This window comes from Erinaceus europaeus, chromosome 17 (genome assembly GCF_950295315.1).
Source record: "Erinaceus europaeus chromosome 17, mEriEur2.1, whole genome shotgun sequence".
NCBI lineage: Eukaryota > Metazoa > Chordata > Mammalia > Eulipotyphla > Erinaceidae > Erinaceus > Erinaceus europaeus.
In genome coordinates, this window is record NC_080178.1 from 51,097,688 (window position 1) to 51,169,776 (window position 72,089).

Consider the following 72,089-nt stretch of genomic DNA (forward strand, 5'->3'; position numbering starts at 1 on the left):
GCCCATGTTCAGTGGGGAAGCTATTAAAGAAGCCAGACCTTCAACCTTCTGCACCAAATAATGACGCTGGGTCATTATGGGATAAAGAATAGGAAAGCTATCAGGGGAAGGGATGGGACACAGAGTTCTGTTGGTGGGAACTGTGTGTATCTGTACTCCTCTTATCCCATGGTTTCTGTCAATGTTTCCTTTTTATAATTAAAAATTAAAAAAGAATCAAAGGAGAAAGGGGGAGAAGAAGGGAGAAAAACACCTGCAGTTCCATCAGTGATCCAAAATTTACAAAACTGTCAGAATTTTTTTTTTTGCCATCAGTTTTATCACTAGAACTCCATGCCTGCAGGATGAAAGCACCATTGCCAGTGGCCACTTCTCCCTTCTATTTATTTGATAGGGGGTGAGAGACAGAGATAGAGAGAAAGACTAAGACACCTGCAGCACTGCTCCACCACTAGTGAAGCTTCCCCCTTGAAGTAGAGAATTCGGTTCTTGAACCTGGGTTCTCTTGCATGGTCACACATATGCTCTAACAGATACACAATCACCTGGCCTCTAACACCATCAGCTTTAGAGTTAAAAGCATAGCTTAGAATGAGCAATATACCTCTATACATATCCTTCCAATGCTCTTTGAGAACATATGTTCCAAAATTCCATTTACACACTGAGTCCCCTCAACTTTGGGACATGGCCATGAGAGATAGAGGAATACCAACAAACATCCCTGATCACAGATCCAAGGTTTTATCATAAAATATTCTTCTCTTTACCCTTCAGATATGTACTATTCAATTTTACAGTTTGACAGAAAATTATTTAAGAGATTGTCTGCCTCCCAGAGGGAAAGATGAACAGAGGACTCTGAATTCCAATTCCACCAGGACCCTCTGGGCAAGGGAAAATAAAACCATTCAGAAGTAGTAGGTGTGCCTTGGAAAGGAAGAGAAGGCAGGAGCATAAAGGGGGGGGGGGCACAAATATATATAAATATAGAGAATTATAGAAAGAACAGTCAACCTCTATCTGTGTTTTTGGAGAAATATCGCAGTTTCTAGTAGAGGGAATAGGGATACAGAGTTATGCTGATGGGAAAGGTGTACCCCAGTTACCTTCTAATTTTGTAAACCAATATTAAATCACTAATGAAAACATTCTGGTAAGTTTATAGATAAAAAAAAGAAAGATCATCTGAGTTTTCACAAGTGTTTTGCTTATATGATCATCTTCATTATCAGTCTGGAATGCTCGTTGCTCTTTGTATTCAATTTCTGATCTAACCAACAACTGAAATGCTTCCATCTGTTGTTAATTGTTGCTACTGAACAAAAATGAAAATTTATACATTTCTGATTCTGCTCATTAAAAGCGAAAAGCAAATCTATAAAGATGGCATTGTCTTTCATATTATTTTAATGCTAATGGAGTAGCTTTTTCATATACTATATAGGGGGGCACCAATGAAATGAAATATCTCACTTGGAAAGTGTGTTGCTTTGCCATGTGCAGAACCCAGCTTGGAGCCCAGTCCCCATAGCACTAAATGAAGATGTGGTGCTGTGGTCTCTTTCACTCTGCCTCTCTTTTAGAGATATAAAGGTAGAGATAGGGTTGAAGATGAGTCTAGGTCATGAAAAGCCTTGTGGAGTGCACAAGCTACAATGCACATGGACCAGGGTATAAGCCACTGGCCTAACCTGCATGGGAAACACTCCACAAGTGGTTAAACAGTGCTGCAGGTGTCTCTCTGACTCTTTCCCTATCTATTGTCCTAATCCCCTCTCAAGTTCTCTGTCTCTAATCATTTTTTTTTTGCCTCCAGGGTTATCTCTGGGGCTCTGTACCTGCACTAGGAATCCACTGCTCCTAGAAGCCATTCTTTTCCCATTTTGTTGCCCTTTTTCTTGTTGTTATTGTTGCCATTGCTGTTGTTGTTTTGGATAGGTCAGAGAGAAATCAAAAGAGCAGAGTGACAGATGCAATGTCAGGCCTGCTGTATGGCACAGCGCCAGCAGGCTAGGGCTAACCACAAAGCAGGGAGTCCTAAGACTAAATTGAAACTTTTTTGCTTACATTGATAATTTAAACACTTATTGGCAATATTGAAAATACACAAGTATTACCTGAGGACAATGATGGAGGCAAAGTCAGGCCTGCTGTATGACACAGCCCCAGCAGACTAGAGTTAACCACAAAGCGTGGAGTCCTAAGACTAAACTGAAGCTATTTTTTCTTACATTGATAATTTAAAGACCTATTGGTTATATTGGATATGCACAAATAATACCTGGGAACAATAAAAGGAGATCTCTGGGGGAAGTACATTGTGACAACAATTATAGCAGTGAGTGTAACAAGACTAAAAATGGCCTAAGAGCAAAAGCTGCTGTACCTACTGGGAGGCTTTCAGAAAAAGAGCTATTTGTCACCATTACAGCTTCTCTATCAGCTGTACTTAGACCAAAAACCAGAATCATGTGTGGCATGTAGCATGAGTGACAGACTGTGATCTCCATCTAAATATAAAGAGGCCCTATTGCGTACCCTCACTCACATACCCTTGCTTCCACTTATAGGCATACATGATGAATGTAGAAGTTGTGCAGTTAAATAGCTAATGTTAGGGTATATGGGTAGAAGTAAGTAAACTTTCATTACCTAAAATTCAGTGAACATTCATATATGCAAAGGTTAACCATAAGAGAGTCAGCATGGTGTATGTTTACTTTACAGCAGAAGACTTCTTTTTTCATATTTATTTATTTATTTATTCCCTTTTGTTGCTCTTGTTTTATTGTTGTAATTATTTGTCTTGTCATCGTTGTTGGATACGACACAGAGAAATGAAGAGAGGAGGGGAAGACAGAGAAGCGGAGAGAAAGATAGACACCTGAAGACCTGCTTCAGTGCCTGTGAAGTTACTCCCCTGCAAGTGGGGAGCTGGGGCTCAAACTGGGATCCATAGGCCAGTCCTTGTGCTCTGTGCCATGTGAGCTTAACCCACTGTGCTACCGACCAACTCCCAGAAGATTTCATTAAAAAAACTTGGTGTATGATCTAGTTAGACCCATCCAAGAATGGGTTAAGAAGAAAGGCTATTAGACTTAGCTCCAGGGAAAAATATTTATTCACACAGAAGGTCAGAACAGAGAGACAGTCAGAACACAGATGGTCATTTAAGGGAAAATTTAGACTACTCCAGACCAAGGGAAGTTTCAAGGGTAGATTTAGACTACCCCAGACCCAGGAAACTTATAAGGCAAGACTGGGATGCCCCAAACAGAGGTAACTTTTCAAATAATATATACCTATAATAATAATATAATAATAATAATAATATTGTTTAAGATTATTCCTGCTGTTAATGGAAATGAGGCTTCTATGAACAACTATATGCCACCAAGCTAGAGAACATTGAAGAAATGGATAATTTCCTAGATATGTAGGAACTTCCATAGTTAAATAAAGAGGAACTAGATAATATGAATAGGCCCAACACAGCTAATGAAACTGAAACAGTGGGAGATTCCAGAAGCTGCTAGTGGCTTGAGCTCTGACTTCATCTACTGGAAACAGTAGGATTTTTTGCCTTTAGTAGGACAGTCAATAAGAGGCCCTAGCTTTGACACCAAGGAGGTGACTATAACTCAATTTGGGTTAGAAAATAGAGTAAAAAGAAAGGGAAAATTGTTTTTTTTTTTTAATTATTATTTCTGAAGAGCAACCCGTCCCCCCTGACCCCATAACCAGTTCCTGGGGGCCACAGATCTGCTCCTAGCAGGCTCCCCTGCTGAGCTTCTTTCTTTACCAAGATTCCTGTGCCACAAGGGGATGTAATTCATTCTAATTTTGTTCCTTCTGAAACCTTTGGCCTTTTTTGTTTCTAAGTAGCCAATCAGCTGCCTCTGCTCAGGGGGCCTGAGGCAATCTGGAGCCATACAAGCTGAAGACAGGAGAGGGTTTTTTAATCTGTTCTATTTTATGATCAATACAAGATAAACACATATCCCTTTCCCCCTCTCCTTCAGGTTGACCAGAATTAACTCTTAGTGTATTTTCCATTGCTAGGGGACTAGGTGACTTATTCACTGCTAAAATAACTTGTTTGACTCTTCTTACCACCCCTACCCATTTTCTCCCTCCCCCACCATATAACTAATTAAATAATAATAAATGAATAAATACATGACTCTCCTTTAACTGTTCTTATATTACTGTTCTTTTTCTTATCTTTTCTCTCTCTCTCTCTTCTTCTTTTTCTCATTCTTGTCATCCTTTCTTCCTTCCTCCTTCAACTTAGTGAATTCACTGATACACATTTGGGAGTTATTTTGGGGAAGAAATCTGAAACAGGGTGGACTCTCTCTGCATGTATCTCTGCTCTACTTCCCTTTCTCCTCTAGCTACGCTAGAGTATACAGTGTATAATAGATTTGCATAACTGTCTATTCCTGCTATGCTTGTCTAGTCCTGAGGATTTTTTTGTTTTTTACTTTCTGAATAATCAGCTGCCTCTGCTCAGGAGGCTTGAGGCAATATGGGACAGGATTTTTACCATACTCTATTTTATTACTAATATTATATAAAGGTGTATCTCTTTCCCTGCTTCCTTTAGGCTGACCAGAATTAACTCTTAGGGTATCTTTCATTACTAGGGGACTGGGCATATTATCCACTACGAGACAAACTTGTTTCACTACTCCTACCTACTCTACAGACTCTCCTCTTCTCCCTCCTCCTAGCTAATTAAAAAATAAAATTAAATTAAAAATTAATTAACCAATTAAAAATGTTCCTTTCAATGCTCTTTTATTACAGCTGTTTTTCATTTCTCTCTCTTGTTTCTCTTTTTTTATCTTGTCTTCCATTTCTTCTTCCTTCTTCTTTGTCTTTCTGAATCCACTGATATTCATTTGTGAATTATTTTGGGGAAGAAATCTGACTCAGAGTGGACTCTGTATGTGTGTATCTCTGCTCTACTTCCCTTTCTCCTCTTGCTACCCCTAGAATATACAGTGAATAGTGGATTTGCATAATTATCTATTATTGCTATTCCTTCTTTCCTTTCTCTGTGTTCTACACTTGGACTTGTTTGCCATTTTTTCACAGACTGGAGACAGTGTTTGGCTAACTGGTAGTGAACAAATTATTTCAATCCTTGCTTCAGTTGCTATTATAATTCCTGAGGTTGGTGATTGCATTTGTCATGTATTTAGTACAGTGTTGCTTGTACTCAAAACAAAACAATTGAGGAACAACAGAACATAAAAATAAGAAACACATAAATCAAAAAATGAGTATATCAAAAACAAATAAAACTGATACTCCAAAGAATGAAGACAAGAGCCCAGAAGAAACTACAAATCACCAAGAAGTAACCATAGATAAGAAAAGTATGTAAGCAATAACAAACTTATTAATCACAGAAATGAAAACAACATTAGAGGAAAGGAATGGCAGTATTAGGGAAACAACAGTTGAGACTCCCAATGAAACTGATTATCTTGAGGCAATTAGAGAACTGGAGACTTGTCTCAAGTGGCCTCCCCCAGGGCTCTGTTCTGGCTCCTACGCTATTTAATATTTACATCAATGACCTCCCAGAAACTTCTTCAAGGAAGTTCATCTACGCCGATGACATCTGCTGTGCAACTCAGGCATCCAAGTTCGACATCCTCGAGGAAACACTCACGAAAGACATGTCTCTGATATCTGATTACTGTAAAAAATGGCGACTAATCCCTAGCACTGCAAAAACGGTATCATCTGTTTTCCATCTACACCATGCCTCGGCCTCGCGTGAGCTTAATGTGCAGCTTGGCGATACAAGAATCCGGCATGAAGCCCAGCCAGTCTATCTTGGCGTTACTCTCGATCGCACTCTGTCATTTCACAAACATCTCATAAAAACTGCAGCAAAGGTGGGCGTGAGGAATAACATCATTGCAAGTCTGGCCAGCTCCTCATGGGGCGCGAGCGCTTCCACACTACGATCATCATCTCTGGAATTATGCTATTCCACTGCAGAATACTGTGCCCCAGTATGCTTCCGTAGCCCCCATGTCCACTTGGTCGATTCCAAATTATATTCCTCCATGAGGATAATTTCTGGAACCATCCATTCCACCCCATTTCCTTGGCTGCCAGTTCTTAGCAACATCGCCCCGCCAGATATTCATCGGGATGCAGCATCATCTAAGTTCATTTCCCACGTGTACGCTCGACCGGACCTGCCAATATACGCAGATATCTTCGCCCACCCTGTCCAACGCTTGACGTCTCGTCACCCAATCTGGTCCCCTATGCCTACACTGAACTTCTGTGTTCCAGTCTCTTGGAAACAGGGCTGGCAGTCAGCTGAGGTAAGGAACAAACACCTCATCACAGACCCCTGCTAGAGTCAACCCGGCTTTGACCTAGCACGTTATGACTGGGCTCTCCTCAATCGCTATCGAACAGGCCATGGCCAGTGCACCGCTATGTTCCATCGCTGGGGAGCCAGAGACGGCCCGAACTGCCCCTGCGGCTACAGACAGACTATGACCCACATAGTCAACGAGTGCCACCTCTCCAGATTCAAAGGAGGTCTCAAAACTTTACATCAGGCTCAACCTGATGCTGTTGACTGGCTACGGAAGAAGGCAAATGCTAATAGTAGTAGTAGTGGAGAACTGAAAGCTGACATAGCTGAACTGAGGAAAGAAGTTGATGGAAGGGAAAGCAGACTAACAGAAACAGAAAACAGAATTACTCAGACACAGCATGAGTTAGAGAGAACTAATAAAGATGTGAAAGAGCTCAAAAAGAGATTGAGAGACACTGAAAACAACAACAGAGACATATGGGATGATCATAAAAGAAATAACATTTGTATAACTGGCCTGACAGAGGAAGAAAGACAGGAAGGGGAAGGAAAAATTGTAGAGAAAATTATAGAAGAAAACTTCTCAGACCTGAACCACAGAAAGAACATCAAGATTCAAGAGGCCCAGAGAGTTCCAAAAAGAATCAACCCAGACCTGAAGACATCAAGACAAAACATAGTCACAATGAGAAGAAGTAAGGATAAAGAATAAATCCTAAAGGCTGCAAGAGAGAAACAAAAAGTCACATACAGGGGAAAACCCATAAGACTACCAGCAGTCTTCTCCACTCAGACTCTAAAAGCCAGAAGAGAATGGCAAGATATCTATGGAGCCCTGAATGAAAAAGGGTTTTAACCAAGGATAATGTATCCTGCTAGACTTTCATTCAAACTAGATGGAGTCATCAAAACCTTCTCAGACAAACAACAGCTAAAAGAGGCAACCATTACCAAACCGGCCCTGAAAGAGGTTCTAAAAGACCTCTTATAAACAAGAACATCACTATAATACTTGCAATATATCAGAGCAAACAAAAATTGTTGAACAATGGCACTACAATACATTAAATACATAATATGAATAAATGTCAATGGCTTAAACTCACCCATCAAAAGGCACAGAGTGGGGAGATGGATCAGAAAACATAACCCAATCATATGCTGCTTGCAAGAATCCCATCTGACACTACAAGATAAACACAGACTTAAAGTGAAAGCATGGAAAACTATCATACAGGGTAAGTGACCACAAAAAAAGGCAGAAACAACAATTCTCATCTCAGACACAATAGATTTTAAATTAAATAAAGTAATAAAAGATAGACAAGGACATTACATAATTATTAGAGGATCAAATCAGCCAAGAAGACTTAACAATTGTTAACATCTATGTACCCAATGAGGGACCATCTAAATGCATCAAGCACCTACTGAAAGAAGTTCAAAAATACATCAATAGTAATACAATAATAGTGGGAGACTTTGATATCCGACTCTCAAACGTAGATCAACAAAGCAGAGAATCAACAAAGATAGAAGATAATTAAATGAAAAGATTGACATACTACACCTCTTGGACATTTTCAGAGTCCTTCACCCCAAAAAACCGGAATACACATTCTTTTCAAATCCATATAGCACATACTCAAGGATAGACCACATGTTAGGCCGCAAAGATAGCATCAATAAATTCAAGAGCATTGAAATCATCCAAAGTATCTTCTCACACCACAGTGGAGTAAAACTAACATATAACAACAAACAGAAAACTATTAAAAGTCAAAGAACTTGGAAACTAAACAACATACTCCTTAAGAACCACTGGGTCAGAGAGTCAGTCAAGCAGGAAATTCAAATGTTCCTGGAAACAAATGAAAATGAAGACACAACCTATCAAAATATTTGGGACACAGCTAAAGCAGTATTGAGAGAGAAACTTACAGCCATAAAAATCACATATTAAACAACAGTAAAAAGCTCAAATGAATGACCTTACTGCACACCTCAAGGACTTAGAGGAAGAGTAACAAAGGAACCCTAAAGCAACCAGAAGTACAAAAATCACTAAAATTAGAGCAGAAATAAACATTGAAAATAAGAGAACCATACAAAAGATCAATGAAGTCAAATGTCGGTTCTTTGAAAGATTAAACAAAATTGACAACCCCCTAGCCAGACTCTTCAAAAAAAAAAAAAAAAAACAGAGAAGACGCAAATTAATAGAATTGTAAACTATAAAGGAGATATCAGGACTGCCACCACAGAAATCCAGAAAATCATGTGAAACATCTATGAAGAACTGTACGCCACCAAGCTAGAGAATCTGGAAGAAATGGAAGCATTCCTAGAAACATATGCCCTCCCATAACTGAATCAAGAAGAACTACAAAACCTAAATGCATTAATCACAGACAAAGAAATTAAAACCATTATTAAGAATCTCCCCAACCACAAAAGTCCTGGACCAGATGGCTTCACAAACGAATTCTACAAAACTTTCAGGAAACATTTAGTACCCATAGTTTTTAATATTTCCATAAGATTGAAGAAACAGGAATACTCCCTTCCACCTTCTAAGAAGCCAACATCACCCAGATACTAAAAGCAGATAGGGAAACAACAAAAAAAGCAAACTACAGACCAATATCTCTGATGAACATAGATGCCAAAATATTAAACAAGATCTTGGCCAACCGGATACAGCAGCACATTAAAAAAATTGTTCATCATGAACAAGTGGGATTCATCCCAGGAATGCAAGGCTGGTTCAACATCAGTAAGTCTATCAATCTCATTCACCACATCAATAAAAGCAAAGCCAGAAACCACCTGATTATCTCAATAGATGTAGAGAAAGCCTTTGACAAAATCCAACACCCATTCATGCTCAAAACTCTACAAAAAATGGGAATAGATGGGAAATTCCTCAAGATAGTGGAATCCATATATAGCAAACCTACAGCCAACATCATACTCAATGGAAAGAAGGTGAAAGTATTTCCCCTCATATCAGGGACTAGACACGCCTGTGCACTCTCACCATTACTCTTCAACATAGTATTGGAAGTTCTTGCCATAGCAATCAGGCAAGAGAAAGAAATTAAAGGAACACAGATAGGAAGGGAAGAAGTCAAGCTCTCACTATTTGCAGACGATATGATAGTATGCATAGAAAAACCTAAAGAATCCAGCAGAAAACTACTGGAAGTTATTAGGCAATATAGCAAGGTGTCAGGTTATAAAATCAGTGTACAAAAAACTGTGGTATTTCTCTATGCAAACACTAAACCTGAAGGAGAAGACATCCAGAAATCACTCCCATTCACTGTTGAAACAAAATTAATAAAATACCTAGGAGTAAAGCTGACCAAAGAAGTGAAAGACTTGTATACTGAAAACTATGAGTCACTCTTTAAGGAAATAGAAACTGATACCAAGAAATGGAAAGACATCCCATGCTCATGGATTGGAAGAATTAATATAATCAAAATGAATATTATCCCCAGAGCCATACACAAACTTAAAGTGAAACCCATTAAAGTTCCACCAAGCTTCTTTAAGAAAATAGAACAAAAATACATTCATTTATCTGGAACCTGAAAACACCTAGAATTGCCAAAACCATCTTGAGGAAACGAAATAGAAATGGAGGCATAACACTCCCAGATCAAAATATATTCTAAGGCCATCATCATCAAAGGAGCCTGGTACTGGAAGAAAAATAGGCACACAGAGCAGTGGAACAGAATTGAAAACCCAGATCTGAACCCCCACACCTATGGTTATCTAATCTTTGATAAGGGGGCATAAAGTATTAAATGGAAGAAGGAGGCTCCCTTCAATAAGTGGTGCTGGGAAAACTGGGTTATAACATGCAGAAGAATGAAATTGAAACACCTTATTTCACAAGAAACAAAATTCAACTACAAATGGATCAAAGACCTGGATGTCAGACAGGAAACTATCAAATACTTAGAGGAAAACATTGGTGAAACACTTTCCTACCTAAACCTCAAGGACATCTTTGATAAAACAAATCCAATTGCAAGGAGGACTAAAGCAGAAACAAACCAATGGGACTACATCAAATTGAAAATCATCTGCACAGCCAAAGAAACTATCACACAAACAAAGAGATCCCTCACAGAATGGGAGAAGATCTTCACGTGCCAAACATCAGACAAGAGACTAATCACCAAAATAGACAAAGAACTCAGCAAACTTAGTACCAAAAAAGCAAATGACCCCATTCAAAAATGGGCAGAGCATATGAATAAAACATTCACCTCAGAGGAGATGCAGAAGGCTAACAAACATATGAAAAAATGTTCCAGGTCGCTGATTGTCAGAGAAATGCAATTAAAAACAACATGAAGACACCACCTCACTCCTGTGAGAATGGCATACATCAAAAAGGACAGCAGCAACAAATGTTGGGGTGGCTGTGGGGACAGAGGAACCCTTCTACACTGCTGGTGGGAATGTAAATTGGTCCAGCCTCTCTGGAGAGCAGTCTGGAGAACTCTCACAAGGATAGACATAGACCTTCCATATGGCCCAGTAATTCCTCTCCTGGAGATATACCCCAAGGATTCCATAATGCCCAACCAAAAAGATGGGTGTACATCTAAGTTCATAGCAGCACAATTCATAATAGCTAAAACATGGAAGGAACCCAGGTGCCCAACAACAGATTTCCAAAGCCTGGACATAACACTGAATAAAATAACTTGAATATTAAAAATATACATAACTCCCCACACCTATGGACATCTAATCTTTGATAAGGGGGCCCAAAGTATTGAATGGAAGAAGGAGACTCTCTTCAATAAATGGTGCTGGGAAAACTGGGTTGTAACATGCAGAAGAAGAAATTGAACCACCTTATCTCACCAGAAACAAAAATCCACTCCAAATGGATCAAAGACCTGGATGTCAGACTGGAAACTATCAAATACTTAGAGGAAAACATTGGTGAAACACTTTCCCACCTAAACCTCAAGGGCATATGCGTGTACACCTATGTTCAGCAGCACAATTTGATATATACATACATATATATGTACATATATATATAGATATAAAGGAATAAAACATAGCTATTAAGCTAAAATTATTATTCCCATAATTATGGGAGATAGAAGAACACAGAGTGCATACTCTCTTGATTTACCCCATGTGGATATTTTAATTTATGTGCCTGGTGAAGAAGTGCCTTACCTCTTTGATATGGAGACATAGCCTCACACTGTATTTCCTTTGTGCTTGCTCTCCTGGCAATTAAAACAGTGGCTATAGTTGCTACCCCTCCCTTCCCTCCACATTGCTAAGCTAATGGGCCCCAGACAGCAGTGCTAAAGGTTAACTGATGACTAGGGAGTAAATTGAGCTGTCTCTAGACTGATGCATGCCAGGCACTAGTTCTCCCCTTTCTTTACGCACACCACAGATAAGGAAGATGTATAGCAATAACCAGAAAGATTGCCTTTGTCTATTTCTGCCTACTTTTTAATAATGAAAAAAACCTGCTCTCTCCACCCTCCTGCTGAGGGGGACCTCAATAAAACTGTGTGCTTTTCAAAGGTGCAGAGAGAACTTCCCAGAGTGACATGGAGTCTCTTAAACACCGGTGTCATAAAGTCCTCTAATGAACCAAATACTGGATCAAGTCTTGTGCTATGGGGATCATTTATGTAACATAATGAGTCCACCTTCTCTGACCCATCTTGGAAGGAGATAGAAGGAATTTTTTCCTGAGCCTGACATCTAATATGCAGGCTCTCTGGGGATTTTGTGTCATCGTTGGAAAAAAAAGACTAGAAAGCTAGATCAAGGAAAAGAGTAGGGAGAAAAATTTTTATTGGATGGTAAGTTCAAGGCTTTAGTCACTGAGCACCCACCAAGGAAGTCTTCCACAAGCATTGCTTCCAGGGAGCCTATGAGTTATCCAGGCCCTGGTCTATAGACCAGGTGTAACTCTCCTCTCTCCTTAGTCTCCAAAAACCTCAAACTGTGGGTTCAGGTATAGCAAACACAGAAGCTTCAAAGAGTCATCCAAACAGTGTTCCTTCCTTCCCTAGATGAGTGCAATACCCCAGAGGTTCCATCAGTGTCTAACAACACTGGCCTCCAAAGTTCTCTGCCAAGTACACTTTGACATCACTGTACTGGATCTGGTGACAGAACTAGAAAAAGGATATTCAAACTGAAACCAAAACCCAAAGTCATCCCCACCCACCCTGCAGAAGAGTACCTTTTCAGACCTCAGTTTAGAAGAGACCAGTAGCAGTCAGATTTAGCCTAAAATGAGAAGGAGAGTAAGTCTGTGACTCTTGCATAACCAAATCCAGACACTCAATCCTGGGAGACAGGCTTATTTCAGAATTATCAGGCTGGCTGGGGTGCTGCTCAGAAATGAGAATTCTCCTAATGTCCTATTCAGATCCAGTGAACAATATTTTGGCCCATTCCTAGAATTGAATTCAAGTTAAAAAGCATCAATGAAACACTTGACAGTAGTCTGTGACTTCTGCAAAACCAAGTCCAGACACTCACTCCCAGAAGACAAGCAGGCTTACTTCAGAATTATCAGGCTGGCTGGGGTGTTGCTCTGAACTGAGAATTCGTGTGCCCTATTCAGGTCCAGTGAGCAGACAAACATTTTGACCCACTTCTAGAACTGAATTCAAGTTAAAAACCAGATTGTATAGAATTACTGAAAATATCACACCAAAAGTCAAATAGGCAAAGACAATCTTCAAGGTAGGCCAAAGATTTTAGGTATCATCTCCGAAAACCAGTGGGAAATGTGACAGGGTCACACTTCCCACTTCCTTAACATAACTGACTCCATCTTGACTTAACCTCAACCTATTCAACCACTTTACTTGCCAAGAAAAAAGTAGATACTAGTGTTCTGAAATTATTAATTGTCCATTGTTAATTGTTTCTGTAACGGGTTGTCCTGACTGCAGCAACAGACCACCCTAACCACCACATGTTGGGCTTCTGTAACCTAGCTTGCTTTTGCACCTGCCCCTATAAATGGCTGTGCTACACTGAGCTCCAGACAGCACTATGAGCAGTACTTTTAGCTGTTGAGTGTAGTCACCAGTGGCTTAATAAAGACTCCCAAATTTCTGGGAGTTGGGTGGTAGCACCACAGGTTAAGTGCACATAGCACAAAGCTCATGGACCGGTGGAAGAGTCCCGGTTCTAACACCCAGGTCCCCACATGCAGGGAAGTCACCTCACAGGCAGTGAACCAGGTCTGCAGGTGTCTTTCTTACCCCTCTCCCCCTCCTCTCTCTATTACTCTCTGTCCTACCCAGCAATGACGACATCAATAATAGCAATAATACTAGCTACAACAATAAAAAACAACAAAGGAAACAAAAGGGAATACATGAATTAATTAAATAAATATTACAAAAACAAAAAGGCTCTCAAATGTCACTGAACTGGCCTCGGGTGGTCTCTGACGTGTACCTCACGACAACCATCCATATCTCTGGCCTTACATATAGTAGCCAGAGGAGCCTTAGATAACAATCTTGTAACAACCCAAGACTTAAAAGACAAGCTCTAGCTAGCCATCAACTCCACCACAGCTTGACTGGCTTCCCTCCAGCACCAGAGAAGCTCACATGCCCAGGTGGCACTTAAAACTGGAAGCACTAGACCTTCTGAAGGCAGAGAGAGGGGGAACCTGTGTTTTATTACACGGAGAGTGCTGTTACTGTGCAATGAATCTGGCCTAGTCAAACAGAAACTCTGGGCACTCACTAAGCTGAGAAAAGACCCTCGATCCTGCTATCTCTCTGCCACCTTTCCCAGGGGACAGCTGTGAGAACAGGTTTCTGAGCTGATGTGGAAACTGCACAACAAGAAGAATTGTAGCCACTTCTGCAAACCAAGGGGCTCAGCCTATCAAACCCATCCTGCTGATGGCTGTTCATACATCCTTTGATCAAACACATTCTTGAGAAATCCAGTCTTGGGGGACACAGGAAGAAGTATGAAGGTAAGAAAGCAAAAGGTAGGAACAGACCCATGGTGTCATTCTAGGAGCAATGTTATATGTGCATGCAGTGTGCCAAGGCCAGCAGTGCGGTATACTACAGTGTGGGGAAAAAAAAAAGTATTAGAGGACAAGATTCTATGGAGCTATCAAAAGCTTAAGGAGAAAGAATTAGTGTTCAAGAACCAGAACCAGGTAGTGCAATGCTTTGATTGAGAGGCGGTGCAGTGGGCGCAGCAGACAAGGCCACTGTAGATATCCCTCGAATTTCTGCCTGACTGGTGCCAAATTTCATGTGAGAATGAAGACTGGGTCATGGACAGGTTTCTAGGAACAGACTAAAGGCATGTTTGTTGCATTACGTTTAGGAGCTGATGCTACTTTCTGATCTCCTCACAGCTTATATAAATGCATTGGGGAGGGGTTTGGAGGATGAAAGGAGGGTTTACTCTACTATGTTGTATGAGTGCAGGGAAGAACATAGACAGCCACAGATTTTCATGTGCCATTCTGCTTGGCTTGCTTGGGCAAGGCCTTGAATTTGAAGAAGAAAGACCTTGACTGAAAAACTTCTCCTCAGCTAGCAGAAAAAATTCAAAACACAGAAAAGCCCAATCAGTCTGTGCCAGGAGCCATTTCTCTGCTTTATAGATGATAAGCTTTGAGACAATGGAACCCCTCAAGACAAATGTTAATTCCCCTCTGGGCAGGCCATTTCCCCTTAGGTAAACCATTTATCAATAATCAAGTGAGTCAACACAAGTGAGTCAACACACAGTTTGGTTCCTGCCATTTGTTGCAAGGAACATTCCGCTTTGAAGTTTGCTCCCCCTTCCCCTCCTCCAGCATTCCCTCTCCTTCCCCAAAGCCTTATAATGCCTGTATTCTCAATAAAAATTTACAGCTTGATCAGAAACTTGTCTTGCTGTCGTTCTCTCATGTCTCATGTTTCTTCATTTCAGGTTTCATTGGGTTCCTAGCCCCTGTTCACCGCCCTGCTGGTCGGGGCATTCTGGCGCCCGGAACGTGGGGCGAAGAAGCCTTCTGGATCTAGAAACTCTGCTGATCGAGAGGGTAGGCCTACCCGAATTCACTGAGTCACCGCGGCCCGAGGGGGGTAACGCAAAGACTCGCATAGATCGCCACGGAGATACCTGACCATGAGTCGCATCTGGAGGATTGTGTCACAGCGGCTGAGGTAAGCAATACCATGGGACATGAATTTAGCAAACAAGATTTATTTATTAAAGGACTCAAGGATTCACTCAAGGCACGAGGAACTAGGGTTAAAAAGAAAGAATTAAAGAAGTTTTTAGATTATATTAAAAATATTTGCCCCTGGTTCCCCCAGGAAGGCACTATAGATGAGAAGCGTTGGAGGAGAATTGTTGATTGTCTTAACGATCACTCTCAGTCTTTTGGTCCTGAACATGTACCTGTTTCTGCCTTTTGTTACTGGAATTTAATTAATGATATCTTAAAAATCTATAATAATCACCCTGATATTAAAAACCTTATTACAGAGGGTGAAAAGGTCCTCCGGCAACTTTCTAGTCCGCTGTCCAGGACAAAGTCCCCATCCCCATGCCCTTCTGTGATTATTGATCTTGATCCCCCAGTACCCAGTCAAAATAAAAGCCTCCCAGCACCCATTGAAAGTAAAAGCCCTGTTCCCCTCCCTACAGGTTCCACCTCACTCACTAAAGTTCCCTTTATTGACCCTCCTATTGCTAATTCACATGAGAATGAAACCCAGCATTCTTTCCCCCACCTCTATCCAGTTTTACAAAACCCTCCCTCTCCTGAAGCACTTCCCGCAGAGAATGAGGCTTTGCTAGAAAAAGAGGCTGCCAGATACTACAATCCCGATTGGTGTCCTCTTCCCTTTAATTCCCCTCCCTATATCCATGCCCCTGCTCTCCAGCCTGACCCTCTCCTTGACAATCCTTCTGTCAGGTGGGCATGTTCAGGAGCCCTTCCAGGAATTTCCATCCTCCGCAAGGTCCTTGCTGACCGGAGAGAGCAGCTTCAATTAATGAAAGAAATAGCTGCAGTCACAGAAGAGCTTACATTTTTAGCCTTACCAAAAAACCCAATCCCTAAAACTAAAACTAAGACTAAACCATCCAAATCAAAACCGGTTTTGGCTTTCCCTGTTACTTGGAGCCAGGCTCAAACTGGCTAACCCTAACCCCTTCACTCTTCCTTGTCCAGACTGCCTCCCTACACCACCGCCCCTCCGTTTTGTGCTCCGGTCCTTGACTTGGCCAATAATACCGATTTGACCACTTTCTTTAAAACTGTAAAATGTACCTTAGCCCAGAAAAAGAATTCCAAAGATTTTTCTCTGCGTGGCGGCGGTAAACTAAGCCCACCTGTTCCGCCTTCGCAGCCAATCATGGCACAGAGCTACTGCTCCACAGATTGGCAAATTCAGTCAGTCAATCATTCCCCTAAGCCACAAAGGCCCCTCCTTGGGGGGGGTAGAGAGTCTGTGAATTAAGAATCCAAAATCCAAAGCGGTTTTTCAAAGGGAAAATTTTCCTTTCACCAAGAATGTATGTTTTAAGTCTGTGCTAACCTTGTTTTCATTAATGTGTGTTAACCCCTAAGTAACTAAAGTTTGTTTTAAGTTTTAAATAAGATTTAGTTAAGCTAAATGTGGTTTTAAAGATCCAGACTCATAGAGTTGGCACACCTTTACCAGAGTAAAATATAGGACAGTTTCGTCCTTCTGATAGCTAATATCAGCATCAATTCATTAGTTAAAAAGATTTTCTGAGATATCTATGCATGGTAAAATGCCTCTACAGTCTCTCTCACTCTTGTGAAAATTGTAGATATTACCAGCACCTCAATATCAACTGCCACTGTTTGTTAATTTAATTCCATGCTTAAACTGACTTTCTAATAACCCAGTCAGTGTAGAGCAGTGGCCTTGCCAGGAAAAAAAAGGGTTAAACGTGCTATTCCTGGCCTGATAAAAAAAAAAAATTTATTCAACAGATGTGATTCAACAAAATTATTTAGTGTAAAATGGTCATATAAAAGAAATGTTAACAGTAAAAATTTATTTTAACATTTCAGCTATAAGGTTTATCTTAGCTTTTTAAGTTACCTATCCAAATCAAAGTGAAAGATCAATTAAGTTGTGTACCCACCCTTGTTCATAGCTGCCCTAAGGGTGTGATAGCTTTGTGATAAACAAAGGTCCTAGCAAACAAAGTTTAACATTTTACCTAAAATTCTTTTAAAGACTGGCTTGGGTTAGTAAAAGATAACACAATGGTTATGTTAATTATTTACATGACAGAGGCTCTTGCATTGGTTTTCCTCTTTATATCTTTCTGCTTTTAAAAATTATCTGGTTTGTTTTAAGACACTGCCAGAGGTTTATTCTTGATAAATTAAGGTAATACATTGTGTTTTTGGTCTGATAAAAGATTTGTTTTGACAAATCCTGATTTAACAAAATGAATATTTTGAACATTTAAACTATGAGGTTTTATTTTAGCCTTTTAAGTCGCCATATTAGAGTTCTAATAAACAAAATCTATTAAGAGTTTTATATCTATGCTTAATCATGATAGCCTTGTGATGAGTAAAGATCTTAGTAAACTAAAGGTATAATAGTGTGCTTAAACTGTCTAATCAATTTAAAATAATGCCAAAAAAATGGTAAACATTTTATCATGTCAACACATTAGGTATTGACTTTTCTAACATATTGGTATATTCTAATAAAGAGCCTTCTAAAATCATAGAAAAAACTCAAGTCAATTCTAACCATTAGATCATCAATTAACTTGGTACAAGTTCTCTCCCTAAGTAAATAATTATAGGTACATCTGCACATGAAGAACTGACTGCTCATATGGTAAGATTTAAAACTAAACATTTTTAATTTTTTATTTATGGGTGTGTGATGACTCCTAAAGTCACTCATATCCTAAAATTTTTCTCATTTTTTTACAAGCCTCTTAAAAAAAATTTAACGCTTGACCTGCCATAGTGAGAACACTTTACTGGCTCCTACATTGTTTAATTAAGATCTTGCTATTCAGACTTTTAAGATTAATCTCCATTGATAAAAGCCAATGCTCTCTGACAGATTGATGTAATTCACCTGCCCATGTTTAGTAAACAAAAAAAACTTTTTTTTTCTCAGTTGATATTTTTTCTAAATTTATATGGGCTACAGCTCAAACAAGAAAAACTAAAACCCTTAAGCTTAATTAATAAAAAAGAAGGGAAATGCACCCCCCAGTATTCAGTTGGCTAAAGTGTCAATGAAGTAACATACTAAACCTTTTTAATATTTACAAAAATTTGAATTGTCCATTTATTATATCTCATTGACAAAGCCACACACTTTTCCAGTCATAGAGACATATTCTTTTTCTCTTTTTTCAACACTGGATGTCCATGTTTGTTTTCCTTTTATTATGGTGGATGACATTGCTCTTGCAAAATCCACAGAGTCCCTGTTGGCAAGTCCTTACCACAAAGGACGCCATGGCAGTATATACTCCAGCTAACCTCACCAGCTTATCCGAGTCTTCTCTTTTTGCTGACCTACCACTGCTGACTTCATCTTTGCATGTTTATTGACTGCTCACTTTTCTCAAAATATTCCTCGATGTTCAAGGAACCTCACCTTGACTTCTAATGTGTATGCACCTCCTCTGTGTTTTGGTAAACACCATCCTATATTTTCATGTCAATTCTTCTCTACCTGGTCCTTGCCTCCTAGTTTTGCTTGTTCCACAGCTGACCAGAAGAAGAAAATTTCATCAGTTGGCGCTGACCAGAAGACCAGACGTTCTGTTTCTTCCCCTGGACATCACATCCACTGACTGCTTCCCTTAGACTTGCTGGTGGCACGCTAGGACACTCTATATATTCCTCCCATGAATTTTCTGACAAATTACAACAGGTTATAGACTCCACCACAAATAGTCTTGAGTCACTACAGAGCCCCTTATGAGAACCTTATTAGTCTTTTGTTAATGATTACCTTAAGACCCTTTATTTTTAATAAGATTACTGATTTTATAAAACGGCAGATTGACTCCTTGGCATCAAAACCTTTGCAAATACATTATCACAGACTTGATTTGGCTGACAGAGGCCTGGCTGAACCTGAGGATGACAGACCCCCTTTTCGGATGGCATAAAACTCAGAATTATGCATTGAGACATCCAACCATGGCAGGGCAAGGACACCAGTAAGGGGTGCAAGGCAAAGCACTGCAGGGGGAGGACCCTATAGTCCACCTCTGAGTCCCCCGTGAATCAAACCTGATTTGCATGGAGGTTGGTGTCAGCAACAAAAATTGTTTCCCTAGAAACTGTGGCTCTGCCTCCCCTCCCCAAAAAGACACCAAGAGCCTTATAAGATGCTGGAAGGTTGGTTTTGCACCCACCCCGCGGGAGGAATCAGGTCAATACTTCCCTCCTCTGGTTACGCCCACCAAACCTGCTGTTAGGGTCTCTGCTCCTCACCCCCATTGCCTGCCTCAATTTTAAATTATAACAAAGGGAGGATATGCCAGGAGCCATTTCTCTGCTTTATAGATGATAAGCTTTGAGACAATGGAACCCCTCAAGACAAATGTTAATTCCCCCCTGGGCAGGCCATTTCCCCTTAGGTAAACCATTTATCAGTAATCAAGTGAGTCAACACAAGTGAGTCAACACACAGTTTGGTTCCTGCCATTTGTTGCAAGGAACATTCCGCTTTGAAGTTTGCTCCCCCTTCCCCTCCTCCAGCATTCCCTCTCCTTCCCCAAAGCCTTATAATGCCTGTATTCTCAATAAAAATTTACAGCTTGATCAGAAACTTGACTTGCTGTCGTTCTCTCGTGTCTCATGTTCCTTCATTTCAGGTTTCACTGGGTTCCTAGCCCCTGTTCACCGCCCTGCTGGTCGGGGCAAGTTTGGACTCCCATAAAACATAGTCTTTGTAGAAAGAAAGATAAGAATATTAGTAGCCCACACAAACAGAATTACATTTCCAGCATGTTTTTTATTTATTGTCTTTTTCCTTGCAAAGTTGAGACTAAATGCTGAAAAAGAGAGGTTCATGAAGAGAGCAGACTAGTGGTCCAGGAGGTGGCATAGTGGATAAAGCACTGATTCTCAACCATAAGGTCCTGAGTTTAATCCCTGGCAGCACATGTACCAGAGTGATTTCTGTTCCTTTCTCTCTTTGTCATTGACAAAAATAAATAAATAAATAACATATTTTTATAAAAAAGAATGCAGTGTGTAAATTCAGCGTTGCAGAAGTTATGAAAGCACACAAGAACCAGAATGCCACTTTTATGTAAGAGTTGTTTCTGCCTCTCTGTTGCATATAACCCTATTTGGGACTATTTGAACCTATTCTCTGGAGGGCAGATTGAAGGGATGCCAGTGGGCTTTGCAAGAGTGACATTTCCTCTCTGGGTGGCCGCTCCCCATAAACCCAGAACTGAGGTCTCCACATGAGGAAGAACCTCAGGTGAGCTATAGGTTCAGAAAGTTCAAGAAGCCTCATTTCAGGTGGTAGTGAACATGCTTGACCAACACTTTCATGTTTTTAGTCACTATGGCTTCTTTTTTTTCTCTGCCTAAATAGTCCTCTTTTCAAACAATTATCTAGTTAACCCGACAACTCTCTGGACATATAGTTAGCCCACTGTATTGCCTTTGTTCACCATGTAGGGTTTTGGCCAGGGGTAGAGCTTAGTGGGAGATTCTGGGATTGTACACCTGTGACCCTGGGCTTTGACTGCATACACACACACGCACACATACACACACACATATACACACACACACCATAGGGAAGAAAAAAAAGAAAGACGACCTCTGTCAGTGTACCCCAAAGCTGTAGCCTTCACTCTGGCTCTCTCTGTTCCAGCTGAAACACAGACTTTACAGACAGTCCATCTATGAGCCCATGGGCACTTCACCATCTTTGGGAAGAACAAGAAAGCAGCAGTGAAGCATAGACTGTATGAAAGAACAAATGGAAGCCAGTGCAGGAGACAAAAGAAAAATTAGCCGGAGCCACATTAGAAGTCAGCAATAAGACCAACACATGCTACAGAAAAACCAAGAACAGTAAGGGGCCTGGGCCCTCCTTCCCCACCAGAAACCTCTCCTCCTTCACCTCCCTTTCCTGCCCGCTCCCATTTGACACCTTACTAGAAACATGGGTGGACACATGGAGAGTTCATGACTGGCCCTACCTCACCCCACCCTGCTTCTCACCTCACTCTCCCCAGTCACCCTCTTAGGCTGTCCCTTGTCACTCACCCCCTCATGAGATGAGGTTTTAGATCAGTTAATGGAAACGAGCAGCTTTGTGTGGGAATTCATTGACCAGAAGAGGGTTTTGGCTGAAAGTAAGCAGTCCTGGTCCCTTCAATTATCTGAGAAGTAGGGTTCACTGTGTGGGCTCATGGCATTGACTTTTTCTTTCCCTTTTTTTGTTTTGGTGAAAACTTTTATTTATTTTGGATAGAGATAGGGAGAGAGTCAGAGAGAAACCTGCTTCACTTCCCTCCTGAAACTGAGGACCAGAGGCTTGAACCTGGGTCCTTGCACACTGTAATGTGTGCCTTCAACTAGGTGCACCACCACCTGGCCTCCAACTTTACCTCTTATTCAAAATAGTGAGAGGAAAACTAGATTTCCCACTGAATCCAAAGGAGAGAGGACTTGAGGGGAGATAGTGGCAGTGGATGGAGTCAGACTCTTGCCTTCCCTCCAGGCATTTAGCAGAAAGATGTGCAGAAGAGGATCGAAGGAACACCATCAATCAACGCCTGACAAAAGAATGGGATAAAGATATTGTGCTGAAGCATCAGCGAGATGAAGATGCCAAGGCCTTTGACAAGTAATTGCCTTCTGGGGTTGCAAGTTGCCTCCTCTCCCCATTTCCTCCACTCTGATCTGGGGATCTATAGAGCTTCATGCAAACGAGTGGGGATTGCCAAGGGAACTCTATAGAAGACAGAAATCTGGGTTTAGTGTGGGATAGCTGTGCTGCCTGCTAAGTGTCTACCAACTGTGTTTTGGTCTGCCTCTACTCTAGGAAGCTTTGTTTTCCTATTGTGGAGGGTGAGGAATAGAGTGTGGGCATTTCTCTTTGGAAATAATAAGTTTGAAGCAGAGAGAGTGACTTTCCATCCCAGGCTTACTGAGTGTTCAGTTAAGAGGGGAGCTGAAGAATCATGGGTAAATGGGCAGTCAGTTAGGAATGGAGTCATGGGTAATGGGTGCTATACAAAGTGAGACACCCAGCAGGGAATAGGCCCAGACCATCCACCCAGAGGGTGCCTGTCCCCTCTCCTCAGCCCTCTCTCTCTACTCACCACCTAGGAGCAGAGCCTCTAGCCCCAGGCCTTGAAGGCTGACAGCTAGCCTGGGAAAGGCTGATGATCTTTTGTCTTATGTTCATTTGTCAATGGGGAAAGTTAACATGTGCCTGACTGAGAATGTGAAAAACTTGACAAAACAGATGGAGCCTATCCCTTCAGATGCTATCAAAGCCTCAATATGCCAAACTTAATTTTTCTGCCCAGTGCTCACCTCAGGCTTATAGTGGAGTTGGGGATCAAACTGGAACATATAAGGAAACAAAAATCATTTGCAAAACCTCTATGCTATATCCCCAGCCCCCAAGTATTCTAAATGACTAGTTAATAAATTGTTATTGTGGGTAACCCATGGATAACTCCTCATGTTCCTCCTTGCTCTTCTACTCTTCTTCCTCTCTCTACTCCTCCTTCACTCTGGCTGATGATGATACAGAGGATTGAACTTGGGATCTCAGAGCCTCAGACATGCAAGTCTTTTGCAGAACTGTCATGCTATATTTCCCACTAGGATATAATCTCTTCTAGAGAAGATGTTTTGATTTTAGTGGAAGGCATTTTCTCCCCCTCTCCCATGTAGGGCCCATCATTTGTGACAGTGAGTGAGAGGAGAAGGGCAGGCTGGGGGCAAGGGGAACAGGTACTAGGGGGGGTGTCACTGTCCTTGTCTCCTTTTCGTAGTTTTGAGGAAGGCCTCTCACTATTGCCTGTGCCTCCTCCCCAATTGTCCTGGTATTAGGGGCTAGAGGGTTGAGAGTGGACTGGGGGGCTTGAGGGAGGAGGCACCCAACTGAAGAGGAGGTACCCCACTAAACAACCCCAAATACCACCCCCTACTGGGGATTAATTGAACTGCCTCTACCCCCTTTAGTACCCCAAAGCACTCTATCCCATTCAACATCCCCCACCCCAATCACCATCCTTCCACCTTCCCAGTCCACACTCAGGCCAGCTGGGGACAAGACATCCAGCCTAAGACTGGTTGTGGTGTGCTCGCCTAAACCCCTACATCCACCAGTCCACCCCACACCACCCCATCAAACCCCCTACAATTAGGCCACCCTCTCTCCCCCCAGTCCCCATCCCCAGTCCACCCTCAACCTCACAGCCCTGATACCAGGACAGCTGGGGAGGAAGCACTCAGTCTAACTTTGGATTCCCTATCTATCCTCCCCCGCCACCCCCCACACCACAGAGAGGAAAAACAAAAGAAGGATCTAGAGGATGAAAAGATTCTGTGGAGATACCACTCTAATCCTAATGTCTTTGCTTTTCTTTTTGCTCCCTGCTTTATTAGGTTCATTATGACCTGCATTCAAGAGCTATGCTGAGTATCTGTCAACCAGCTTCTCCTACACTCTTACATTCTTCTGCATGTTGGGCCCCAGAAGACCTATTATTACTTTTAACCCCACCCCCATATTGCCCCTGTTTAGCAGGAAGCAGCCAGAATGACCTTGGCACCCTATATGACCAAAAAGGTCAGAATGATAAATCTGGGAGTCCCTGACCATTGAAGGCGCTTGTGGCTAAAAACACTCAGTCATAAGAATGTGTTACCCAGCAATACTAGCCCATCCCTGGAATGCCTGCTGGAGGCTAGCAGTTTCCTAAATCACAGACTCACCACACTTAACATCATGGAAAATACCCACTGAACTCTCACCTAAGTTTCTTTTTCTCCTCACCTATAAGAATCTCCCTCCTTGACCCTGGCTGCGACTTCATGCCCACCCCCACCCCCGGCCCACTTGGACCTGAGAACCTTGCCTCAGGAGCACACAAATAAAGCCCTTGTTGATAATATTCATGGCCCGACTTTTTCTGTCAGGTCCATTTCGCCACCACCCACCAGACCACACAATCAAGAGATAGCAGGCAGGCACTGGTCTCCACAGACAAGCAAATGATGGGGTGGCTTCCACTGAACACACACAGGGCTGTGAGAACAAGGATTCTGAGTTGATGTAGACACTGCACATCAAGCTGAATTGGGGCCACTCCTGCAACCCGAGGGGCTCAGCCTATCAAACCCATCAAGCCTGGCGACCCTCCTACCTATGATGGTTGTGGGCTTCTCCCACCACACCACCTCCTCCAAGGAGCCCATCTCAGCATTATCCTGGGCAAAAGTCTCTTTCTCAGGGCTCAGATGGCTCCTTCCCTGCAAGAGAGAAGGAAGGCATGTGGCTGTGGGAAACCTAGGCAGTGTTGCTGCAGCTGAGTCACAGACAGTACTCTGTGTACTTCTGAGAGAGAAAGAAAGAGAGAGAGAGAGAGAATGGGAGTTAAAGAGACCATAGCTCCTCCAGTGTGGTGGGGGGCTGTGCTCAAACCTGGGTTGTGCACAGGAGAAAGGAGAGCACTATCTGAATGAGCTATTTTGCCTGTCTCCCTCAAAGCCCCCACCCTAACCCTGTTTCTTTTGAATATGTATATATATTTCATATATGCAGTTTATATTTTTTAAAAGATTGTATTTATTTATGAGAAAGAAGGAGAGAGAAAGGACCAAACATCACTCTGGCACATGTGCTGACGGGGATCAAACTCGGGACCTCATGCTTGAGAGTCCAAAGCTTTAACACTGCGTGACCTCCCGGACCATGTAGTTTACATTTCTTTCTAACATTTATTTATTTACTTTATCTTATCTGATAGAGCAGAGAGAAACTGAGAGACAGGGGGAGATAGAACCTACAGCACTGCTTCATCACTTATGAAGCTTTCCTCTTGCATATAGCACAGACCGGGGGCTTGAACTTGGGTCCTTGTGCATGATAATACACACACTTAACCAGGTGCATCACCACCCATACATATATGTGTGTGTGTGTGTGTGTGTGTGTATTTCATATATGTATATTCTAGAGGGATTGCATTATTTACCCATTTATTTTTTTAAACAAAGCACTGTTCAGTTCTGAGTTTTGGTTGTGCTGGGGACTGTACCCGTACCTCAGAGCCTCAGGAGTAAAAGCCTTTTTGTAGAACCACTGCAATGTCTCCTCAAGTTGCTAACCCCCAGATCCTTGGTCACCTGACAAAGCCTTCAGACCAAATGGATCAGGATGGCTGATTAGTGGGCCAGCCTCCAGTTGAATTATTTATTATAGAAAGGTGGGCTTGTTGGAGGCCTGCCATCATGACTGGCCAGCTGTCACTGTGGGTTCACTGTCAGCCCTGTGTCACAGTGAGGCAGAGTTTGGGCCACTTAATGGAAGCCACAAGTGGACAGTGGGAGGCATAAAGGTGATGGGACCTGGTGTGCACCCCCCACCCTCCCCCCATGGATTCCCTGGCAGGTACCACCAGGGCAAAACCAGGGAGGACCTGATGGGCTTCCCTCTACCCAGCCTGGTGGGGAGTTGCTGGCCTCCAGCAAGGACTCTCCTGTTACAACCCCCTTTTTGGTGGTCGCTGGGACGTTCCAGGTCCCAAACAGAACAGCAGTAATCCCCTGAATCAGAGCCATGCATTTCCTCTAAAGTTCTGTAGAGAGTCAGCCCAAGGATGAAGGACCCAGGCCCCCACCTCCACCTCCCAACCCCAACACCAGGACTGCTTTACTTGGCCTGCTCTGTCTCAGCATGGTGGCAGCCCTGACAGGACAAGAGGGAAAGGCAGGGGGCAGCAGGTGCAGCATGCCCAGCCACTGGGTTGGTAGTGAGCAGAGCTGCTCCCCAGAGATTCCTGTCCATGTAGTGTCCCCTGCCTGCAGTCACAGGCCCATGTTGGCCCTGGGGACAGCTATCCAGTCCCCATAGTTGAGGGCTCTACTCTGGACCCTCCTGGGTACTTCCACCCCAGGACATCCTTGTCAGTGTCTGCTAGAAGCTCCTCCCACATCCTGTAGGTCTTCATGGCCACCAGAAAGGGAACCCATTGCTCACACTTCATCATTCCCTGCAAGTGTAGATACCAAGGATATCTGGTCTTTTGAGACAGAGAGGAGAGGAATCTGTCATATGGCTTCACTGCTCATGCAGCTTCCTGCTTCCTGTTGCAGGAGGACTGTGGGCTTGAACATGGGTCCTTGAGCATGATCACCTGTATGATCTACTGGCCATGCCACCATATGACCCCATATATTAGTGCTTTAAATATTTACTGTATCTGCCCCAGGTCTTTGTTAGCTTTCTCTGTGGACAGAGGCTGAAACTGTGGCTCACAAAGGTGCTCTTGTACTAGATGGCTGCATTATTTAGAATGCCCTTTACATGTTTCATTCCATTTTTTTTTGCCACCAGTGTTCTTGATAGGGCTCAATGCCTACATGATATATATATATATATATATATATATATATATATATATGTATATTTATTTATTTATGATAGATGTTAAGAGACAGAGAGAGATTAAGAGTGAGAGAGATAGAAAGAGGAGACACACCATGGCACTGCTCCATTGCTCAGGAAGCTTCCCTCTTGTAGGTGCTCCCATGTGGTGTCCAGAGGCTCGACCCTGCGTCCTTGTACAGTCACAGATACATGCAGTCATGTAGTACTCATCTCCCTGGATGTGGCCATAGTCTCCAAGGTCTAGACCAGGGTTCAGTGGCTTAGCAAAGCCCCAGCACTCTCTCCCAGGTCACAGCGAAGCCTCAGCCATGAGGCACTGGAGGCCTAGTGGCACGCTGGCAGCAGGTGGTCTACATTCAGCATCATAGGCAGGCACTGGCATGGGATGATGACCCTGCATTCCGTGTAAAGCACCAGCTTGCCCACTCGGATGCCCATGCCGTAGCAGCCCAGGTCCCCCAGGCCAAGGATGTGTTCCCCATCTGTCACCACCACAGCAAGCAAGACAGGGGGAGTGCTCCTGCAGTGGTCCTCCTCTGGATGCCAACCTGCCTGAGCCAATGTGGGCCCCTGTCCCCTCGACTCCCCTTTAAGGGTTGGTGGTTGCTGCAGGCTCAGTGGAGGAAACCCATCTGCCATCATCCTTCAGAGAAACCAAGGCTACCCTGCACCAGGATCTGGGTTCAAATCCTCAGCCCCCGCGACACCTGGAGGCCTTGTTCTGACTCACTCTCCCTCTGTCAGGCCTTCCTGTGCGTAGCTGACAGGTGGGTGAGTCAGGCCTGACAGGTGTGCTGACTCTTCCCTTTGGTGCTGTGGTGGCTTTCTTTCTGGTCCAGGCTGAGAGGACCCAGTCCAGCACAGAGCAACAGCACAGAAGAGAAGATCCCTACCTTAATGTCATCCTCAGGCCATGAGTTGAGTATGGTGGCAATGTGGCCTTTGTCATGAATGGTGATGAATAGCCCACTAGGAGAGACACAGCCACAGTCACCAGAGGACTCCAGAGCCCAGGCATGCACATAAACAGGCTCTGTCCTCAGGTCTGGCTAGAGGTTGTTATTTAGGAAGCCACATCTTGAGTGCAAACCTCCTCCCACTAGACTGTCTATTCTGTGGGACCAGAAAATACCTGTCTTCTCACCAGTGCCACCCCAGAGCCTACCCTACCATCACCCTACAGAGCACTTGTGAGCTTGTTGGATCCAGGACACTCACATACACACAAGTGTACAGGTCTACATCTTACTTTTTTGTTTTTAGTTTTTTCAGTGAATAGAGCCTCTGGACATATGATCAGAGTCACCTCAAAATGAGGATGACATGGGACCAGGGGCATGACCTAGCAGTCCATAAACGAGGGTGGAGGAGGGTTACTTTTGCTAGAGAGTGATACCATAGCCAGGTATTTCCTGCTAACTCCCTGGGGGACTGGATCCAGCTAATAGGCATTTGGAAACCCTAATCCCAGTGAAATTACTTGGAAACTGGGTTTTTTTTCCTGACACATTCAAGGTAAGAGCACCTGTCATCTAGTCTGTTGTTTGTCTCCAGAGAAGAGGGGAAGAGAGGGTCACACAGGGAGAGATTGGCATGTGGTGGTGGTGGGAGACTGGGTGAATGCAGCAGAATCCACAAACTAAGGAGGGAATAGGCTTTCTTATGAAATTCAGAAGCTACAGAGGCAAGACAGGACTCCACCCCCCCCAACCCCTGGCATATTTTTTAGAAAGCACATGACCCTGCCAATACCTTCATCCCAGGATGCATGCCTCCAGCATTGAGATGAGACATTTCACTGTTTGAAGGCAGAAGTTTCTGATGTATTTTTCAGAAATAAGATGCGGAGGAATCAAACTCAGGGGCTCATGCATGTGCTCTGCCTCTGAGCCAGCTCTGCAGACCATCCCCCGCCCAAAGCAATTTTCCTGGGAGAAATAATGGTTTATAGGACAGTTATTGACATCTGAGTACCATTTCTTATATCCTTGTGATAGGTGGAGATCTCCAGGGCCAATAGACACATGAATAAATGTCCAGTCACTGATTATCAGAGAAATGCAAGTAAGAACAACAAAGAGATGCCAGCTGTGAGAATGTTAGACATCAGAAAGGACAGAAACACCAACTGCTGGCAAGGGGATGGGGAGAGGGAAAGCCTTCTATACAGCTGGGGGGAATGAAAATTGGTACAACTCCTGTGGGAAGCAGTCTGGAGATTCTTTTTACTGTTATTATCTTTTCCTTTTATAAATCATCCACATGCCCCATAGGGTTGAGTCTCCACCAATACATCTTGATGTGAATGTTACCAATGTAGGTGACTGTGAAAGAACCCACAATTCGCAACTCTGGCTACTTGTCTTTGTTTATAGAACATGTTCTTGACATCTTTTAATTTTTTTATTATTTATTTATTGAGTAGGGGCAGAAAGAAATTGATAGAGAAGACAGAGATGAAGAGAGAAAGAGCCACTTGCAACAATGCTTCACCTTTTCTGAAGCTTTCCCCCTGCAGACAGATATGTGTGTGTGTGGACCAAGGGCTTGAAATGGGTCCTTGTGTATTTTAACTATTGTACTCTGCCAAATGCACCACACTGCCTGGTCCCCATCCTTGACATCTATAGAGCAACACATCTCTCTATTCTTTTCCCTTTTTTTCTTTATTATTTTTCTTAATGGCTTTTTTCTTAATGGCTTTTTCTTAATCTCTTCTTCTTATTGTCTACTGTGAACAGTAATGACCATTAAAAAAAGAAAAAACCGGTATTTCGGTGATAGCGCCACAGTAATTAAGTGCAAGTGGTGCAAAGCGCAAGGGTAGGAGTAAGGATCCTGGTTCGAGACCCTGGCTCCCCATCTGCAGGGGAGTCGCTTCACAAGCAATGAAACAGGTCTGTAGGTGTCTATATCTTTCTCTCTCCGTCTCTGTCTTCTGCTCCTCTCTCTATTTCTCTCTGTCCTAATGACGACATTAATAACAACAACAATAATAACTACAACAACAATAAAACAAGTGCAACAAAAGGGAAAATAAAAAAAAAGAAAGAAAAAGCTTGTAAATGTTGGCACCTATATGGAAGGATTGCAGGGGATTTTGTTCGAAAGATGCCCTGTGGGAGCTTGGAGGTAGCGCAGCAGATTAAGCACATGCAGCACAAAGCACAAGGACCTATGTAAGGAGCCCGGTTCAAGCCCCCAGCTCCCCACCTTCAGGGGAGTCGCTTCACAAGCCCTGAAGCAGGTCTACAGGTGTCTATGTTTCTCTCTCCCTCTGTCTTCCCCTCATCTCTCCATTTCATTCTGTTCTATCCAAACAAAGATGATATTAATAACCATAACAATGAAAAAAACAAGGGCAACAAAAGGGAATACATATTAAAAAACAACTTAAAAAAATAAATGATGCCCCTTATGTTTATGGTTTTGATTTAAAGCTTTTAAAAAAATTTTTAAATATGTATTCCCTTTGTTGCCTTTTTTAAAATTGCTGTAGTTATTACTGTTGTTATGGATGTCATTGTTGTTAGAAAAGACAGAGAGAAATGGAGAGAAGAGGGAAAGACAGAGGGGGGGAGAAAAACACCTGCAGACCTGCTTCACTGTCTGTGAAGTGAATACCCTGCAGGTGGGGAGCTGGCAGCTCAAACCGGGATCCTTACACAAGGGGAAAAAAGGGGGAATAAAAACATCCAGGAGCAATGGATTTGTAGTGCAAGGACCAAGTCCCAGCAATAACCCTGGAGGAAAAAAAAAGAGAGAGAGAACTTCTCTAGTCTAAATAACATCAAAGACATAAAGGTTCAAGAAGCCCAGAGGTTCCCAAACAGAATTAACCCAGACTTAAAGACACCTAGACACTTCATATTTAGAATGGAAAGGGATAAGGATAAAGAAAGGATCCTGAAGGCAGCAAGAGAAAAACAAAGAGTCACCTACAGAGGAAAACCCATAAGATTAGCAGCAGACATCTCCACACAAACACTACAGGCCAGAAGAGAATAGCAAGATATCTATCTAGTGCTCAATGAGAAAGGCTTTCAGCCAAGACTACTGTATCCTGCTAGACTGTCATTCAGACTAGATGGAGGCATCAAAACCTTCTCAGACAAGCAACAGTTGAAAGAATCAACTATCACCAAGCCTTCCCTGAAAGAAGTTCTGAAAGGTCTCCTATAAACAGTCAGAACACCATAATTATGTCATATATCAGAACACACTAAAAATCTATAATGATGTTAAAATATATTCAATCTATGATATCAATAGATGTCAATGGTCAGAATTCACCTATTAAAAGGCACAGAGAAGGAAGATGGTTCCAAAAACACAACCCAACAATATGATATCTACAGGAAACCAACATAACTCAACAAGAAAGGATCCCAAAGGCTGCAGGAGAAAAACAAAGAGTCACTTACAGAGGAAAACCCATAAGATCGGCAGCAAATTTCTCCACACAAACACTAAAGGCCAGAAGAGAATGGCAAGATATCTATCTAGTGCTCAATCAGAAAGGCTTTCATCCAAGATTACTGTTAGACTCTCATTCAGAATAGATGGAGGCATAACAACCTTCTAAGACAAGCAGCAGTTGAAAGAATCAACTATCACCAAACCTGCTCTGAAAGAAATTCTGAAAGTTGTATAAACAGTCAGATCACCTTAAATATGCCATATAACAGAACACTCTAAATATCTACAATAATGATGATAAAATATCTTCAATCTATGATAACAATAAACATCAATGAGGGAACCAGGCAGTGCCACACCTATTTAAGCACTCACGTTACAGTGCACAAGAACCTGGGTTCAAGCGCCTGGTCCCCACCTGCAGGGGGAAGATTCACAAGTGGTAAAGCAGGGCTTCAGGTGTCTCTCTCCCTCTCTATCTCCCCCTTCCCTCTCCATTTCTGTCTCTATCCAATAGTAAATAAATAAATAAATGTCAATGGCATGAATTCACGTATTAAAAGGGGCAAAGTAGAAACATGGATCAGAAAGAAAAAAAAAGTCCTATGTTGTCTGTAGGAATCCCACCTATCTCAGTAAGACAAACACAGACTCAAAGTGAAAGGATGGAAAACTATCGTATGAGCCAATGGACCACACAAAAAAGGACAGGAACAGCTATGTGTATATCTGACACAATAGACCTTAAAATAAATAAAATTTAAAAAGATAGGGATGGACATTACTTAGTGCTCAGAGGATCAATCAAGAGGACTTAATGATGATCAACATTTATGCAACCAAGGAGAGGCTATTTAAATATATCAAATATCTACTGCAAGAGCTACAGCAATATATTAACAGCAAGTAACACAGTCATAATAGGGAACTTAAACATACCACTCTATTCACTTGAAAGATTATCCAGGCAGAAAATCAATAAAGAAGTGAGAAAGGTAAATAAGGAGAGTAAAAATGGTGACATAATCATTTTCAGCCCATCTTGGATGGAGCTTAAAGAAATCATGTTAAGTGAAATAAGTCAGAAACAGAAGGATGTATATGAGATGACCTCATTCACAGGCAGAAGTTGAAAAACAAGATCAGAAGAGAAAGCACTAAGTTGAAACCCAACTGCAGGTGGTATAATGCAGCAAAGTAAGACTCTGGAGTTAATGAGTGGGAGAGGGAGTTCAGGTCTTGGGACAGGATGATAGAGGGCCTACTGGGGGATGTAGTGTTGTGTGGAGGAGTGGGAGGTGTTATGCATGTACAAACTGTTGTGTTTGCTTTTGACTGTAGAGCATTGATTCCCCCCAATAAAGAAGAAAAAATGAATTTGCAGCTACAGGGCTGTCATCATTTGCATTTCTATTAGAGAATGTGCACTAGGTAGAAACCACCGGCTTGCATTAACTGGAGCAGTGGAGCACCAGTCCAAAGACAGTCTGCACTAGACACACCAGTGAAGGGTTTTGTGATCTGGCCTCTGGGTTCCAGTCTAGGGGTCTGGGACTTGGCAGCTCTGTTAGCATGGGGTTACTTACATTTTATCATTTTCAAGACAAGTTCATGCTAACTATGCAGTGAACAAGGGTGTACAAGGACATCTTCAAGGGCCTAGACATGAGTTTATTTGGAAGTAGTTCTACTTTTCCTTTTGTGAGCAACATCTAGTCTGTTTTCCACAGGGACTGCTCCACTTTACCTACCCATCAACAGTACACCCAGGGCCTCTGATTTCTTCTCCTCTCAGCACTCATTTCTGTTTGAATAATATCTACTCTAGCAGATACTGAGGTTTTGGCTTGTATTTCTCTGGTGAGTACTCAACTTTTCCCACAATCCTGTTGTAGATCTTCTTTGGAGGAATATCTGGTCAGTGGTTTTGCCTATTTACAAACTTGAGTTATTTTGTGTCAGACGCTTTGAGTTCCATGAGTTCCTTTAAGTTATCATTTTGAATATAAACCTGCATTTAGATATATGATTTGCACAGATGTTATCCTATTACATAGGTTGCATCTGGAGGAGTCACAGATTCTAACTCAACTTAAAATCTAAGAAGAGTAAACTTTTTCTTCCTTTCTCTGCTGCTCATTTGTCATGTCTGCCTTTCAAGTTTTTTGTGTTTCTTTTATTGTTTGTTTTTAAATTTTATTTAACACAGTTCTGGCTTGTGTATGGGGAACTGAAACTGGAATTTTAAAACCTCACAGAAGAGAGTCTCTGCATAACTATTATGCTATCTCTCCATCTCTCAATTTCTATATCTGTAAATTACAATTCTTTTTTTTTTTTTTTTTACCAGAGCAGTACTCAGTTCTGGATTATGGTGGTGTGTGGGACTGAACCTGGGACTCTGGAGCATCAGGCATGAGAGTCTCTTTGCATAACCATTTTGCTATTTACTCCCACCCTCTAATTCATTTTGTAAAATATTTTTTATTATTGAATAGAGACTAAGAGAAGTGGACATGGAAGAAGGAAATAGAGAGGGAGAGAGAAAAACCTGCAACACAGCTTCAGCACTTGTAAACCTTTCCCCCTGCAGGTGGGGACCATGGACTTGAATCCAGGTCCTTACACATTGTAACATGTGCACAACCAGATGCAACACAGCCCATCCTCTGTAAATTATAGTTCTAACTAATAATTTATCTTGTAATTAGTCATAACTTGATACTTGTTAAAATGTTCTGTACCAGTGGTATGGGATTTAGCCTACTAGGTAAAGTGATGGACTCTCAAGCGTTAGGTCTTGAGTTCGATCCCCGGTAGCACATGTACCAGTGATGTCTGGTTCTTTCTCTCTCCCCTATCCCTCTCATAAAAAATTTTAAAAAAGTTTTGTACCATATTCTGAAATTGCTGATATACTGCATACCACAGTCACAGTCTAACTTGCATGGCTGATAGTTTCGCTTTCACCTGAACAAAGATGATGAAGAAAAGTTTTTGTAATTTGTTATGTAACAGGGAATGTTCATAAATAGGACCTCTTTTTTAATATTTTATTTTATTTTAATGGGAGAGAAAAATAGAGATACAGAAAGATTAGAGTGCTGCTCAGCTCTGGCTTATGGTGGTGCTCAGGACTAAACCTGGGACTTCAGATCATCAAGCATGAAAATCTTTTGCAAAGCCACTATGTTGTCTCCCTAACTATGAATATGACTTTCTGTATGTCTAATCTTTCTATCAATTCATCTATACATCTAACCACCCAGTAAAAAGAAGCATAAAAGATCATTTTTATCATCAGGACAACTGCAATGACATCATAGGTACTCGTTATAATTGTAATAACACATAACATGTGCTATGCTGTATAGTTACAAGCACTTTTGTATAAACTGTATTAGCAGTCCTGGGAAACAATACTTTATCCCTATTATGTGTCTCTCACTGACAGTAACCCACTTAGTTGCAAAGTGACTGCCTTGCTGATGAGAAGTAGAGATGGAAGACTTAAATTTTTATTTTATTATCACACTGTCATTTTTTTTCTTTCTTACCAGAGCACTGATCAGCTCTAGTTTATGGTGGTGCAAGGGACTGAACCTAAGACTTTGGAGTCTCAGGCATCAGAATCTCTTTGCATAACCATATGTTACCTATCCTACCACCCACCCCGTCTGTCCTTTATTATCTTCTTAACACAGTCATCACATACTTTATATCCCATATTTGTATCAGTCAGCTAGAGGGTGTGGGTCATTCTTTGGGAGGCACCAGATCCCAGGAAGAGTGTTGACTTCACTAGAAGGAAGAAGAGTTTCTGTTGCCAGCATGGCTCTCCACTTAGTTTCCCCAGAGTTCTTACCCCTGCCTTGAGTGCCTGTGCTCCTGGTGAAACCCAGCTTCCTGTGTGCCTCCCTGAGGAGAACTCTTGACTCCCAAGTCTCTCTCTTCCTCTTTGGTTTTGCATGAAAAAGATCATCTCACTCTCCTTAGTGTCCTAAGCCCACTCACTCTGTACATGCACATTAATGAAATATCTTGTTGGCTGACGGAAGAAAACTATGTAAAAACTGTGTCTTCACCCCTAGCAATAGTCCTGATGGAGGGGGCTGGAGTGAAGCAATTTCTAGGGAAAACCTCTGCTCTGGGAGGTGAGGGACACTAGTGATAAAGTGGCACTAGTGTCAAGAAAGATCAAGATGCTCTCTGCACCAGTGTTCCCAGTCCATTTCCTTGTGGGCCATATGTATGTAAACTATTCTATTTTACTGGGCCAAGAGCTATGAAAACCTGTGTGTGTGTGTGTGTGTGTGTGTGTTTGAGAGAGAGAGGGGGGGGAATAGAGTGGGAAGGAAAAAGAGAGATACCTGCAGCACTCCTCTGAGCTAGTCAAGGCTGGGAGCTTGAACTCAGGTCTTTGTGCCCTACCTGGCATGTCACTACCTGGCCTCCATATAGAATTTATTCCTATAACTCTTACAACAAAATCTGTGATGAAAGGTAGCTGTGCAGGTAGAGTATAGGACTTTGCATTTGTGGTGCAATGGTTTTGTGACCTGGCGTCAAGTATGGGAGAGTAATGCTGTTCTTTCTCTCTTTTTAATAAATAAACCAAAAACCCAACACAAGATACCAATGTCCATGTCCAGTGGAGAAGCAATTACAGAAGCCAGAACTTCCATTTTCTGTACCCCATAAAGAATTTTGGTCCATACTCCCAGAGGGGTAAATGTCAGGGAAAGGTGACTACAAGGCTCTGAACTCCAATTTCATCAGGAACCAGAGAGAGAAGGAAAAGAAAGAGAAAAAGAAAAAAAAAGGGGGGGGGGACTCACAAGTATTAAGTGTGACTTAGAAAGGAAGAGGAAGCAAGATGATAGGGAAAATGGGGAAATATATATATAGAGAGAGACTGACAGTTGTACAAATAATAGTCAACCTATATTTGTGATCTTGGGAGAACAAATGCAGTATCCTATGGAGGGCATGGGGATAGAAAACACTGGCAGTGGGAAAAGCATGGAATTATACTCCTGTTATCTTATAATTTTGTAAATCAATATTAAATCACTAACAAAAATATTTTTAAAGTTAGGCATAGAGAACCTATAATTCTATTCTTGAAAATATATGCCAGAGAAATGACAGCACATGCCCATTAAAAAAACATGTATACAGGGGACAGTGAGATACTTTACCTGGGAGGGTGTCTGCTTTGCCAGGTGCACCACCCAGGTTTGAGCTACTGCTACACCACATGGGGGCACTATCACACTGAGGAACGTTTTGTTGCTGTGGTATCTGTCCCTTTCTTTAGAGAAAAGTGAGGCCCCAGAGAGGACAAAACAAAAACAAAAAAATAAAATAAACCTTGTATATGAATATACACAGCAACATTACTCATAACAGCCAAAGATGCAATCAACCCAAAAGTATGGCTAAAATGCAGTCTATCCATCTAGAGAGACAGCTCAGGATCTAGGTAGGGGACATGCCTTGTCTAATTGTGTGGGTGGGACTCAAGCACTGGCACCAAGTACAAGGTGACATGGAAACAGGGGCTGCTCTGGAATCCTCTGTCTCTCCCCCTTTCTAGCTGAATGAATAATCAATCTAAGAACAATGAAATTACATATAAATGAGGCCCCAGTTCCACTGAGGGAAATCTGGCATAATCATGAAATGGAAAAAATATTTTTTAGCAAAAAATATGTATTATACATGCTGAAAATGAGTAAATCGGGAAAACATGCTAAATGAAGGAAGGGACTCACAAAAGACTGTACTGTGTGTTTTTGGTTGCATAAAAAACACTGGAAAGGGAAATTTGGGTTAGGAGATTGCATAGTGGTTATGCAAAAGACTTTTTTTTGCATTTTTAATATTTATTTATTCCCTTTTGTTGCCCTCTTTGTTTTATTGTTGTAGTTATTATTGATGTTGTTGTTGTTGGATAGGACAGAGAGAAATGGAGAGAGAAGGGGAAGACAGAGAGGGGGAGAGAAAGACAGATACCTGCAGAGCCTGCTTCACCGGCTGTGAAGCGACTCCCCTGCAGGTGGGAATCCAGGGTCCCTAACCAGGATCCTCATTGCAAAAGACTCTTATGTCTGAGGCTCTGGGGTCCCAATGAATCTCTGGCACCACTTTAAACCAGTGCTAAATAAAGCTCTGGTGAAAATATAAATAAAAATAAAAGGTGATCCAGGAGCTGACACAGTGGCGAAATTGTTGGACTCAAGCATGAGGCTCCAAGTTCAGTCAGTACATGGTAGTGTACATGCTGGAGTGAGGCTCTGGTTCTCTCTTTTAACAAGTAAAATAAAGATAAATTTATATTTTTAAAGACAGATTTGGAAAAAAGTACTCTGGGGGGTACTGGGACACCAGCTGCAAACTGTATTATGTTTTCTAATGTATTGGATCCAGAAAATGGAGACTATTTCTTGCCTTACACATACTGTTTACTCGTATTCATTCATACCTTATCTTCTATGAAAGCTCATTGAATTTGCCTTTCCCAAATCCAGTCACAATAAAACTGCTAAGATGCCTTTCTGCATGAGCTCTTTGGGTTTCCTTCACCTTTCAGAAGAGATAACAGGAGAAATTTAGTTTCTTCAGTATTCTCCAAATCTAAACTGCCTAAACGCTAGCTGAGCTCTCCATTAATAACTGAACTTAACAGAAGATAACTTGGCATATTACCAGAATTTAGCTTGCCTGGGTTAACATATATATATACATATATATATATATATATATATATATGTGTATATATATATATATATGACATTTATTAATAAAAAAATAAGTGTCAGTGTATCTTTTCCCATTCAACTGCTATCACAAATGACCTCAGACTGGGTAGATGGTAACACAAGATTTCTCACAATTCTGGAGACTGCAAGTTCAAGATCAAGGTGCCAGCTTGGTGTGAGCCCTCCTCTAGGCTGCAGACTGCTCCATGTAATCGACATACCAGAAGGCACTAGGATGTCAGTATTCACAGGACAAATGCTTCCAGGCATTTCAAATACAAAGAAACTCACACACATAGATAAATGTACTGATTTATGGTACAGATTCCAGATCTAGAAGTAATGCCACTATCCACTGGAACACAGATAAAAAGGTCTTATCAAGGGAGTAGGGTGGTAGCACAGCAGGTTAATCGCACATGGGGCAAAGCACAAGGACTACATAAGGATCCCGGTTCGAGTTCCAGGGTACCCACCTGCAAGGGGGGAGGGTGGTGGTGGTGGTGGTGGTGGCGTTTTGGGTGTCGCTTCACAAGTGGTGAAGTAGGTCTGCAGGTATCTACCTTTCTCTCCCTCTCTGTCTTCCCCTCCCTTCTCGATGTCTCTATCTTATCCAACAATAATAATAACAAGGGCAACATAAATGGGAAAAATGACCTCCAAGAGCAGTGGATTTGTAGTACAGGAACCATGTCCCAGTGATAACCCTGAAGGCAGAATAAATAAATAAATAAATAAATAAATAAATAAATAAATAAATGTCTTATTATAAAAAAAAGACACAGAGCAGATATAAGGAGGGAAACGGAAGGGCAGTGGACCATATGTGTAATTTTGCTTTTCTCGTTTTAAGAAAAGAACTGCTTGGAGTCGGTTGGTAGCGCAGTGGTTAAACATACGTGGCGCAAAGTGCAAGACCCAGCATAAGTATCCCAGTTCGAGCCCCCGGCTCCCCACCCTGCAGGGGAGTCATTTCACAGGCACTGAATGAAGCAGGTGTCTGTCTTTCTCTCCCCCTCTCTGTCTCCCCCTCCTCTCTCCATTTCTCTCTGCCTGTCTAACAATGATGACATCAATATCAACAATAATAAGTACTACAACAATAAAAAGCAAGGGCAACAAAAGGGAAAACAATTAAATAAATTATATTTAAAAAAGAAAGCAGGGCAGAGGGTAAATAGCATAATGGTTATGCAAAGAGACTCTCATGCCTGAGGCTCCATAGTCCCAGGTTCAATCCCCCACACCACCATAAGCCAGAACTGAGTAGTGCTCTGGTTTTAAAAAAAAAAAAAAAAACAGAGAACTGCTCAGCTCTGGACCTCTGGGGCCTTTTACATGAAAGTCTGTTGTGTAGATTGCTAAACTACTTATAGCCCAATATTTTATCTTAAAAAAAATGGAAGTAGTGAGGATGAACGTGATAGCATCAGACCTGTGTGCACAGAGGGTCTGAGATTGAGCACTGGCACTATATACACCAAAGATTTTCTTGTTTTCTCTCTCTCTCTCATCCATATGCTCTCATCAGTAAGTAAAATGTAGAGAAAAAAAAAAGTAAGTAGGATAATGGTTATGCAAAGAGGCTCCAAAGTCCCAGGTTCAATCCCCTGCATCACAATAAGCCAGAGCTGTGTCTTGCTCTGGTGTTTCTCTGTGTCTTTCTCTCTCTGCAACTCTCTCAAAAATAAAATAAATAAAATAATTTTTAAAATTTAGAACATATATGTAAAGTATAATAGTTAAGCCTAAATGTCATAGAAATCACTATAAACAGAATTCTCTTGTTCTAGCACACATACAAATAAATGTTAAAAAAACTCATCAAAACATTTACAAATACTAAGATACTTAAGCATATACAAATAAACTAAAAGCATTCATAAAGTCAGTAATTAATGTCATATATCCACCTTCATTTTTTTAACTTTCCAGTACCAGGCTATTTTTTACTATATAAATTTTTTATATTTATTTATTTTCCCTTTTGTTGTCGTTATTTTTCATTGTTGATGTAGTTATTATTATTGTTACATAGGACAGAGAGAAATGGAGAGAGGATGGGAAGACAGAGAAGGGGAGAGAAAGATAGACACCTGCAGACCTGGTTCACTGCCTGTGAAGTGACTCCCCTGCAGGTGGGAAGCCGGGGGCTCGAACCGGTATCCTTATGCAAGTCTTTGCACTTTGTGCCACGTGTGCTTAACTCACTACCCGACTCCCCACCAGGCTTATTTTTAAAGTATATATTGTTTTTTAAAGGAGTAAGGAAATAAGATGACATTACCCGAATGAAGGAGTCAACTGAGGACACAGCAGCATTGCCTACAGGAGTTTGCTGAGCCACGCTATCCAGTAATTCCACTGAAATTCCAATCTGAGCAACAGATGGAGTCCACACCATATTCATGGCTCCAAAAGGATGCTGGCTCCCTTCTCCTGGAAAAAAAAAAAAAAGAACATATACACATATTTCAAGCCTAACTGGGGTCCATATAAATTAATTCATAAATAAGTAAGAACTTCCAGTGTAAATGCAGTAAAAGAAAGCAAGTTCTGATATAAACAGTCAGGGAAATAGCTCCATTGGTAGAGTGCAGGACTTACATGCAGGAGGCTCCTGATTCAATTCCCAGTGCCACACACACCTACTGGAGTGGCACTGTGGCTTCTGTCATGTGAATATAATGGTCTACCACCTATGGAATAAACTCAACCCTTTAAAAATCAGTTCTGAAGCAGACTGGGAGATGGCTAAGAGTGTTGGAGTCTTAAGCATGAGGACTTGAGTTCAATGCATGGATTGCCGAGCAATGCTCTGTTCTCTCAGTTTCATGTTAATTAATAAATTAAGTGGCTTGCTAGGTGGGGTCGGGAATGAAATACTGGGCTTGAAAGCATAAGGTCCGAAATCTTGATCCCTAGTTTCACATGTACCAGAATGATGCTCAGTAGTCCTTGCAGAGTAGTTCAGACAGAGAAGGGGAGAGAAAGATAGACACCTATAGACCTGCTTCACCACCTGTAAAGTGACTCCCCTGCACGTGGGGAGCTGGGGCTCGAACTGCGATCCTTAAGCCGGTCCTTGCGTTTTGCGCCACGTGTGCTTAACGCACTGCGCTACCGCCTGACTCCCAATAAATGTATCTTTATAATTTTTATTTGCCCAGAATAATTTTTATTTGCCCAGAATTAATCCTCTACACCACCATAACCATAGCTGAGCAGTGTTCTAGCTTAAATATATATATATGTATATATATGTATGTGTGTTATTATTTGAAAGTTTGCTTTTTTAACTGTAAAGAACGAGTTTTTACCATATTGCTAAATAAAAATACAAATCATCACATAACATTTCCTCCACCATAAAAAGTAGCTTTTTCTAAATTGTATTAAATTAGTATAGCTGGAAGTTGACAGAATAAAAAGAGAGAAATCAATGAATGAGAGCAAGTATCAGATAAAAGATTTTCAATGTTAACTCTGAGGGAAGAATGGTTTTAAAGACTTTAAGGACCAGTTTTTAGGGAAGGCAAAGTCACACCAGCTATCTGACAAGATCCAAGCATGGTGGGGGGCCTCTGCAAGGTGAGTGGCCCTGGATTGAACCGAAACCATTCTGCCTTTTTGTTCCACTAATCATGATATTAATATTGGGTATTATTGGCTATTTTATAAGATTTATTGGTTAATTTCCAAATGACAACTGAGAAAATAGCAAGTTCCTAAGGAGAATGCTGTTTAACAAAAAACAACCCCTTAAAGACCCCCAGACTAAAGAGGTCCAAAACAGCAATTGGCCAATTATCAGATAAGCTGTCTGTAAGGCAATTCCTAGCTCCCCCCGCCCCTTTATCATCCCAGTACCTACACCCCTAGCAGAAAAGGTTAGAGGAAATATAGAGAGCAGTGGGTTCTTCCCACAGCCTTGAGAAGCTTATAGAATAGGGGTAGACTGTTAATTTACTTCATAAAAACTCACCTTTTAGAAACAATAGCTACTCCAGGAAGCTTGCTTAGGGATAATTAATCATAGTTAAAATTAAAGCAAAAACAACCATAAGAGCTCAGTGAGTGCTAAGGCACAGCATCAAAGCCATTTCAATGAAACATGAAAGTTTCATTTACAAAATAAAAAAGGGGGAGATGGCACAGGCACTATCATGTGACCTGCTTGACACACTACCAGCTTTGCAGGAAGTTCAGCTAGGCTGTACTCTCCAGGCCAAACTGAAACCATCTTGCCTTTTGCCATGTATAGGTCTTGGGATTAAGCTCTGTGTGGTCTTAATAATATTTACCTATGGCCAGGCTCAGAGCCTGATCAATAACAAAAGTAATGACAAAACCTGCATTGCACCCTGTAAGATTGATCATAATGGAACAAGGAATATCAGGAATGCAGAATTTTTCAGGAGACTCCAAGAGGAAGAATTGTTTCCCCATTTATCTACACCACTTCCTTTAGTAGTCCCCCTAAAACATAGAGAAAAATTGGTGGTTCCCACAGTGGAGGGGGCACCTTACATAGCCTAACTAATAAATGGAAAGTTAAGGTACCTGCCTAGATACATACAATGGGCCTTTTAAGCTACCACCCACAATGCTCCCACTTCCTTATACAGGAATAGTACATGAGAATCTAGGTCACATAATAAGCATACAAAAAAGCGAGCCTAATTTTATGGGGTAAAATTAAGTATCACCTTGCTGCCTTCTCAGTAAGGAACAAAACAAAACTCCTTGATCAAACAATGGAACAGATTATATGAAAAATGGGCTGTTCAATTTGTTTAAGGCCCCTAGAAACATAACAAGCTTGAATTTTCTATGAACCACAGCTTCCGATGCCTAGGGGCAAGAGGATGGCATAAACATACATAATAGGGAGAATATTAATCTTAATCAAAAGGACATCTGACTAGCACACAGGTACAGGAAATAACAAAAGACCTAGAAACTGTGATGTGATCTCTAGGGAGAAAAGTGCCCCTGGAATGTGAATATTCCACAAAGCAGGTGTTCCCTACCTGTGCTGTGCTTACTTGGTGATTTTTGTTTTAATAATCTATACCTTGGTGATTTCCGTATTAATGATCTATGCCTTATGAGACTATAAAAATAAAGTTCTGCTTGAGCATGACAGAGATGTCTGCCTGAGCTTGATTCAGCATCAACTCACTCATCTCTCATTCTTGGCCAACACCCCTCCTTTGGGATCCCTGAGACCTGCTGGGGCTGACCCCTGGCAGATTTTAACATTTCCGCTTCCCCAGAGTCCTTCCTCATTAAGGAAAGAGACAGGCTGGGAGTATGGATGGACCTGTCAATGCCCATGTTCAGTGGAAAAGCAATTACAGAAGCCAGACCTTCAACCTTCTGTAGTCCATATTGACCTTGCGTCCATAATCCCAGAGGGTTAAAGAATAGGAAAGCTATCAGGGGAGGGGAGGGAATGTCATACAGAGTTCTGGTGGTGGTAATTGTGTGAAGTTGGTTGCTTTTATCCTATGGTTTTGTCAATGTTTCCTTTTTATAAATAAATAATTAAAAAATTAGAATAATAATAATATATGTATTATTGGCTTACCAGAGGAAGAGGAGGAAGGGAAGAAAGCATTCTTCAGTAAATAGTAGCTGAGAACTTCCCTACTCTACACACATAAAAGTTCAAGAAGCCCAGAGGGTCCCAAATAGAATCAACACACACTTAAAGACAACAAGACACATGATATTTAGAATGGAAAGGAAAAAGGATAAAGAAAGGATCCTGAAGGCTGCAAGAGAAAAACATAGAGTCACCTACAGAGGAAAACCCATAAGATTAGCAGCAGACTTCTCCACACAAACATTGCAGGCCAAAAGAGAATAACAAGATATCTATCAACTGCTTAATGACAAAGGCTTCAACCAAGACTACTGTATCCTGCTAGACTGCCATTCAGATTAGATGGAAGCATAAAAACCTTCTCAGACAAGCAACAGTTGAAAGAATCAACTATCACAAACCTGCCCTGAAATAAGTTCTGAAAGTCCTCCTATAAACAGTCAGACCACCATAAACATGCCATCTATCAGAACACTCTAACAATCTACAATAATGATGTTAAAATAATTTCAGCATATGATATCAATAAATGTCAATGGCCTAAATTCACATATTAAAAGGCATTGAGTATGAAGATGGATCAGAAAACAGAACCCAACTATATGTTGTCTATACGAAACCCACCTAATTCGACAAGACAAACACATACAAAGTGAAAGGATGGAAAACTATCATACAAGCCAAGGGCACACAAAAAAGAGCAGGAACAGCTATTATCATATCTGACACGATAGATTTTAAAATGAATAAAATTTAAAAAGATATGGATGGACACTACCTAACTCAATCAATCAAGAGGATTTAACATTATTAACATTTATGCACTTATTGAGAAGTCATCTAAATACATCAAACATGTACTAAAAGAGGTACAATAATATACAGACAACAACACAGTAATATTGGGGTATCCAACACCCCACTCTCTCAACATGACAGATCATACAGGCAGAAAATCACTAAGGAAATGAAGGAGATAGGGAGATGGGCGGTTGTGCAGCAGATTAAGTGCAAGTAGTGCAAAGTGCAAAGACCAACATAAGGGTCCCAGTTTAAGCTACCGACTCCCCACCCGAAGTGGAGTCACTTCACAGGTGGTGAAGCAGGTCTGCTGGTGTCTTTCTGTCTCTCTCTGTCTTCCCCAATATCTCTATTTCTCTCTATGCTATCTAACAATGATGACATCAATAACAATAATAACTGCATCAATAAAAAACAACTAAATAAATAGATAAACAAATAAATAAAAGAAATGAAGGTGCTAAATGAAGAGATAAATAATCTAGAACTAGTGGACATATTCAGAGTCTTTCACCACAAGAAACTAATACACATTCTAATCAAGTCCACATGGGTCATTCTCAAGGACAGTCCACATTTTAGGCCACAAGACAGCATCAGCAAATTCAAGAGCACTGAAATCATTCCAAGCATCTTCTCAAACCACAGTGGTATGAAACACTTAACAATCAAGAAAAAAATGACTAATGGTCCCAAAATGTGGAAGCTCAACAGTACACTACTTAACAACTACAGGGACAAAGAGGAAATAAAGGAAGAAATAAAAATATTTCGAGACTATATGAAAATGAAGACACAAGCTCTCAAAACATTTGGGATACAGCTAAGGAAGTACTGAGAAGGAAGCTGACAGCCATACAAGCACACATTAGGAAACCAGAAAAAGCACAAAGAAACAGCCTGACTTCACACCTTAAAGACCTAGAAAAAGATGAATAAAGGAAACCTAAAACAATCAGAAGGACAGAAATCACTAAAGTTAGGGCAGAAATAAATAACACTGAAAATAAGAAAACTATAAAAAAATATCAATGAAAGTAAATGTAGGTTCTTCAAAAGAGTAAACAAAATCCACAAACCTTTAGCCAGACTAACAAAATTGAAGAAAAAAAAAAAGGGAGAAGACCAAAATAAATCAGATTGTAAATTGAAGAGGAGATATCAAAAAAGACAGCAGAAATTCAACATATTATGTGAGGTTTCTATGAACAACTATATGCCACCAAGTTAGAGAACATGGACTAAATGGACAACTTCTTAGATACCTACACACATACAAAATTAAATAAAGAGGAACTAAATAATATGAACAGGCCCATCACAACTAACAAAATTGAAACAGTTATTATAACCTTCCCAAGAATAAAAGACCAGGGCAAGATGGTTTAACAAATGAATTGTACAAAACCTTCAAAAAAAAAAAAAAAAAAGAACTCAAACCTAGGGAATCCAGCAAGAAGCTTTTGGAAATCATCAGGACATAGAGTAAGGTATCAGGCTATAAAATTAACATTCAAAAGGCAGTGGCATTCCTGTATGCTAACACGAAACTAGAAGAAATTGAAATCCAGAAATCAATTCCTTTTACTATAGCAACATAAACAATAAAATATCTAGTAGTAAACCTAACCAAAGAAGTGAAAGACTTGTACACTGAAAATTATGAGTCACTACTCAAGGAAATTGAAAAAGACACAAAGAAGTGGAAAGATATTCCATGTTCATGGGTTGGAAGAATTAACATCATCAAAATGAATATACTACCCAGAGCCATCTACAAATTTAATGATATCTCCATCAAGATCCCAACCACATTTTTTAGGAGAATAGAACAAAGGCGACAAATGTTTATCTGGAACCAGAGAAGACCTAGAATTGCCAAAACAATCTTGAGAAAAAAGATCAGAACCGGAGGCATCACACTCCCAGATTTCAAACTGTATTATAGGGCCATTGCCATCAAAACTGCTTGATACTGGAACATGAACAGACACACTGACCAGTGGATTAGAATTGAGAGCCCAAAAGTGAGCCTCCATACCTGTGGACATCTAATTGTTGACAAAGGGGCCCAGACTATTAAATGGGGAAAGCACAGTATCTTCAACAAATGGTGTTGGAAAAACTGGGTTGAAACATGCAGAAGAATGAAACTGAACCACTATATTTCACCAAACACAAAAGTAAATTCCAAGTGGATCAAGGACTTGGATGTTCGACCAGAAACTTTCAGATACTTAGAGGAAAATATTGGCAGAACATCTTTCCACATAATGTTTAAAGACATCCTCAATGAAATAAATCCAATTACAAAGAAGACTAAGGCAAGAATAAACCTATGGGACTACATCATATTAAAAAGCTTCTGCACCAGGAGTCAGGCAGCAGCGCATCTGGTTTAAGCACACATGGCCCAAAGCTTAAGGACCAACCTAAGGATCCAGGTTTCAGCCCCCAGCTCCCCACCTGCATAGGAGTCCTTTCACAGGCAGTGAAGGAAGTCTGCAGGTGTCTTTTTTTTCTCTCCCCCTCTCACACTGCATAACAAGAGTGATTCATTATCCACAGCCACTAAGTACCCTTTCTCCAGGCCTCAGATACCATTTGTTTAAAGGGCATTTTAATCCAGGGATTCAGTTTCACTTCTAGTTCCTTCTACAGAAAAACAGTGCTACAAAATATGTACAAAGACACATGCAAGAATACTTGTTGCAGCATTGCTGGTGAAACGCTAAGGAAATATGAGGCCACCCCCAAATTTCCAGCAGTTGGAACTTGTTGAATGAGGCATGGTGCTGCTCTTCAAAGTATGACTGTTTACTGCCCACAAATCAGTGGGTTGCCTAAACAACATACTAAACTTCTTGTAACTCAGTCTCTTGAAATAGGAGATATCAATAGCACCACATCAAAAGGTTGATTTTAAAATATAACATAGCTAATACACAGGAAAAGTTTGCAGTGGCACATTGCACAGTCAGCATCTATTACCCTTTGACTCTAACCTAAGCAAGATTCTTCAAGTCATCCCAGACAAGTTTTCCTTAAACACCAATGTGAATATAGTCTTGCTCAAATATGTGCCCACCAGAAGGGAAAAAAAATAAAAATAAAAATAAAAAACCCCTCCCCCAGTGTGGCTATAACACAACTCAACTCAACATTTATTTACTTAAATATTTATCAATGAGAAAGAACCAGAGCATCACTCTACCACACGTGATGCCAGGGATTAAACTCAGGACCTCATGTTGGAGTGTCCAATCCGGTACGCCATCGAATCTACTTGATCTTCAAGACTTTCCAAAAATAACCCTATCATGCCATGCTAAAAGCTCCCTCTCCACTTGAAGGTGCAGATGTTACTAGTTGATGATTCTAACTACTACCAAACGCAGTTGGCATTCTCCCACTTTTATCCCATCCAAGCCCACTGAACACTTTAGAAACGATACCATTCATAGATCTGTTTCAACCAGTGCACCGTTTGTTTTCTTTGAATCCTGCTTATCTGTGATATGAATATCCCAAAAACAGTCATCACTTTGAAGCACACATGCAAATAAAGAGTAGATATTCTTGAGGAATAAGATAAACAACACAGTCCGGCGCAAGGATCCCAGTTCGAGCCCCCGGCTCCCCACCTGCAGGGGAGTCGCTTCACAGGCTGTGAAGCAGGTCGGCAGGTATCTATCTTTCTCTCCCCCTCTCTGTCTTCCCCACCTCTCTCCATTTCTCTCTGTCCTATCTGACAACTACAACAACAATAATAACCACAACAATAAAACAACAAGGACAACAAAAGGGAATAAATAAATTAAATAAATATTTTTAAAAAGATAAACAACACAGTCTTAACCACAGATTCAGATCATTTTTTCTTCTGTAACTTAAATATAAATTCCAAGTATTTCCCTAAGCTTTCACAGTATAGACAGTTAAAAAATCAAGTTATAGCAAACAGACATACAGTACTTATACCACACTACTAGTAACTAATAGCACTACCTGGCAGTTTCAAAAATAAAACAAAAAAAAATGTTTAACCTTGTTAACACTTCCTGATATGTGCTTATGTGCATTCATATGTACTTACAAAAGCAAAGAATCTCTATAAAACTCTTTATAAACTTCCAGTAGTTCATTATTTGTACTGAGTTTTCAGTTAAATGTCTCATGCACATTAGGAAGAAGACGCAACCTAAAGACAAAATAGGAAAAGATTCATTTAAACATCCCAAATTCTGTAGCTACCACATCATACCTACGAGAGAAATATATGCAAAAAAAATAATAAAATAATACAGACTTTTGTTGGAGGTAGAAAGGAAGGGAAGGAAGTTCCTTCCTGTTTTGAAATAGTGAACCTTTCATTTTACATTCTCAAGATTAGTCCCATGCTAGTTTTTTGTTTTGTTTTTTTCCGGGATTTTCACAGGTCTGTGATAACTTTCTGTTTATCTTTTTCCCAGACAGAAAGGGAAAGGCAAAGTGGGGGTGGGGGGTGGGAGGGTGGGGAGGGTGTGAGAAAGAGAAAGAGAGCAAGTGAGCCACACACCACAGCAGCACTCACTGTAGCTTCCCTCAGTGCTGTGTGACAGATCTGGAATCTGAGTGAATCCTATGGCAAAGCAGGCACCTGCCAAGGCCCACCTATCCCAGTTTTTTGTTTGTTTCTTTCTTTTTGCTTCCAGGGTTATCTCTGGGGATGGTACTGACACTACCTACAAACTGAATGCTCCTGGTGGCCATCTTTTGTCCACTGCTGCTGCTGTTATTGTTGTTACTACTGCTGTTGAATAGAACAGAAAAAATTTGAGGAAAGGTAGAGAGGAGGAGAGAAAGACACCTGCAGATCTACTTCCCAGCTTGCAAAGCGACTCCACCTGCAGGAGACATGAACTGGGATCACTGCATGAGTCCTTGTACTTCACACTACATGCGCTTAACCCAGTATACTACCACCTGGCTCCCCAACCAAGTTATTTTTAAGATAGAAAGAAATCCAGAGAGGGAGGGAAGACAGAGAGGGGGAGAGAAAGATAAACATCTGCCTACCTGCTTCACTACTTGTGAAGCCACCCACCCACAGGTGGGGAGCCAGGCTCAAACTGAGATCCTTAAGCCAGTCCTTGCACTTTGCACCAATATGCACTCAACCTGCTAAGAGAACGCCAGGATTCCCCAGCCCCATCCTAGTTTTTAATCATCATTCCCAGACTATTCAAGCATCAGTCTGAAAATGTAATGCAGGAGCTGGGTGGTGGCACAACAGTAGAGTACATATGACAGTACACAAGGATTTGGGTTCAGTCCTCAGCTACAGGGAGGGAAGTGTAAAAGGCAGTAGCCTTGAAATTCCCTTTTTATGCAGTTGTTTGTTAAGTGCTTTTAGTATGAGTTGCTTGTAGTATGAGGTGTAAAATTCCTTGCCCCTTCCCCCTTGAATAAGCAGGACCTAGTCAGTGAAGGCCACCCATTGTTCGAAGGACCCTACATGGGGACAAGCCTTATCAGGACCTTTGAACAGACTTTGTGGTGTGCTGTCTACCGGATGGGTGGTCATAGCCGATGGCAGGAGGATGTGCCTGGTTGAATTCTATTGGTTGTGTGATCTTACTATATTTGAAACTAGCCCGCGCTTTGCTTTGAATGGATCATGCTTTTGCTAAGTTTGAAATGATTGGATCTTGTGTTTGCTATAGCCTGTTATTGGATGTAGGTTGATAAGGTGATGTGCTCCCCCTCCCTGAGTGTAGTCTGAATTCCTATAAATTGTATGGTTTGAGCCCTGTTCGGGGTCGAGTTTGGTAGACTAACACCAGTCACCATCTCGGCCCGGATTGCAATTCGTCAATAAACATCTTTGCTTCCTTACAGTGGATGGTGGTTTGATTTATGCTCGCTAACAGGAAGCTGCACAAGTGATGAAGCAATGCTACCGATGTCCCCCCCTCCTCTATCTCTCCCTTCTCTCTCAATTTCTGTCTCTATCCAACAAATAAATAAATAAAATAGTAAAAAGGGTTATAATGTAGATGTAAAAGTAAAAATTTAATTTCATCAAACGTTGAGCTGTGGGAGTATCATAGCCAATGAGCTTTATGAGCTTAACTACTGTTAACTGAAAAAAATTTCATCACAAAACTCCTTTTCAAAATCCAAGTATTAAAAATAATCTCAGGGAGTTGGGCTGTAGCGCTGTGGGTTAAGCACAGGTGGCGCAAAGCACAAGGACCAGCATAAGGATCCCGGTTCGAGCCCCGGCTCCCCACCTGCAGGGGAGTCACTTCACAGTCGGTGAAGCAGGTCTGCAGGTGTCTATCTTTTTATCCTCCTCTCTGTCTTCCCCTCCTCTCTCCATTTCTCTCTGTCCTATCCAACAATGACGACAACAACAATAATAACGACAACAATAAAACAAGAAGGGCAACAAAAGGGAATAAATAAATTTTTAAAAAAATTAAAAAATAATCTCAAACTGAATTCACAGTAGATTAATTCAGGACTCGCTACCAACTGCAATTCTATCAACAAAGCTTTTTGAAACATGACAACTAACACGTTCTAAGCAGAGTTAAGAAATGTACACATCAGGGGCTGGGTGGTGACGCACTTAGATTACACATTTCCATGCACAAGGACCCAGGTTCAAGCTCTCAGTCCCCACTTGGGGAGGGGGGCGGCTCAGGAGTTGTAAGGCAGTGATGCAGATGTCTTTTTCCCACCCCATCACAATTTCTCCCTGTCCTATCAAATATGAGAAAACTACAATCAAGAAAAAGAAAGCAGACACTGTATTACGGAGTCTCCTTGCATAAAAATTCCTAAAATACTGGTATCTTCCCTAAAAAAAAAAAAAGAAAAAAAAGTATAAATAGTCCAACAGATCCTGATGGTATACCAGAGGCTATAAATACATATACCCACTTCTAACATATACTCACAATTTCATAATATCAATACTTCAAAAGAAGCATCATTCTTGGAGAATGTTAAATGGAAATCAACTCAATTTCTGTACTTTTTCTCAAAAGCTAAATTATTTAATTATTAGTAAGACAGAGGTTATGGAGGAGAAGAAGACCGTGGTTTCCCTCACGTGGTTGATATTTTCATAATCAGGCAAATCAAAAACAAATTTATCTTCTCCTACTTGCTGTGCAGCTCTTTGCACCTGGAACATACGAAATTCTCCCTTAGTTTATTTCCCACCAAGGTTACTACTGGGGTTTGGTGCCAGCACTGTGAATACAACACTTCCAGCGGCCAGTTTTTCCTTTTTTTCTATTTTGTTGGATAGGACAGAGAAAATTGAGAGGGAAGGGAGAGGTAGAAAAGAGAAAAACCTGACACCTGTAGACCTGCTTCACCACTCGAGAGTATTCCCTGGCCCTTGAGCTTGGTGCTATGTGCACTTAACCAGGTGCGCCACCAACCAGTCCCAGTTCACTTATTATTATTTTTTATCATTGTTCTTAACTTCTCTTAGTTTAAAAGTCTGGTAGGTTTCTATTACCTTTATAGTACAGCTGTAAGCTCTACTTCCAAGTATAATCAATTACAATCATTATACCACTAATAATCTAATAATAGTGAATCTAATATTCCATGTCATTAACAAATAAACCAGGAAAGCATAAAGCTTAGTAATCTAAAATAAGTATTTAAGAGATCACTGAGTGAAGGACATCTTTAAATAAAAAACAGATTTATAAGTATCCAAGGAGTCTCTGAAACAGCTGACTCGGATAGTACAGAGCTTTGCCATGCTCAAGAGCCAGGTTCGAGTCCAGGTCCAGCGCACTGGAGGAAGCTGCGCTGCTGTGGTCCTTAACACCATTCAACAAAAAGGCTGCAACACTGAACAGCAGCAAGAAAGCAGAGATGTGGGACATTTCCAGGCGGCTTCCAAGGTGGCTAGCCAGGCTGCCTCCAGAGTATTCCTGACCATTTCAGGGGGTGACCTCGCCCCTGTCACACAATCTAGCCCAGTGGGCATCCTCTCTGGGGACCTTACAAGGAGGCCTGCTACCTACCAACACGGGGCGAGTGGGGAGAACCTCAGGCCCGATTGCCCAGGAGTCCTCCAGGCTACACCAGGCCCTGTAGGTCTACACTGCAGGGGCACCAGGGTCTTTAAAAAAAAAACCAGGGTCCTCAGAGCAGATGAGAACTGACTGCCCGCCTGGTGACAGGAGCTCAGGCAGATGTCTACACTGCCAGTCATGCAGCTCGCCCTTGTGGGAACTGGAGCTCCGGGAGAGGGCGGCGAGCAATAGCCCAAGATGTGCCTGCAGTGGCCAGGCTCCAGGCCGGCATTGCCTGCTCCCCGCCCAGTTGGGCTCACGCCCCCGCCATCCTCACCAGTTTCCCAGCCACTAAGCAGCAAACATGGCGGCGACCCCGCGCCAGCCAATGGGCGGCCTAAACCATCCATGAGTCGCGGGGATGCCAGGTCAAGCGGACCTCTGAGGCCCCTCACAGCTAGCTATCTGCCCCTGGAACAAGTATTTCCGGGTTGCGCCAAGCCCTGCCACTATAAGTGAGTGAAAATAAATGAAAACTACAAGTCCCAGAAGGCTCCGCGCCTACTTACTGTAGGTTATGGTCCCTGAAAACACACCCCCATTGAGAAAATTTGGGCTCCCAAATTCTGGAATCAGAATTGATTGACAGTTGAGTTATTGCCTCTGTGTAGTGTTTAAGAAATTACAGTGCGGGAGCCCGGCTGTAGCGCAGCGGGTTAAGTGCAGGTGGCGCTAAGTGCAAGGACCTGCATGAGGACCACTGTTCAAGCCCAGGCTCCCCACCTGCAGGAGAGTCACTTCACAGGTGGTGAAGCAGATCTGCAGGTGTCTGTCTTTTTCTCCTCCTCTCTCTCTTCCCCTCCTCTCTCCATTTCTCTCTGTCATATCCAACAACGACGACATCAACTACAACAACAATATCTACAACAACAATAAAAAAAGAGACAACAAGGGCAACAAAAGGGAAGATAAATAAATACAATTACAAAAAAAAAAAAAGAAATTACAGTGCGCCTTTATAAGTATCGCTTCACTAAATCCTTACAGCAGGCATTATCACTCTTTCCTTTAAAGAAATAATTATTCATTAACAAGAAAAAGAACCAGAAGGGTGCCGGGCTGTGGTGCACCAGTTAAGCACACATACCACCAAAGGCAAGAACCTGGCATCGAGCCCCGCTCCCAACCATCAAGAAAGAAATCTACAGGTGTCTTATCTTTTTTTCCCCTCTATCACTCCATCCCCTCTCAGTTTCTCTTTGTCCTTCTGAAATGAAAAAAAAAAATTGTTTTATTTTATTTTTTATTTTTTTTATATATATATATATTCCTTTTGTTGCCCTTAATTGTTGTAGTTATTATTGATGTCATTGTTGTTGGCTAGGACAGAGAGAAATGGAGAGAGGAGAGGAAGACAGAGAGGGGGAGAGAAAGAGAGACAACTGTAGACCTGCTTCACTACCTGTGAAGTGACACCCCTGCAGGTGGGGAGCCAGGGGCTCGAACCAGTATCCTTCCACTGGTCCTTGTGCTTTGCGCCACCTGCGCTTAACCCTCTGCGCTACCACCTGACTCCTCAGATTTTTTTGTTTTAATTGGCCGCCAGGAACAATGGATTTGTAATGTGAAAAAAGTGGGTAGGGCGAAATGAAAGTCAACTAAAATAGAGGTGGGATAAATTAAAAAATATATATTCAACACATTGAGGTGCCATTTGTTGAAATTTAACTTTAAAAGGGGCTTGGATCTGTGTTGTAACTTGAGACTTAAAAAGGAACTTAGGACTTGGGTGCTTAAGGATTCACTGTGGGAGCTGACAACAGTGTTAAGTTGCTAATGACAGAGCCCTATCACAAACTGAGGCTGACACAGGCAATTGACAAAGTTAAAGTATTTATTCACACAGACACACAAGACACACACACAGGGGAACTCAGCACTGAGGGTCTAGCTGGGACAGATCCCTCAGGCAACTCTAAGACCCCCTATTTACACTCTCGAGGGATGGGGGTTGCACAAGCAGGATGCCCCAAGGGAAAACAGGTGCACATTACATTCTAATCTTTGCCTTGAGCAAGGCAAAGCACACATTCCTCCTCAATCTTTACCTAAACAGCACATTCCAATCTCTAGGGATACCAAAGAAGACCACCTGGGACCTAAACAAGACAGGACTAGAATGACTACAGGAATCCACCAAATCACCAGTGAGTGCAGATACACATGGATTGTGATAGAGAGGAGCCTAGGGAGAGTCTAAGTGGCTGTTAACAGCCCGACAGTTTATCAGTTGAGACACCACCTCCAGTCTGTTCCACCAACAAGGGGACAGCTGAAGGGAGGAGAGGACTCCCTGGAGTCTCACCAAGTGCAATTCTAAGTCTCCATTGCTACTGCCCTCAGAATCTGGAGCAGTAGTAGGGAGGGACAACAGGGGACAGAGATCTAACCAGGAAACAGAGGAGAAGACCTATACCTCCATGGCATAGCTGTTGGACTGTGAAAGTCTCTTTGCATAACCACTGGACTATCTCTGCCACACACTGCCTTATCTCTTGGTCAGGAGTCAGTGATTAAGCTAAGAAGCCTACTTATAGTTTAAAAACCCTCAGGCTCCCATAGCCTAAAGAGAGAGAAAAAAAAATAAAAAAGAGTTTTAAATCACTGAGCTCCAACTCAAGGATTAAAATACTATTTAACATCTGTTAACTTCCACCACTGTGAACCCTTTAATTACCTTACATAGACACAAGTCAATCCAGGAAATAGTGGTCAGTAATTTGAAAAGTACTAAGAGAGGGAAATCATAACATAATATATAAAATAGGTAAACCAACAAGAAGAACTATTGGAGAAACAAACCAGGACAAGAGTCCAGCTAAAAGCCCGCCAAAGGGAGAAGCACAAAATAGCAACTTCAGCATCCAAACATTAGCTAAGGAAATAATCACAGGAGTGAGTAAAGAGTTTGAAAAAATTGTAATCAGAAACACGGGAACAACAAATGAGACTCTGGAAGAAAACAGTAACTAACTATCTCAAGGTTATTAGAGAGCTGAAAGCTGAAATAGCTGAGCTAAGAACTCAACTGGTTGAACAAGCTAAAACAGTGTCAAAACAGAGTAACAAAATAAATGAACTGCAGAAAACAGTAGAGGGCAGAGAGAATAGAATCAATGAGGCTGAAGGCAGGATTAGCAAGATTGAGGACGAATTAGAGACAACTAAAAAAGAAGTAAGACATCTCACAAAGAGATTAAGAGGTGCTGAAAATAACAACAGAGACCTATGGGTTGACTTAAAAGGAAACAATATACACATCATTGGCTTACCAGAGGAAGAAAGAGAGGGAAAGGAAGAAATCATTCTTCAGGCCATAATAGCTGAAAAATTCTCTAGTCTAGACAACATCAAAGACATAAAGATGGGAGACGGGCTGTAGTGTAGCAGGTTAAGCGCAGGTGGTGCAAAGCATAGGGACTGGCATAAGGATCCCAGTTTGAGCCCCAGCCCCCCACCTGCAGAGGAGTCACTTCACAGGTAGTGAAGCAGGTCTGCAGGTGTCTATCTTTCTCTCTCCTCCTCTCAGTCTTCCCCTTCTCTCTCCATTTCTCTCTGTCCTATCCAAGAAAGACAATAACAATAATAACTACAACAATAAAAATAATCAAGGGCAACAAAAGGGAATAAATAAATAAAATAAATATTAACAACAACAACAAAAAAAAGGCATAAAGGTTCAAGAAGCCCAGAGGGTCCCAAACAGAATTAACCCAGACATAAAGACACCAAGACACATCATCTTTAGAATGGAAAGGAATATGATAAATAAAGGATCCTGAAGGCTGCAAGAGAAAAACAAAGAGTCACCTATAGAAGACATCCCATAAGATTAGCAGCAGACTTCTCCACACCAGCACTACAGGTCAGAAGAGAATGACAAGGTATCTATTGAGGGCTCAATGAGAAAGTCTTTCAACCAAGAATACTGTATTCTGCTAGACTGTCATTCATACTAGATGGAGGCATCAAATCCTTCTCAGACAAGCAACAGTTGAAGGAATCAACTATCACCAAGCCTGCCCTGAAAGAAGTTCTGAAAGCTCTTCTATAAACTGTCAGACCATCATAAATAGGTCATATATCAGAACACTCTAAAACTCTACAAGAATGGTGTTAAAATATCTTCAATCTTTGATATCAATAAATGTCAACGGCCTGAATTCACCTAATAAAAGACAAAGAGTAGGAAGATGGATCAGAAAATACAACCCAACAATATGCTGTCTATAAGAAACCCACCTAAATCAACAAGACAAACACAGACTTAGAGTGAAAGGATGGAAAACTATCATACAAACCCATGGCCCACAAAAATGGGCAGGAATAGCTATTCTCACATCTGAAACGATACACTTCAAAATAGATATGATTAAAAAAGATAGGAATGGACACTACTTAATGCTCAGAGGATCAGTCAATCAAGAGGACTTCACAATTATTAACATCTATGCACCCAATGAGAAGCCACCTAAATACATCAAACATCTACTGAAAGAGCTAAAGTAATTTATTTATAGCAACACAATCATAGTAAGGGACTTCAACACCCCAGTCTCTCAACTTGACAGATCATCCAGGTATAAAATCAATAAAAACATAAGGGAGCTAAATGAAGAGATAGATACACTAGCCAACCGGATACAGCAGTATGTTAAAAATATTGTTCATCATGAACTAGTGGGGTTTATCCCAGGCATGCAAGGTTGGCTTAATGTACATAAATCAATCTATGTGATCCGCACATCAACAAAAGCAAGACTGAAAACCACATGGTCATATCAATAGATGAAGAGAAAGCCTTTGACAAAATACATGGCTTTATGATCAAAACACTACAAAAAATGGGAATAGATGGAAAATTCCTGAAGATAGTGGAGTCTACATATAGCAAACCTACAGCTAGCATCATACTCAATGGTGAAAACCTGGAAGCATTTCCACTCAGATCAGGTACTAGACAGGGCTGCCCACTATCACCATTACTATTCAACATAGTGTTGGAAGTTCTTGCCATAGCAGTCAGGAAGGAGCAAGGAATTAGAGGGATACAGATTGAAAGAGAAGAAGTCAAACTCTCTCTATTTACAGATGACATGATAGTATACACAGAAAAACCTCAGGAATCCAATAAAAAGCTTTTGGAAATCATCAGGCAATACAGTAAGGTGTCAGGCTATAAAATTAATATTCAAAAGTCAGTGGCATTCCTCTATTCAAACACTAAGCTAGAAGAAATTGAAACCCAGAAAGAAATTCTTTTTACTATAGCAACTAAAATAACAAAATATCTAGGTGTAAACCTAACCAAAGAAGTGAAAGAGTTGTATACTGAAAATTATGAGTCATTACTCAAATAAATTGAAAAAGACACAAAGAAGCGGAAAGATATTCCATGTTCATGGGTTGGTAGAATTACCATCATCAAAATTAATATATTACCCAGAGCCATAAACAAATTTAATGCTATCACCATCAAGATCCCAAGCACATATTTAGGAGAATAGAATAAATGCTACAAGTGTTTATCTGGAACCAGAAAAGACCTAGATTTGTCAAAACAATCTTGAGAATAAAGAACAGAACTGGAGGCATCACACTCCCAGATCTCAAATTTTATTACAGGGCCATTGTCACCAAAACTGTTTGATACTGGAACATGAATAGACACAGTGACCAATGGAATAGAATTGAGAGCCCGGAAGTGAGACCCCACACCTATGGACATCTAATCTTCAACAAAGGGGCTCAGAATATTAAATGGGAAAAGCAGAGTCTCTTCAACAAATGGTGTTAGAAACAATGGGTTGAAACAGGCAGAAGAATTAAACTGAAACACTGTATTTTACCAAATATAAAAGTAAATTCCAAGTGGATCAAGGACTTGGATGTTAGACCACAAACTATCAGATACTGAGAAGAAAATATTGGCAGAATTCTTTTCTGCATAAAATTTAAAGACATCACCAATAAAAAAAAATCCAATTACAAAGAAGACTAAGGCAATTATAAACCTATGGGACTACATCAAATTAAAAAGCTTCTTCACAGCAAAAGAAACCACTACCCAAACCAAGAGACCCCTCACAGAATGGGAGAAGGTCTTTACATGACATACATCAGATAAGAGTTTGATAAGAGTTTAATAACCAACATATATAAAGAGCTTGTCAGACTCAAAAACAAGACAACAAATAACCCCATCCAAAAATGGGGGGAGGACTTGGACAGAATATTCACCACAGAAGAGACCAAAAGGCTGAGAAATACATGAAAAAATGCTGCAAGTCTCTGATTGTCAGAGAAATGCAAGTAAAGACAAGAGATACCACTTCACTCCTGTGAGAATGTCATACGTTAGAAAAGGTAAGAGCAGCAAATGTTGGAGAGATTGTGGGTCAAAGGAACCCTCTTACACTGCTGGTGGGAATGTCAATTGGTCCATCCTCTGTGGAGAATAGTCTGGAGAACTCTCAGAAGGCTAGAAATGGACCTACACTATGATCTTGCAATTCCTCTCCTGGATATATCCTAAGGAACACAACACATCCATCCAAAAACATCTGTGTATACATATGTTCTTAGCAGCACAATTCGTAATAGCCAAAACCTGGAAGCAACCCAGATATCCAACAACTGATGAATGGCTGAGCAAGTTGTGGTCTATATACACAGTGGAATACTACTCAGCTCTAAAAAATGGTGACTTCACCATTTTCAGCCGATCTTGGATGGACCTTGAAAAAATCGTGTTGAGTGAAATAAATCAGAAATATCAGGGTGAATATGGGATGATCTCACTCTCAGGCAGAAGTTGAAAAACAAGATCAGAAAAAAAAAAAAAAAACAGAAATAGAACCTGAAATGGAATTGGCGTATTGCCTCAAAGTAAAAGACTCTGGGGTGGATGTATGGGAAGAATACAGGTCGAAGAAAGGTTCCATTGCTGTGGCTGGGATCCTTGTGACTCTGTGGGTCACCAGAAGCCAGCTCTCTAGCCATTTGTTCATCTTCCAAAGAGCAGGGGAGGTAGGTACTGCCAGGAAATGGAGAAGCCTAGAGGCAGCCTGGCACGATGCCTCATCTGGACACTGCACTCCTTTGCCATGTGCACGGCCACTGCATTGGAGGAACCTCCAGACCTATGGGCTTTTTGCACCCTCTCTCACTTGAGGATCCCTGCGTGCCCCAGGTGTGGAGGGAGGAGGGCTGGCTGCTGCCTCCCTGGGTCTGAGCCTGTCCTGTGTGGCACCCCCAGGCTTCCCTGGGCATCACTCACCTCCTGGTCATGGCCCTGGAGAAGGAAGGCGTCCCTGCAGCTGAGGCCACCAAGAAGATCTGGATGATGGACTCCAGGGGACTCATTGTCAAGATGTGTTGGTCTGGGGGCAAGACATGGGGTGTCTTACAGCAGCTGGAGATGGGGTGCTCACCTGTGAGGAGGCAAGCCTGGCAGGCAGGAGAGAGAGGAGGTCAAGGAGGGCAGGGCTTGCTCTTTATTTGCATTGATGGCTTGATTGATTTTGCCACCAGGGTTACCATGCTGTTTCACTATTCCTGAATGCATTTTTATTGCAGAGAAAGGGAGAGATAGAGAGGAATACATAGGGAAAAAAGGAGAGGGAAGTAGAGAGAAGGGGAGACATCTGCAGCACAGAGTGATTCCGCTCAGATGTCACTCAGAGCCTGAATTCAGGTCCCAGATTCCACTAGCATAGAAAACTGGGGAGAGGGACAGGAGAGACAGTTCAAAGGTCAGAGCTGAAAATGTAAAAACCTGGGCTAGGAGGTGGCACACTTGGTAGAACACACACGTTCCCATTTGTGAGAACCTGGGTTCAAGTGCCTGGTCCTGACCTGCAAAGGAAAAGTTTCCCGAATAGTAGAACAGGCTGAAGATGTCCCTCCTTATTCCCTTTCTATCAGTCTCTGTCTCTATAAAAGAAAAGAGAAAAAAGAAAAGAGAATGCTTCGAGCCCCTGGCTCACCACCTGCAGAGGAGTTGCTTCACAGGTGGTGAAGCATGTCTGCAGGTGTTTGTCTTTCTCTCCCCCTTTCTGTCTACCCTTCCTCTCTCCATTTCTCTGTGTCCTATCCAACAATGACAACATCAACAACAATAATAATAACTACTACAACAATAAAAAAATTACAAGGGCAACAAAAATGAAAATAAATAAATATTTAAAAAAAAGAAAAGAGAAGAAAAGGAGGAGGGAGGAAGGAAGGAAACAAAGTGGCCACCATGAGCAGTGGAGTTGTGTAACCACTGATCCTGGACAATGACACTGCTGGCAATAATGCTAATAATAAAATTAAAGTTTAAGAACCATGGACACCTGCATCTGAGAGCCATATATTTCAGTGGGCAGGGTATATACCTTGCCATGCACTTGAATCACATTCAAACCCTAGCACCACATGGGAGGGTGTCACTGTCCTGGGAGAAGCTCTGGTGCTGTGGTGGCTCTCCTTCTGTGTGTGTGTGAGTGTGTGTGTGTGTGTGTGTGTGTGTGTGTGTGTGTGTATCGGAAAGAAGTATGAAGAGTACACTCTGTGGCTCAAATGCAGCAATTTTGCCCGGGTTCCCCACAGCCACATGCCTTCTTCCTCTCCTGCAGGGGAGGAGTCATCTGAGCCCTGAGAAAGAGACTTTTGCCCAGGATCATGCTGAAAAGGGCTCATTGGAGGAGGTGGTGCAGCAGGTGAAGCCCACAACCATCATAGGTAGGAGGGTATACCAGGCTCGATGATTTTGGTAGGCTGAGCTCCTCGGGTTGCAGGAGTGGCCCCAATTCAGCTTGATGTGCAGTGTCTACATCAACTCAGAATCCTTGTTCTCACAGCCCTGTGTGTGTTCAGTGAAGCCACACCATCATTTGCTAATCTGGGGAGATCAGTGCCTGTCTGCTGTCTACTGATTGTATTGTCTGGTGGGTGGCGAAAGGAACCTGATAGAAAAATTCAGGCCGTGAATATTATCAACAAGGGTTTTATTTGTGTGGTCCTGGGGCAAGGTTCTCCAGTCCAGGCATGCAGGGTGGGGTGGAGTGGGCATGGAGTCACAGCCAGGGTCAGGGACGGAGATTCTTATAGGTGAGGAGAACAAGGAACTTAGGTGAGAGTTCAGTGGGCATTTTCCATGACATTAAGTGTGGTGGGTCTGTGGTTTAGGAAACTGCTAGCCTCCAGCAGTCATTCCAGGGAGGGGCTGGTATTGCTGGGTTCCACATTCTTATGATTGAGTGTTTTTAGCCACAAGCGCCTTCAATGGTCAGGCCGTCCCAGTTGTATCATTCTTACCTTTTTTGTTATATAGGGTGCCGAAGTCATTCTGGCTGCTTCCTGCTAAATGGGGGCGACATGTGGTGGGGGTTAAAGGTAGGAATAGGTCTGTGGGGGCCCAACCTGCAGAGGAATGTAAGAGTGTAGGAGAAGCTGGGACAGATACTCTGCATAGCTCGTGAATGCAGGTCATAATGGACCTAATAAGGCAGGGAGCAAAAAGAAAAAGCAAAGAAATTAGGATTAGAGTGGTATCTCTGTAGAATCGTCTCATTCTCTAGATTCTTCTTTCATTTTTCCTCTCTGTGGTACATGGGGGCAGAAGGAGGAAAAATAGGGAATGCGGAATTAGGCTGGGTGCGTCCTCCCCAGCTGTGCTGGTACCAGGTCTGTGAGGTTGAGGGTGGACAGGTTGTGGGGATTGGGGGAGAGATCCTGGACTAATTGGAGGGGGTTTGATGGGATGGTGTGGAGTGGAGTGGTGAATGTAGGGGTTTAGGCAAGCACACCACATCAGTCTTAAGCTTGGTGCCTTGTCCCCAGCTGCCCTGAGGGTGGACTGGGAAGGTGGAAGGATGGTGGTTGGGGTGGGGGACATTGAATGGGATAGGGTGGTTTGGGGTGCTAAATGGGGTAGAGGCAGGTGAACTAGTAGGGATGGGGGTGGGATTTGGGGTTGTTTAGTGGGTGCCTCCAATTCAGTTGGGTACCTCCTCTCTCAAGCCCCCCAGTCCACCCTCAACCCTCCAGTCCCTGCTAGAAGGACAACTGGGAAGGAGACACAGGCGATGGTGAGAGGCCTTCCTCAAAACTGTGAAAAGGAGACAAGGACAGTGACCACCCCCCCCCAGTACCTGCTCCCCTTCCCCCAGCCTGTTCTTCTCCTATCACTCACTGCCACAAATGATGGGCCCTACATAAGAGAGGGGGAGGAAATGCCTTCCACCAAAATCAGAACATCTCCTTTAGAAGAGATTGTATCCCAGTGGGAAAGATAGCATGGTGGTTCTGCAAAAGACTTGCATGTCTGAGACTCTGAAGTCCCAGGTTCAATCCTCTGTACCATCATAAGCCAGACTGAAGGAGGAGTAGAGAGAGAAAGAAGGGCAGGAAAAGAGGAAGGAGGAGTTATCCATGGGTTACCCAGGATTACAATTTGTTAATTGGCCATTTAGAATATTTGTGGCCTTTCTCTGACAATCAGTGACCTATAGCAGTTTTTCATAAGTTTGTTAGCCTTTTGGATCTCCTCTGTAGTGAATGTTTTGTTCATATCCTCTGCCCATTTTTGGATGGGGTCATTTGCTTTTTTGGTGCTAAGTTTGCTGAGCTCTTTATATATTTTGGTGATTAGTTTCTTGTCTGATGTATGGCCTGTGAAGATCTTCTCCCATTCTGTGAGGGGTCTCTCTGTTTGTTTAATAGTTTCTTTGGATGTGCAGAAGCTTTTCAATTTGATGTAGTCCCATTGGTTTGTTTCTGCTTTAGTCTTCCTTGCAATTGGGTTTGATTCATCAAAGATGTCCTTGAGGTGTAGGTGGGAAAGTGTTTTACCAATGTTTTCCTCGAAGTATTTGATTGTTTCTGGTCTGACATCTAGGTGTTTGATCCATTGGGAGTTGACTTTTGTTTCTGGTGAGATAAAGTTGTTCAATTTCATTCTTCTGCATGTTACAACCTAGTTTTCCCAGCACCATTTATTGAAGAGAGCCTCCTTTTTCCATTTAATCCTTTGGGCCCCCTTATCAAAGATTAGATATCCATAGGTGTTGGGATTTATTTCTGGACTTTCAATTCTGTTCCACTGGTCTGTGTGCCTATTTTTGTTCCAGTACCATGCTGTTTTGATGATGATGGCTTTATAATATAGTTTAAGGTCTGGGAGTGTGATGCCTCCATTTCTGTTTCTCTTCCTCAAGATGGTTTTGGCAAATCTAGGTATTTTCACGTTCCAGATTGTAGTGTTTGTTCTATTCTCTTAAAGAAGCTTGGTGGAACTTTGATGGGTATTGCATTAAATTTGTATATGTCTCTGGGGAGAATATTCATTTTGATGATATTTATTCTCCCAATCCATGATCATGGCTATTTTGCTAGCTCTTTGTGGCTAAACCCACTGTGCTGGCTCCTGATTCTGGGGTGTCTGCATCAATAAGAATTGTATTATCACACTGCCACGAGTTCCTCGTCTCTTTCTCCAGTGAAGCTAGCACAGCAAGGTGGGGAAGACAGAAAGAGGGAGAGAAATATATACACCTGCATACCTGCTTCACCACTTATAAGGCTACTCCCCTAGAGGTGGGGATTGGGGGCTGTGAACCATGATATTTATATGCTTTGTGCCATGTACACTTAACCTACTGCACTACTGCCCGACCCCCCTCTTTCCCTCTTTATCCCCACTGCCCCTTTCAATTTCTGTGACTGCATTCAATAATAAATAAATAAATAAAAAGTTGAAAAGGATTTATAAAATATTTAATTTATTTCTTAATACAAGGTAGTGGTGGGGTGGGAGATCCAGAGCATCCTATTGTTTCTGAGTGACACTTTCAGTGTCTCAGCAGATTATGTTCAGAATACAAATAGTAGAGCTGTCTTCACAAACTATTGAGTTCAGTTTAGCTACCATGTACCTGAGAGAGAAAGAGATGTCTGATTCTCTCTCTTAACATCTTGAAAGAAAAATCAGGTGATCACAAAATACAAAGACTGATTTTTTGACAAGTTTTTTTTTTTTTAGGCTTATGGCCCTTATTTATATAACAACGATCATGATAATACACCATCTTGCACATTTATTTTTCCTTTTTGAAAATTGTGATTAGTAGTGGTTTACAAAATTCAATGCACTCTCCCACCGCCCAAAGAAAATCACTATAGGTGATTGTGGAAGAGCTTGGCACATGCCCCTGAAGTACAGGTCCCCAGGGCAGGTAGCTAGTTGTGAGGGAGGTCAGAGGTCATGCACTGGGTGGCCCTGTAGTGTGGGCCCTAGAGCCTCCTGCATCTGCTGGACAGAATTCCTCCCCTCCTGGCCTGGCGTATCTGCGACTCATCAAAGGTTTCAGTTGCCCGACAGTTGGCGCAGGTTCTCCACCTTGTTCACTGCTTAGTGGCTGGGAGACTGGTGAGGAAGGGCGGGGTGGGGGTGGTGGTGAGCGCCAGGCTGGGCGGGGAGCAGGGATGTCTGGCCCTAAGCCTGGCCACTGCAGGCGCATCCTGGCTGGGCCTTTCTTTGCTCATCACCCTCTCCAGGAGCTCCAGTTCCCACCCAGGTCAAGCTGCGTGACTGGCAGTGTAGACGTCTGCTGGAGCTCCTGTCACCCGGCGGGCAGTCAGTTCTCATCTGGTCTGAGGACCCTGGTTTTTTTAATGACCCCGGTTCTCGGACAGTGTAGACCTACCGGGCCGGGTGTAGCCTGGAGGACTCCAGGGCAAGCCGGACCTGAGGTTCTCCCCAGTCGCCCCGTGTTGGTCGGTAGCAGGCCTCCTTGTAAGGTCCCCAAAGAGGATGCCCACTGGGCTAGATTGTGTGACAGGGGCGAGGTCACCCCCTGAAATGGTCAGGAATACTCTGGAGGCAGCCTGGCTCGCCACCTTGGAAGACACCTGGAAATGTCCCACATCTCTGCTTTCTTGCTGCTGTTCAGTGTTGCAGCCTTTTTGTTGAATGGTGTTAAGGACCACAGTAGTGCGCCTTCCTACAGTGCGCTGGGCCAGGCCTCGAACCTGGATCGTGAGCATGACAAAACTCTGTACTATCTGAGTCAGCTGTTTTAGAGACTCCTTGGATACTTATAAATCTGTTTTTTATTTAAAGATTTCATTCACTCGGTGATATCTTAAATACTTATTTTAGATCACCTGGGACTTCAGAGCCTCAAGCATGAGTCTCCTTGCATAACCATTATGCTATCTACCCCTGCCCTGTATGTCATTTTTTTAAAAAAAGGTCATTGTACACCTGAGAGGTGATGTTGTTGTACTCTCATGCAAGAAGTTTTGAGTTCAAGCCTTGGCATCTCATGCCAGAGTGATGCTCTGGTTCTCACTCTGTCTCCCTCTCCTCCTCCATAACCTCTGTCTTACTAATAAATAAATAACTTAGGTTTTCAGAAAAAGTACAGAAGTTGAGTTCATTTCCATTTAACATCCTCCAAGAATAATGCTTCTTTTAAAGTATTGATATGAATTTATGGGTATATGTTATGTGTGAGCATGTGTATTCATAGCCTCTGGTATACTGTCAGCATCTGTTGAACCATTTATACATAAGGGAAGATACCAGTATTTTAGGAACTTTTATGCAAGGAGACTCAGTAATACAGTGTCTGCTTTCTTTTTTTTTTCTTTTGCTTTATTTTAGTTTTCTTATATTTTATAGGACCGAGAGAAATTCTGAAGGGAAAAGAAAGACACCCGCATCACTGCCTTACTACCCCTAAAGCTTCCTCCCTCCTCCACCTCCTGCAGTTGGGGGCTGAGATCTTGAACCTGGGTCCTTGTGCATGGTCATGTGTAATCCAAGTGTGCCACTTACCCGCCCTTGATGTGTATATTTCTTTTTTTTAAAGATTTTTAAAAATATTTATTCATTTTTCTTTTTGTTGCCCTTGTTGTTTTTATTGTTGTAGTTATTATTGTTGTTGTTATTGGTGTCACTGTTTGGATAGAACAGAGAGAAATGGAGAGAGGAGTGGGAGAAAGAGAGAGGGAGAGAAGATAGACACCTTCAGACCTGCTTCACTGCTTGTGAAGTGACTCCCCTGAAGGTGGGGAGCCAGGGGCTTGAACCGGGATCCTTATACCGGTCCTTGTGCTTTGTGCCATGTACGCTTAACCTGCTGTGCTATCCCCCAACTTCCAATGTGTACATTTCTTAACCTGCCCTGATCATCTTAGTTGTCATGGGTCAAGAAGCTCTGTTGATAGAAATGCAGTTGGCATCAGGTTCTGAATTAATCTACTGTGACTTTCAGTTTGACTGAGAAGATTATTTGTAACATTTGGATTCTGAAAAGGAATTTTATGATGGTTTTCTTTTCCAGTTAATGGTAGTTCAACTTTGATAAAGCTCATTGGCTATGATACTCCCACAGCTCAAAGTTTGATGAAATTGCATTTTTATTTTTACATCTGCACTCACTTCTTTACTATTTCATTTCATTATTCATTTGTTGGATAGAGACAGACATTGAGTGGGAAGGGAGAATTAGAGAAGAGAGGGAAGGAACATCTGCAGCACTAACATACGCAGCAGTAGCATCAGCAGCACTGCTTCATCACTCATGACACTTCCCTCCCTGCAGCAGTTAGGGGCCAGAGGCTTGAACCCAGGTCCTTCTGCACTGTCATATGCACTGTACTGGTGTGTCACCACCTAGTTCCTGAATTACATTTTGAGACTGAAAATAGACTGGAATAGTCAGACTGGAATAGTCTGGGAATGATGATTCAAAACTACGATGAGGGCCAGGCGCTAGCGCACCGGGTTAAGCGCACATAGTGTGAAGCACAATGATGTGCACAATGATCCCAGTTCAGTTCCCTGCGGGGGGGAGGAGGGAGTCATTTTGCAAGCCTTGAACCAGGTCTGCAGATGTCTGTTTTTCTCTCCTCCTCTCCAACTTCCCCTCCTCTCAATTTTTCTCTGTCCTGTCTAACAGCAGTCATAACAAGAATAACAGCAGCAACAATGGACAAAAGATGGCCAACAAGAGCAGTCAATTTGTAGTGCCAGCACTGGGCCCCAGCTATAACCCTGGAGGCAAAAACAAAAACAAGCAAACAAACAAAAACTGAAAAGGTGCCTGCTTTGCCATAGATTCAAGATCTGAGAGAAAGGAGGAAAAAAGCTAGAATTCTATGCACTACTACACAGAAGCCCCCAGCTTCTAGCAGAGCTGAGGGAGCAGAAAGTTGTTCTTTGTTCCCACAGAGCATGGTGGTATTGATTCCAAAAGTTTTTGTTGAAAAAGGATGGGGGAGTTGTACCCCTATTATCCTATGGTTTTATCAGTGTTTGATTTTATAAATAAAAAAAATTGAAAAATAACAACAACACAAAGCTGTCTTTCTGCTAACTGCAGAAAGATAAAGGTTTTCTTAAAAATGTTTTAAGTGAAAAAAAATATTAGTTTGCTGCAAAATATATACCTTAAAGCAGAAGTACACTAGAGTTTGCAGTGAGTATCCCCCTAACACTTCCTCTCCACTATTCCAAGCTTTGGGTCCATGATTGCTCAACAATTTGTTTGGCTTTGTATGTGAACTCTCTTTTCAGTCACCAGGTTCCAGATGTCATCAGGATGCCGGCCAGGCTTCCCTGGACTGAAGACCCCACCAGTGTGGCCTGGAGCTCCACTTCTTTCATTCTCTCCTATCTCCCCTATTTCTCTCTCTCTCTTCCTCTCTCTCTATCTCTCCCCCCTCTGCCAGGACCTGAACCTGTCACCTTCTTCTTCTTCTAGCGTTTGCCCTTCTTCCGAAGGCAGTCAAGAGCGTCAGGTTGAGCCTGATGTAAAGTTTCGAGACCTCCTTTGAATCTGGAGAGGTGGCAGTCGTTGACTGTGTGGGTCATAGTCTGTCTGTAGCCGCAGGGGCAGTTCGGGTCATCTCTGGCCCCCCAGCGATGGAACATAGCGGTGCACCAGCCATGGCCTATTTGATAGCGATTGAGGAGGGCCCAATCATAACGTGCTAATTCAAAGCCGGGTTGATGCTTGCAGGGGTCTGTGATGAGGTGTTTGTTATTTACCTAAACTGACTGCCAACTCTGTTTCCAAGAGACTGGAACAGAAAAGTTCAGTGTAGGCATAGGGGACCAGATTGGGTGATGAGACGTCAAGCGTTGGACAGGGTAGGCGAAGATATCCGCATATATTGGCAGGTCCGGTCGAGCATATACGTGGGAAATGAACTTAGATGATGCCGCATCACGACAAATATCTGGTGGGGTGATGTTGCTAAGAACTGGCAGCCATGGAAATGGGGTGGAATGGATGGTTCCAGAAATCATCCTCATGGAGGAATATAATTTGGAATCAACCAAGTGGACATGGGGGCTACGGAACCATACTGGGGCAGAGTATTCTGCAGTGGAATAGCATAATGCCAGAGATGATGATCGTAGTGTGAAAGCGCTCATGTCACATGAGGAGCTGGCCAGTCTTGCAATGATGTTATTCCTCGCGCCCACCTTTGCTGCAGTTTTTATGAGATGTTTGTGAAATGACAGAGTGCGATCGAGAGTAAAGCCAAGATAGACTGGCTGGGCTTCATGCCGGATTCTTGTATCGCCAAGCTGCACATTAAGCTCACGCGAGGCCGAGGCATGGTGTAGATGGAAAACAAATGATACAGTTTTTGCAGTGCTAGGGATTAGTCGCTATTTTTTACAGTAATCAGATATCAGAGACATGTCTTTCGTGAGTGTTTCCTTGAGGATGTTGAACTTTGATGCCTGAGTTGCACAGCAGATGTCACGTATTTCTCATCTTACAGAGAAATTCCTATCACCCGCCCAAGCTGGTTTCCGCCCAGGAAGATCTACCTGCGAACAAGCCCTGGCCCTCTCAACTTACATTGAAAATGGATTACAGAAGAATTTAAAGACTGGTGCTGTCTTTGTTGATCTCACAGCAGCCTATGACACGGTCTGGCACATTGGTCTCCTAGTCAAGATCTCAAGATGCCTGCCTCCATGGGTGGCCAACACTATATCGTTTCTTCTCCAAAACAGAAGATTCCGGGTGCATCTGGGTGACAAGTCTAGCAGATGGAGACTTGTCTCAAGTGGCCTCCCCCAGGGCTCTGTTCTGGCTCCTACGCTATTTAATATTTACATCAATGACCTCCCAGAAACTTCTTCAAGGAAGAAAGCATCAGACACAAAAAAGAATTTTGCATAGCCACTTATCCTCTCTCCCTGGCCCATTATGCATTATATTAAGCACTTAGCACTGTTGGTGTAGAGTAAGAATGTGTTATAGGTTCCTATTGTATTATTCTCTCTTCAGTGTATCTATATGACCTCTAAAGCCTCAAATAAAAAGATTGTAAGGAAACCAACTCTCTCTCTTAATTCTGCAGTCAACTTTCTACCTAGACTTCTAGGTTAAAAACCCATCGCAGCCTCTGGAAATATTGCACCTGTAACATTGCTTATCACATTGGAGCTTCATAAGTCTGTCTTTACAAAAACAAGAACCAAAAGGTAACAGGCTGTTTTTTTTTTTTTTGGGGGGGGGAGTCCACACTATACTAAATGTACTTTGAGTTGTATCTTGATTTAGGAATATTAGATATTTCCATTCATGCCTTCCTATAGTGTCCCAGCATTTGTGCTCCACAATGAGGACAGTAGGGATGTCCAGGGCTCACAGTCTCTCAGGAGGAAGCTAGGGCTGCATGGTTGTCAGCAGTTCCAAATACACTAGAGACTTCACTTACCTTGTTTAGTAACTTTGCTTTAGAATGTTAATTCCACAGGCAGAGTGTGTGTGTGTGTGTGTGTGTGTGTGTGTGCTCACTGCATTTGCTATGCCTGAGACAGTGTTGTCTGTAATGCTCAAAAGTCAATTGTAAGCAAGCATGCTGGGATTGAAGTCCAGGCTTATCAGACACATAGATCCCTAACCTCTGCAATGCAGATCCCAGAAAAGAACCACTGAGACAACTTCCATTGGCTATATTTGCTTCTAAGATGATCATTACTCTAGATGTGAAATTGTATAGTTGTTGTTTTCCTATAGCATACACCAGTCCATCCAAGAACACCAAAACAGAACCTAAGACCTCTGAGACTACAACTTGTAAGGATCCTGAGAAAGCAGAACAGGTACTGGTCTCTCAAGACAAGCAAAGGATGGGGTGTCTGCCACTGAACACAAATAGGGCTGGGAGAACAAGGAGTCTCAGCTGACATAGACCCTGAACTTCAAGCAGAATTGTGGCCACTCCTGCAACCGGAGGTCTCAGCCTATCAAACGCATTGTGCTGATGGTTGTTCATACATCTTTTTATCAAACACAGTCCTGGAGTAATCCAGTCTTGGGAGAGCACAGGAAGAATTCTGAAGGTAAGAAAGAAAAAGGTAAGAGCAGACCCTTGGTGTCATTGTAGGAGCTGTGCTATGGGTGCATGCATCGTGCCAAGGCCAACAGTCTGCTGTACTGCTGAGAGGAAACATAAAAAAAGGATCCAGAGACCAAGAAGATTCTATGGAGATACCAGATAATGAAGACAAGGACGCTGTGTTCAAGAACCAGGTAGTGCAATGCTTTGACTGAGAGGTGGTGCAGCGGGGGCAGCAGACAAGACAAGGCCACTGCAGATGTCCCGAGCATGTCTGCCTGGCAGTGTGCCAAATCATGCATTTCATGTGAGAATTAAGTTTGGGTCATGACCTGGTTTCCAGGAAAAGACTAAAGGCATGTTTGATGCACTACATTTTGGAGCTGATGCTACTTTCTGATCTCTTCACAGCTTATATAAATGCATTGGGGAGGGGTTTGGAGGATGAATGGAGGGTTTACTCTACTCTGTTGCATGAGTGCAGGGAAGAACATAGACAGTCACACATTTTCAGGTGCCATTCTGCTTGGCTTGCTTGAGCCAGACCTTATGTTTGAAAAACAAATGCCTTGACTGAAAAACCTCTTCTCAGCTAGGAAAAAAACAAAAAAACAGAAAAGCTCATAATTTGGACTCCTATGAAACAAAGCCTTTGTAGAGAGAAAGACTAGTAGTCCACAAAAGAACTACATTTCCACCATGTGTTTTATTTATTCATTAATTTTTTATTTATTTTATTTTCCCTGTAATGTTGGGCTACAGTAAAAAAAAAAACAGTTCATGAAGAATGCAGCTAAAAACCTCGGAATCCCGGATGCTGTGAAAGCACACAGGAGGGAGTCGGGCTGTAGGTCAGCGGGTTAAGCGCAGGTGGCGCAAAGCACAAGGACCGGCATAAGTATCCCGGTTCGAACCCCGGCTCCCCACCTGCAGGGGAGTCGCTTCACAGGCGGTGAAGCAGGTCTGCAGGTGTCTTTCTCTCCTCCT

General features: G+C 42.0%; 1 long non-coding RNA gene across 1 annotated transcript; it reads left to right on the forward strand.

Annotated features, from left to right (window-relative positions):
• Nucleotides 1–70,165: 70,165 nt before the first annotated feature.
• LOC132534002 (uncharacterized) lies at nt 70,166–71,295 on the forward strand. Its single transcript, XR_009545720.1, has 2 exons — nt 70,166–70,242; nt 71,151–71,295. It is a non-coding gene; the product is annotated as an uncharacterized LOC132534002 (long non-coding RNA).
• Nucleotides 71,296–72,089: the final 794 nt, after the last annotated feature.